The 72,089-nt window shown below is 38.3% G+C and overlaps 3 long non-coding RNA genes across 3 annotated transcripts; 2 read left to right on the top strand and 1 right to left on the bottom strand.

Annotated features, from left to right (window-relative positions):
* The first annotated feature begins 32,874 nt into the window (after positions 1-32,874).
* LOC147839773 (uncharacterized) lies at positions 32,875-35,651 on the top strand. Its single transcript, XR_015515062.2, has 2 exons — positions 32,875-34,035; positions 34,916-35,651. It is a non-coding gene; the product is annotated as an uncharacterized LOC147839773 (long non-coding RNA).
* An 11,098-nt stretch (positions 35,652-46,749) lies between these two features.
* On the top strand, positions 46,750-52,345 carry LOC147832863 (uncharacterized). The gene is made up of 4 exons (XR_015515474.1): positions 46,750-48,561; positions 48,777-48,901; positions 49,092-49,220; positions 49,314-52,345. It is a non-coding gene; the product is annotated as an uncharacterized LOC147832863 (long non-coding RNA).
* Positions 52,346-58,054: 5,709 nt separating this feature from the next.
* On the bottom strand, positions 58,055-59,241 carry LOC141378717 (uncharacterized). The gene is made up of 3 exons (XR_015515503.1): positions 59,210-59,241; positions 58,362-58,437; positions 58,055-58,230 (listed from the first exon to the last, which is right to left on the bottom strand). It is a non-coding gene; the product is annotated as an uncharacterized LOC141378717 (long non-coding RNA).
* Positions 59,242-72,089: the final 12,848 nt, after the last annotated feature.

Raw genomic sequence — 72,089 nt, 5'->3', positions numbered from 1 at the left:
ATCTGGTTTTATCACATTCTGAATTGAACTTTGAAAATGAGCTTTTCAGAGCCAGCAGAGGTCAAAATAAGCAGTAATGCAAACTCAGTCATAGACATAGATTTTCACTTGCAACTTTCTTAAACATATTTAACAGTGCATGAAATGTTGTCTAAAACAAAAAGAAAATGCATTTTAGTGGCTGGATCTGGTTTTATCACATTCTGAATTGAACGTTGAAAATGAGCTTTTCAGAGCCAGCAGAGGTCAAAATAAGCAGTAATGCAAACTCAGTCATAGACATAGATTTTCACTTGCAACTTGCTTTAACAAGTTTAACAGTGCATGAAATGTTGTCTAAAACAAAAAGAATGATGCATTTTTGTGGCTGGATCTGGTTTTATCACATTCTGAATTGAACGTTGAAAATGAGCTGTTCTCAGCCAGCAGAGGTCAAAATAAGCAGTAATGCAAACTCAGTCAGAGACATAGATTTTCACTTGCAACTTGCTTTAACATGTTTAACAGTGCATGAAATGTTGTCTAAAACATAAAAAAATGCTTTTTAGTGGCTGGATCTGTTTTTATCACTTTCTGAATTGAACGTTGAAAATGAGCTTGTCTCAGCCAGCAGAGGTCAAAATAAGCAGTAATGCAAACTCAGTCAGAGACATAGATTTTCACTTGCAACTTGCTTTAACATGTTTAACAGTGCATGAAATGTTGTCTAAAACATAAAGAAAATGCTTTTTAGTGGCTGGATCTGTTTTTATCACTTTCTGAATTGAATGTTGAAAATGAGCTTTTCTCAGCCAGCAGAGGTCAAAATAAGCAGTAATGCAAACTCAGTCAGAGACATAGATTTTCACTTGCAACTTGCTTTAACATGTTTAACAGTGCATGAAATGTCTAAAACAAAAAGAAAATGCTTTTATTGGCTGGATCTGTTTTTATCACTTTCTGAATTGAACGTTGAAAATGAGCTTTTCTCAGCCATCAGAGGTCAAAATAAGCAGTAATGCAAACTCAGTCAGAGACATAGATTTTCACTTGCAACTTTCTTAAACATATTTAACAGTGCATGAAATGTTGTCTAAAACAAAAAAAAATGCTTTTTAGTGGCTGGATCTGTTTTTATCACATTCTGTATTGGAAGTTGAAAATGAGCTTTTCTCAGCCAGCAGAGGTCAAAATAAGCAGTAATGCAAACTCAGTCAGAGACATAGATTTTCACTTGCAACTTGCTTAAACATGTTTAACAGTGCATGAAATGTTGTCTAAAACAAAAAGAATGATGCATTTTAATGGCTGGAAATGGTTTTATCACATTCTGTATTGGACGTTGAAAATGAGCTTTTCTCAGCCAGCAGATGTCAAAATAAGCAGTAATGCAAACTCAGTCGCAGACATAGATTTTCACTTGCAACTTGCTTTAACATGTTTAACAGTGCATGAAATGTTGTCTAAAGTTAAAAAGAAAATGATTTTTAGTGGCTGGTTCTGTTTTTATCACTTTCTGTATTGTACGTTGAAAATGAGCTTTTCCCAGCCAGCAGAGAGGTCAAAAAAGGCAGTAATGCAAACTCAGTCAGAGACATAGATTTACACTTGCAACTTGCTTAAACATGTTTAACAGTGCATGAAATGTTGTCTAAAACAAAAAGAATGATGCATTTTAGTGGCTGGATCTGGTTTTATCACATTCTGTATTGGACGTTGAAAATGAGCTTTTCTCAGCCAGCAGAGGTCAAAATAAGCAGTAATGCAAATTCAGTCAGAGACATAGATTTTCACTTGCAACTTGGTTTAACATGTTTAACAGTGCATGAAATGTTGTCTAAAACAAAAAGAATGATGCATTTTTGTGGCTGGATCTGGTTTTATCACATTCTGAATTGAACGTTGAAAATGAGCTGTTCTCAGCCAGCAGAGGTCAAAATAAGCAGTAATGCAAACTCAGTCAGAGACATAGATTTTCACTTGCAACTTGCTTTAACATGTCTATCAGTGCATGAAATGTTGTCTAAAACAAAAAGAATGATGCATTTTAGTAGCTGGATCTGGTTTTATCACATTCTGCATTGGACGTTGAAAATGAGCTTTACTCAGCCAGCAGAGGTCAAAATAAGCAGTAATGCAAACTCAGTCAGAGACATAGATTTTCACTTGCAACTTGCTTTAACATGTTTAACAGTGCATGAAATGTTGTCTAAAGCAAAAAGAAAATGCTTTTTAGTGGCTGGATCTGGTTTTATCACATTCTGAATTGAACGTTGAAAATGAGCTTTTCAGAGCCAGCAGAGGTCAAAATAAGCAGTAATGCAAACTCAGTAATAGACATAGATTTTCACTTGCAACTTTCTTAAACATATTTAACAGTGCATGAAATGTTGTCTAAAACAAAAAGAATGATGCATTTTAGTAGCTGGATCTGGTTTTATCACATTCTGCATTGGACGTTGAAAATGAGCTTTACTCAGCCAGCAGAGGTCAAAACAAGCAGTAATGCAAACTCAGTCAGAGACATAGATTTTCACTTGCAACTTTCTTAAACATATTTAACAGTGCATGAAATGTTGTCTAAAACAAAAAGAATGATGCATTTTTGTGGCTGGATCTGGTTTTATCACATTCTGAATTGAACGTTGAAAATGAGCTGTTCTCAGCCAGCAGAGGTCAAAATAAGCAGTAATGCAAACTCAGTCAGAGACATAGATTTTCAATTGCAACTTGCTTTAACATGTCTAACAGTGCATGAAATGTTGTCTAAAACAAAAAGAATGATGCATTTTAGTGGCTGGATCTGGTTTTATCACATTCTGAATTGAACGTTGAAAATGAGCTGTTCTCAGCCAGCAGAGGTCAAAATAAGCAGTAATGCAAACTCAGTCAGAGACATAGATTTTCACTTGCAACTTGCTTTAACATGTCTAACAGTGCATGAAATGTTGTCTAAAACAAAAAGAATGATGCATTTTAGTAGCTGGATCTGGTTTTATCACATTCTGCATTGGACGTTGAAAATGAGCTTTACTCAGCCAGCAGAGGTCAAAATAAGCAGTAATGCAAACTCGGTAATAGACATAGATTTTCACTTGCAACTTTCTTAAACATATTTAACAGTGCATGAAATGTTGTCTAAAACAAAAAGAAAATGGTTTTTAGTGGCTGGATCTGGTTTTATCACATTCTGAATTGAACGTTGAAAATGAGCTTTTCAGAGCCAGCAGAGGTCAAAATAAGCAGTAATGCAAACTCAGTCAGAGACATAGATTTTCACTTGCAACTTTCTTAAACATATTTAACAGTGCATGAAATGTTGTCTAAAACAAAAAGAATGATGCATTTTTGTGGCTGGATCTGGTTTTATCACATTCTGAATTGAACGTTAAAATGAGCTGTTCTCAGCCAGCAGAGGTCAAAATAAGCAGTAATGCAAACTCAGTCAGAGACATAGATTTTCACTTGCAACTTGCTTTAACATGTTTAACAGTGCATGAAATGTTGTCTAATACAAAAAGAATGATGCATTTTTGTGGCTGGATCTGGTTTTATCACATTCTGAATTGAACGTTGAAAATGAGCTGTTCTCAGCCAGCAGAGGTCAAAATAAGCAGTAATGCAAACTCAGTCAGAGACATAGATTTTCACTTGCAACTTGCTTTAACATGTCTAACAGTGCATGAAATGTTGTCTAAAACAAAAAGAATGATGCATTTTAGTAGCTGGATCTGGTTTTATCACATTCTGCATTGGACGTTGAAAATGAGCTTTACTCAGCCAGCAGAGGTCAAAAGAAGCAGTAATGCAAACTCAGTCAGAGACATAGATTTTCACTTGCAACTTTCTTAAACATATTTAACAGTGCATGAAATGTTGTCTAAAGCAAAAAGAAAATGCTTTTTAGTGGCTGGATCTGGTTTTATCACATTCTGAATTGAACTTTGAAAATGAGCTTTTCAGAGCCAGCAGAGGTCAAAATAAGCAGTAATGCAAACTCAGTCATAGACATAGATTTTCACTTGCAACTTTCTTAAACATATTTAACAGTGCATGAAATGTTGTCTAAAACAAAAAGAAAATGCATTTTAGTGGCTGGATCTGGTTTTATCACATTCTGAATTGAACGTTGAAAATGAGCTTTTCAGAGCCAGCAGAGGTCAAAATAAGCAGTAATGCAAACTCAGTCATAGACATAGATTTTCACTTGCAACTTGCTTTAACAAGTTTAACAGTGCATGAAATGTTGTCTAAAACAAAAAGAATGATGCATTTTTGTGGCTGGATCTGGTTTTATCACATTCTGAATTGAACGTTGAAAATGAGCTGTTCTCAGCCAGCAGAGGTCAAAATAAGCAGTAATGCAAACTCAGTCAGAGACATAGATTTTCACTTGCAACTTGCTTTAACATGTTTAACAGTGCATGAAATGTTGTCTAAAACATAAAAAAATGCTTTTTAGTGGCTGGATCTGTTTTTATCACTTTCTGAATTGAACGTTGAAAATGAGCTTGTCTCAGCCAGCAGAGGTCAAAATAAGCAGTAATGCAAACTCAGTCAGAGACATAGATTTTCACTTGCAACTTGCTTTAACATGTTTAACAGTGCATGAAATGTTGTCTAAAACATAAAGAAAATGCTTTTTAGTGGCTGGATCTGTTTTTATCACTTTCTGAATTGAATGTTGAAAATGAGCTTTTCTCAGCCAGCAGAGGTCAAAATAAGCAGTAATGCAAACTCAGTCAGAGACATAGATTTTCACTTGCAACTTGCTTTAACATGTTTAACAGTGCATGAAATGTCTAAAACAAAAAGAAAATGCTTTTATTGGCTGGATCTGTTTTTATCACTTTCTGAATTGAACGTTGAAAATGAGCTTTTCTCAGCCATCAGAGGTCAAAATAAGCAGTAATGCAAACTCAGTCAGAGACATAGATTTTCACTTGCAACTTTCTTAAACATATTTAACAGTGCATGAAATGTTGTCTAAAACAAAAAAAAATGCTTTTTAGTGGCTGGATCTGTTTTTATCACATTCTGTATTGGAAGTTGAAAATGAGCTTTTCTCAGCCAGCAGAGGTCAAAATAAGCAGTAATGCAAACTCAGTCAGAGACATAGATTTTCACTTGCAACTTGCTTAAACATGTTTAACAGTGCATGAAATGTTGTCTAAAACAAAAAGAATGATGCATTTTAATGGCTGGAAATGGTTTTATCACATTCTGTATTGGACGTTGAAAATGAGCTTTTCTCAGCCAGCAGATGTCAAAATAAGCAGTAATGCAAACTCAGTCGCAGACATAGATTTTCACTTGCAACTTGCTTTAACATGTTTAACAGTGCATGAAATGTTGTCTAAAGTTAAAAAGAAAATGATTTTTAGTGGCTGGTTCTGTTTTTATCACTTTCTGTATTGTACGTTGAAAATGAGCTTTTCCCAGCCAGCAGAGAGGTCAAAAAAGGCAGTAATGCAAACTCAGTCAGAGACATAGATTTACACTTGCAACTTGCTTAAACATGTTTAACAGTGCATGAAATGTTGTCTAAAACAAAAAGAATGATGCATTTTAGTGGCTGGATCTGGTTTTATCACATTCTGTATTGGACGTTGAAAATGAGCTTTTCTCAGCCAGCAGAGGTCAAAATAAGCAGTAATGCAAATTCAGTCAGAGACATAGATTTTCACTTGCAACTTGCTTTAACATGTTTAACAGTGCATGAAATGTTGTCTAAAAAAATGCTTTTTAGTGGCTGGATCTGTTTTTATCACTTTCTGAATTGAACGTTGAAAATGAGCTTGTCTCAGCCAGCAGAGGTCAAAATAAGCAGTAATGCAAACTCAGTCAGAGACATAGATTTTCACTTGCAACTTGCTTTAACATGTTAAACAGTGCATGAAATGTTGTCTAAAACAAAAAGAATGATGCATTTTAGTAGCTGGATCTGGTTTTATCACATTCTGCATTGGACGTTGAAAATGAGCTTTACTCAGCCAGCAGAGGTCAAAACAAGCAGTAATGCAAACTCAGTCAGAGACATAGATTTTCACTTGCAACTTTCTTAAACATATTTAACAGTGCATGAAATGTTGTCTAAAGCAAAAAGAAAATGCTTTTTAGTGGCTGGATCTGGTTTTATCACATTCTGAATTGAACTTTGAAAATGAGCTTTTCAGAGCCAGCAGAGGTCAAAATAAGCAGTAATGCAAACTCAGTAATAGACATAGATTTTCACTTGCAACTTTCTTAAACATATTTAACAGTGCATGAAATGTTGTCTAAAACAAAAAGAAAATGCTTTTTAGTGGCTGGATCTGGTTTTATCACATTCTGAATTGAACGTTGAAAATGAGCTTTTCAGAGCCAGCAGAGGTCAAAATAAGCAGTAATGCAAACTCAGTCAGATTCATAGATTTTCACTTGCAACTTGCTTTAATATGTTTAACAGTGCATGAAATGTTGTCTAAAACAAAAAGAATGATGCATTTTAGTAGCTGGATCTGGTTTTATCACATTCTGCATTGGACGTTGAAAATGAGCTTTTCTCAGCCAGCAGATGTCAAAATAAGCAGTAATGCAAACTCAGTCGCAGACATAGATTTTCACTTGCAACTTGCTTTAACATGTTTAACAGTGCATGAAATGTTGTCTAAAGTTAAAAAGAAAATGATTTTTAGTGGCTGGTTCTGTTTTTATCACTTTCTGTATTGTACGTTGAAAATGAGCTTTTCCCAGCCAGCAGAGAGGTCAAAAAAGGCAGTAATGCAAACTCAGTCAGAGACATAGATTTACACTTGCAACTTGCTTAAACATGTTTAACAGTGCATGAAATGTTGTCTAAAACAAAAAGAATGATGCATTTTAGTGGCTGGATCTGGTTTTATCACATTCTGTATTGGACGTTGAAAATGAGCTGTTCTCAGCCAGCAGAGGTCAAAATAAGCAGTAATGCAAATTCAGTCAGAGACATAGATTTTCACTTGCAACTTGCTTTAACATGTTTAACAGTGCATGAAATGTTGTCTAAAAAAATGCTTTTTAGTGGCTGGATCTGTTTTTATCACTTTCTGAATTGAACGTTGAAAATGAGCTTGTCTCAGCCAGCAGAGGTCAAAATAAGCAGTAATGCAAACTCAGAGACATAGATTTTCACTTGCAACTTGCTTTAACATGTTTAACAGTGCATGAAATGTTGTCTAAAACATAAAGAAAATGCTTTTTAGTGGCTGGATCTGTTTTTATCACTTTCTGAATTGAACATGAAAATGAGCTTTTCTCAGCCAGCAGAGGTCAAAATAAGCAGTAATGCAAACTCAGTCAGAGACATAGATTTTCACTTGCAACTTTCTTAAACATATTTAACAGTGCATGAAATGTTGTCTAAAACAAAAAAAAATGCTTTTTAGTGGCTGGATCTATTATTATCACTTTCTGAATTGAACGTTGAAAATGAGCTTGTCTCAGCCAGCAGAGGTCAAAATAAGCAGTAATGCAAACTCAGAGACATAGATTTTCACTTGCAACTTTCTTAAACATATTTAACAGTGCATGAAATGTTGTCTAAAACAAAAAAAAAATGCTTTTTAGTGGCTGGATCTATTATTATCACTTTCTGAATTGAACGTTGAAAATGAGCTTGTCTCAGCCAGCAGAGGTCAAAATAAGCAGTAATGCAAACTCAGTCAGAGACATAGATTTTCACTTGCAACTTGCTTTAACATGTTTAACAGTGCATGAAATGTCTAAAACAAAAAGAAAATGCTTTTTATTGGCTGGATCTGTTTTTATCACTTTCTGAATTGAACGTTGAAAATGAGCTTTTCTCAGCCAGCAGAGGTCAAAATAAGCAGTAATGCAAACTCTGTCAGAGACATAGATTTTCACTTGCAACTTGCTTTAACATGTTTAACAGTGCATGAAATGTTGTCTAAAACAAAAAAAATGCTTTTTAGTGGCTGGATCTGTTTTTATCACTTTCTGAATTGAACGTTGAAAATGAGCTTGTCTCAGCCAGCAGAGGTCAAAATAAGCAGTAATGCAAACTCAGTCAGAGACATAGATTTTCACTTGCAACTTGCTTTAACATGTTTAACAGTGCATGAAATGTTGTCTAAAACAAAAAGAATGATGCATTTTAGTGGCTGGATCTGGTTTTATCACATTCTGAATTGAACGTTGAAATTGAGCTTTTCTCAGCCAGCAGAGGTCAAAATAAGCAGAAATGCAAACTCAGTCAGAGAAATAGATTTTTACTTGCAACTTGCTTTAACATGTTTAACAGTGCATGAAATGTTGTCTAAAATAAAAAGAAAATGCTTTTTAGTGGCTGGATCTTTTTTATCACTTTCTGAATTGAACGTTGAAAATGAGCTTGTCTCAGCCAGCAGAGGTCAAAATAAGCAGTAATGCAAACTCAGTCAGAGACATAGATTTTCACTTGCAACTTGCTTTAACATGTTTAACAGTGCATGAAATGTTGTCTAAAACATAAAGAAAATGCTTTTTAGTGGCTGGATCTGTTTTTATCACTTTCTGAATTGAACATGAAAATGAGCTTTTCTCAGCCAGCAGAGGTCAAAATAAGCAGTAATGCAAACTCAGTCAGAGACATAGATTTTCACTTGCAACTTTCTTAAACATATTTAACAGTGCATGAAATGTTGTCTAAAACAAAAAAAAAATGCTTTTTAGTGGCTGGATCTGTTTTTATCACTTTCTGAATTGAACGTTGAAAATGAGCTTGTCTCAGCCAGCAGAGGTCAAAATAAGCAGTAATGCAAACTCAGTCAGAGACATAGATTTGCACTTGCAACTTGCTTTAACATGTTTAACAGTGCATGAAATGTCTAAAACAAAAAGAAAATGCTTTTTATTGGCTGGATCTGTTTTTATCACTTTCTGAATTGAACGTTGAAAATGAGCTTTTCTCAGCCAGCAGAGGTCAAAATAAGCAGTAATGCAAACTCAGTCAGAGACATAGATTTACACTTGCAACTTGCTTAAACATGTTTAACAGTGCATGAAATGTTGTCTAAAACAAAAAGAATGATGCATTTTAGTGGCTGGATCTGGTTTTATCACATTCTGCATTGGACGTTGAAAATGAGCTTTTCACAGCCAGCAGAGGTCAAAATAAGCAGTAATGCAAATTCAGTCAGAGACATAGATTTTCACTTGCAAATTGCTTTAACATGTTTAACAGTGCATGAAATGTTGTCTAAAACAAAAAGAAAATGCTTTTTATTGGCTGGATCTGTTTTTATCACTTTCTGAATTGAACGTTGAAAATGAGCTTTTCTCAGCCAGCAGAGGTCAAAATAAGCAGTAATGCAAATTCAGTCAGAGACATAGATTTTCACTTGCAACTTGCTTTAACATGTTTAACAGTGCATGAAATGTTGTATAAAAAAATGCTTTTTAGTGGCTGGATCTGTTTTTATCACTTTCTGAATTGAACGTTGAAAATGAGCTTTTCTCAGCCAGCAGAGGTCAAAATAATCAGTAATGCAAACTCTGTCAGAGACATAGATTTTCACTTGCAACTTGCTTTAACATGTTTAACAGTGCATGAAATGTTGTCTAAAACAAAAAAAAAATGCTTTTTAGTGGCTGGATCTGTTTTTATCACTTTCTGAATTGAACGTTGAAAATGAGCTTGTCTCAGCCAGCAGAGGTCAAAATAAGCAGTAATGCAAACTCAGTCAGAGACATAGATTTTCACTTGCAACTTGCTTTAACATGTTTAACAGTGCACAAAATGTTGTCTAAAACATAAGGAAAATGCTTTTTAGTGGCTGGATCTGTTTTTATCACTTTCTGAATTGAACATGAAAATGAGCTTTTCTCAGCCAGCAGAGGTCAAAATAAGCAGTAATGCAAACTCAGTCAGAGACATAGATTTTCACTTGCAACTTTCTTAAACATATTTAACAGTGCATGAAATGTTGTCTAAAACAAAAAAAAATGCTTTTTAGTGGCTGGATCTGTTTTTATCACTTTCTGAATTGAACGTTGAAAATGAGCTTGTCTCAGCCAGCAGAGGTCAAAATAAGCAGTAATGCAAACTCAGTCAGAGACATAGATTTTCACTTGCAACTTGCTTTAACATGTTTAACAGTGCATGAAATGTTGTCTAAAACATAAAGAAAATGCTTTTTAGTGGCTGGATCTGTTTTTTTCACTTTCTGAATTGAACGTTGAAAATGAGCTTTTCTCAGCCAGCAGAGGTCAAAATAAGCAGTAATGCAAACTCAGTCAGAGACATAGATTTTCACTTGCAACTTGCTTTAACATGTTTAACAGTGCATGAAATGTCTAAAACAAAAAGAAAATGCTTTTTAGTGGCTGGATCTGTTTTTATCACTTTCTGAATTGAACATTGAAAATGAGCTTTTCTCAGCCAGCAGAGGTCAAAATAAGCAGTAATGCAAACTCAGTCAGAGACATAGATTTTCACTTGCAACTTGCTTTAACATGTTTAACAGTGCATGAAATGTTGTCTAAAACAAAAAGAATGATGCATTTTAGTGGCTGCATCTGGTTTTATCACATTCTGTATTGGACGTTGAAAATGAGCTTTTCTCAGCCAGCAGAGGTCAAAATAAGCAGTAATGCAAACTCAGTCAGAGACATAGATTTTCACTTGCAACTTGCTTAAACATGTTTAATAGTGCATGAAATGTTGTCTAAAACAAAAAGAATGATGCATTTTAGTGGCTGGATCTGGTTTTATCACATTCTGTATTGGACGTTTAAAATGAGCTTTTCTCAGCCAGCAGAGGTCAAAATAAGCACTAATGCAAACTCAGTCAGAGACATAGATTTTCACTTGCAACTTGCTTTAACATGTTTAACAGTGCATGAAATGTTGTCTAAAACAAAAAGAATGATGCATTTTAGTGGCCGGATCTGGTTTTATCACATTCTGTATTGGACGTTAAAAATGAAATTTTCTCAGCCAGCAGAGGTAAAAATAAGCAGTAATGCAAACTCAGTCAGAGACATAGATTTACACTTGCAACTTGCTTAAACATGTTTAACAGTGCATGAAATGTTGTCTAAAACAAAAAGAATGATGCATTTTAGTGGCTGGATCTGGTTTATCACATTCTGCATTGGACGTTGAAAATGAGCTTTTCTCAGCCAGCAGAGGTCAAAATAAGCAGTAATGCAAACTCAGTCAGAGACATAGATTTTCACTTGCAACTTGCTTAAACATGTTTAACAGTGCATGAAATGTTGTCTAAAACAAAAAGAAAATACTTTATAGTGGCTGGATCTGTTTTTATCACTTTCTGAATTGAACGTTGAAAATGAGCTTTTCTCAGCCAGCAGAGGTCAAAATAAGCAGTAATGCAAACTCAGTCAGAGACATAGATTTTCACTTGCAACTTGCTTAAACATGTTTAACAGTGCATGAAATGTTGTCTAAAACAAAAAGAATGATGCATTTTAGTGGCTGGATCTGGTTTTATCACATTCTGTATTGGACATTGAAAATGAGCTTTTCTCAGCCAGCAGAGGTCAAAATAAGCACTAATGCAAACTCAGTCAGAGACATAGATTTTCACTTGCAACTTGCTTAAACGTTGTCACATTCTGCATTGGACGTTGAAAATGAGCTTTTCTCAGCCAGCAGAGGTCAAAATAAGCAGTAATACAAACTCAGTCAGAGACATAGATTTTCACTTGCAACTTGACATCAGACAGTGTAGAATATTGTGTAGAGATGAATACAATTGATTCATTTTGTTTTAAGTGTTTGTAACTGTTGCCAATTACGGTGTATTGCACCTGAGATTCCACTTTTGAAATGATGCTAGAAAATTTTAAAGGCAGAAAGTGTGTATAATATTGAGTGAATTTTTTTTGTGTTTTTCAGGTCACTGTGAAAGTCAAAGTGTTACGAATGCTGCAGGACAAAGAAAGTGTGGTGCGGGGACAGAAACTGCGCAGGAAGAGTGTTGTTGTGGCTGACAGCAGTGACCTTATTTTGCTGAGTCTTTGGGGTGATCATGTAATGACAATAGGTGAATGGTATATTTTGACGAATGTGTCTGTAAGAGTGTTTAAGGGGATGACATCATTAAGTACAACGATGCAAACTAGCTTAAGTGTGGTTGAAAATTCTGGGCCCGCAAAAGAATTTGTTGAGGAAGATGTAACTTCAGTCGTCGGAGAGATAGTTAAGGCAGAAGTCAAAGTAGACCATTTTTGTCCAAAACACCACCTGTTGGAAAACATTAATGTTGCCACACACATGACCCGCTGCACAAAATGTGATTCTTTTTGTAAGACTTCGAAATCTAGAGTTGAGATGCGTGGTCACATAGGAATCACTGTGGATTTTGTGCAGCGCAGAATTCCTTTGGATGATGCAGAAATTCGGGAACTTTTAAATTTGAATGGATGGGAAAATCTGGATTCACATGCATTAGCTGCAAAGCTGCTTGTGCATGATGATCTAAAGGTGGAAATGTGGAGGGAGTTTATCACCAGGGTTTTGTTTGTGAAGAAAGATGATGCTGTAGATGCTCCTAAAGATGGGAGTGATGAAGCAGCAGCAGTCTCTAATGGGGAAATGGATAAGTTTGACAATTTGGATTCATTGTTTGACTGACTTGAGTTGCGTTGAACGTTAAGTGGGACTATTTAACAATGTGCAATATTTGAAAAAGACTGTGAAAAAATGCATCGTAAGTTTTAAGAAGTTTTTCCAAGAAATACAGATGATGACAGTCTGTTCTTAGTAAAAAAAAATTTTTTTAGCGTGTATTTATTTATTTTTATTGTAAAACATTGCATGTACAGGACGTGTTATGTAAATTATTACATTGGATTCATTGTTTGACTGGAGTTGCGTTGAACGTTAAGTGGGACTTTTTAACAATGTGCAATATTTGAAAAAGACTGAGGAAAAAATGTAGCTTAAGTTTTAAGAAGTTTTTCCAAGAAATACAGATGATGACCGTCTGTTCTTGGTAAAAAAAAAAAAAATGTTTGCGTGTATTTTATTTATTTTATTTTTATTGTAAAACATTATGTACAAGACGTGTTATTTAAATTATTAGATGTGTGCCATAAATGTGTGCCAGTGTGTGAACAGTTGTGGTTTGATTCATATTGTAATTTTTATTTTTTTGTGACATTGACATTTGAGAAATATGAAGTGTAAAATTAAAAAAATACAAAATGTGAATGTGAAAGCAGTTAGTCAAGGAAGAATAGTGTAAATGTGTTTTTCAATATGCAGTAAGAAAAAAAATATTGAAGCTGTTTGAAAGTAATATAATCTCATAGAAGTGCGATAATAGAAATCTAAAACCTTTTGTGACTAAAAAGTGGATATTTCTTCACAAAATACTTTTTAATGATTAAGTCATACGTCCTCAAAAAAAAGTTTTTCTGTTGTGTTTTTTTTTTTTTTTTTTTGAAATGTGCGCAAACATCAAAGTTGTTGCATATTTAAAAAAAAAAAAAAGCCATGGGTAAAAGACAGTAGTATTTTTAATGTAAGAAGAGTTGTTGTATTAAACTAGAATTCATGTGAAAGCGTTATCAACAAAATAGGTACTTTTGTAACCTTGAAGATTGTATTATGCCTGCTGTTCATAAAAAAAATCAGTTCTAGACAATGGGAGACCGTTTGCTGATGTAATGGATTTCAATTAAAAATGTGTAACATACAAATGAAGTGGTATAATATTTAATTTATAAAGCACATTTTTAATCAACCTTACTTGCCAAAATGTTGTACAAACTTTTGAAAAAAAAGGAAAAAGTATATTAAAACAAAATACATAAGGTTACACACAATCAAAAGCACAAAGAAATGCGTTTCACCAAAGATTTAAATTTCGGTAGTGAAGAAGCCGTTTTAATAGGTAATGGCAGATTGTTCCATAATGTAATATTAATTTGTACCTAATAATTTTACATTTCTGTTTTCCCGTAAAATCACGTGTTAAAGGATGAATGAGTGAAAAAATCAGAGGATTCGGTACACAAACAAATCTTTTGTAGCTTAATGTTTATAGGCTACTGCGCATGCGGGAAAGAATCACTACCTGGCAGGAGAATCAAATTAAAGATTTGTTCTAAATAAACGAATCCTTCAGGAACGAGTCTTCAGCCATTTTGTGTTGTGAAGCGGTAAGGCAAATTTCTTGCTTTCTTATTAATCATTGTTGTATATCTTCGTATCACTTATATTTTCTGGTATTTAAACTGTTTGTCTTTTGACTGATACGTTTGTAGAGTTAACTGGGGTGTTATTTCTTCAATATGACGCCTATGTTAAGCGTCTTTGTAAAGACGGTAACGAGGAGATCATTTACATTATTTGAGAGTTTTTAATGATAAAAAAAAGTATTGCATAAGCGTCAAGTCTCTGTCGGTTGTATTTATGGGCTTCAAAAAATGTTTTGCGAACGTAAATTGGCCTTCATGAACATTGACATGAAAATACGTGTCCAAAGTAAGCGTAACCGCGCCATTCTGTGCACCGTTAAAATGATCACTAAGCATTTAAGTGTTCGGTGGGCCTTGTTGAACTTGCACAAATGAATGGTGATGATTGTTTGTGGAACAGTTTTTTACGTTTAGTGATTTATGCCTTATGCAAACGAATATAGGTAATTTGTATGTTTATATTTTCACTATAGCATCGCGTGATGATTAATTATGGGATTAGTGTTTGATTATATGCGTGTTATCGTGTTAATCGCGTTAGGATATTGTTTAACTGTTACTGTGTAATTGAAATAAAGTACGTAAGCCTATTTAACAGTTACTAAGTTACATAGTTGCATTGCATTGTTATTTTAGACTGAGGAAGTATGTGATGACAAAATAATTTGTAATGATATTTTTTATTGATTGTGCCCATAATATTTACTATACACATATCGTATTACGTAAGCATTGATTTAACAAGATGATGACTTGTAGTGAAAGATGACAATTTATTTGATTGTTAGAATAGCTGCTTTACATGTTTGAAGTTAACTAACATTGTGTAAGATTTTATCAATTCAACAAATGTTGAAATGTCTCTTTTAATTAGTAGTATGCATTATAGTTGACTAATTTATGTTTCTTTTGCTTTTTTGGAAATATGGAATGACTGCAGCAGAGATCAGGTAAGTAAAGTTTCATGTGATATGTTTTAGTAAATACTGCATCAAAGAAATTCTGTGGCTGACCATGGCAAGGCTTGTTCTGAGAACAACCTGTCATCTTAAAGCGCTGGATGTTGTTGATCACTGTGCTATAGCACGGTTTCAGAGTGTTGGCTATCTTTTTATAGTTTAGGCCATTTTTATGTAAAGCAACAATTTGTTTGTTTTTTTTCCAGGTGTTGTGAGAATGGTTTGCCATGATGTGCCATGTAGAACTTTCAGTTATTGTCAAACTCATTTCTGCAGTGATGTCCTATTAAAAGATATACATAAATGTTTGCTGAAATGTGAGGGTGTACTCACTTTTGTGACATACTGTATATAAAAGGAATTCCATGCAAATGTCAACCTTATCCTGAAAATGTTTTTACCAAAATAGTGAAAAAATATTTATGTTGTTTCCTTAGGTTTGTTTAGTACAGTACTGTAAAAATCTTTAAACATGTTTTTGTCAATGTTTTTAAACAATTATATGTAATTTATCAAAGTTTCATAGGTGCTAGTTTCACGTCACATCCATAACCAAGCGTTTTCTTCATAAATCCAAAAATGTTAAATAAAATAAAAATCATTCATTTTGTTCTATAGTAAGCCAACTGTTATCCATTTGATTAGCATAATTTCTTTTGGATTGTGCAGTTAAATTTGCAGAATTTTTACAAACTATGTTGTATACTGTAAACTTTCATACTTTTTTGGTGACATTCATAATGCATGTTTGTTTTTTTCTATAAATTATGAAAAATGTTTATAGATTGATATTTTTGTAATTCCATTAACTTTGTGGTTAGTTGCTTTGGAAAATATAAACAGATGTTTTAATATTTTAAAAAAACATACTTAACATATACTTAACATATACTTTTAGATTGTAAATGTATGAGCAATTCCAACTTTATGGATGACATTTGTAGTAAAATTTTAAAGCATGCTTTTACAAAGAAAGTTAACATTATATTGAAACATCTGTTATCAAAAGTATAAGAGTAGCATGGTGATATTTTAGCAGATTTACTATGCTGCTGTCAAAAACAGAACAAAAAAATTATACAATCTTAATGTAAAATTAACATAAAAATTAAGTAAAAACATGACAAATAATGTACATTTTATTACGATTTTAAAAACTGTAGCGTACAGTCCACGGATTAAACTTCTTATTGATTTTATCACGGTCTGGCTTTGGTCAGAAGGTTTTACGACTCCTGGCTCCAAGAAGTCTGGATTTTCGTGACAGCTTAAGTTGTTCAGGGGAACTGGAGAGATAAGCAGGAGAGCTTCAAAGACATTCCTGCCCAAATACGCTCACACACACACACACACACACCCACGAGGCTGTTCCGACAGAAAGAAAATGAACTCATCAAATCCAGAACCAGCACAAAACCAATGTGTTATGTTTTGTAAACTTTGTATCTAATTTCTGACTTTTCTTACCTGTGTAACCTCTCTTATAACCTGTATGCATGTTCCATTTAGGCCTTTGTAAAGCATAAATATTGTAAGGATATGAAAAATTAGGTTAATGTACTTTCAACCCCCCCCCCCATGTTTGGTACCGATGGGTTTCTGCTGACATTTTACAGCACATGATGCATAGAGAAAAATCATAACTAGCATTGCCTTATTCTTTAATCCCCTGTATTAAATGCCTGTCCGCATGCTTTGGGCGGACACTCAAATTTGCATACGAGGGACCTCGAGACAAAGAAAGGGTTCGCGCGCAAACTTTCCCCTGAAATCATTTGTCAGAATGCTGTACGGGTTGTCACGTGATCCGCAGGTATAAGCACACTTCCCCCCAAACATCTGGGCAGAAAGAGAACGTCCCAAAAAGGAACATCATTGACGGTGGCCCTCGGGCCACACACGGCTTTCTAAGCCGCATGGACTTTTTCCCGCCACGCTTTCTTTATTTTCCGGCAAAGTAAATTCAGTTTAAAGTTTGCGATCGTGTTCGTCCGAACTGCATTACAAACTCCACGCATCAAAGGACATCAAGAGTAGTTTTCATCACGACGGAAGAGAGACGCATAAGAGAGACCGCCAGACATGAAAGACCAGGTGATTTTAGTTATGCGATTAAGCTGTGCCCCTTTTATCAAAAAGGTGTTTTTTATAACCTTGGTGGTCCGTAATGGTGCGTGTGGAACTGAAAGTTTTGTCACTCTTTAATCTAAAATCTCTATCTCCTCGCTTTACTATTTCTCTTTGCTGTTACACGTTCTATAGACCCGATATCTCCACGTGGTTTACCTTTGTTTTGTGTTTAATGTATGTTTGTGCGTTTGTTTGTTCGTTACGTCTGACTAGTCAATAAATTCCATTATAATCAAATGAATTGTATTGTTTGCCTCACGAGAAAATGTCACTGAAATACAGATTCCCCTGCCTTGCTATTAAAAGTTGTTTAAAACTTTTGAATGATTAATCTACTTCACAAGAAGTAGCAATTAAATTCCCTTTTTCTAAATGAATAGATTACCGTGTCCGCTCGGAAGAGCGGCGGCTCTGCTTGTGTTTGTTTGGTCAAATTAACAATAAATTGATCTGGAATATTAATGATTAATAATAATTCGTTATTGTTTATAATTAATATTCATAATCTGGGAATCCGCTCGGTCGCGCGAGCATGATCATTTACAATCATATGTTTGTTTGACCAAACTGACTGAAGCTTAAGCCGGAATATTAATAATTAAGAATAAACCGTTATTGTTGATTATTAATATTCATAAAATGAGCTAATTTCATGCTACATATATTGGTGGAGAGAATGCGGGCAGTTTTCCAAACATTTTCTGTGAAACAAACTTTCCAATTCATTGTGATTTATTAAGCGCTATAGAAAAAAAAAGGACCGCGAGAAGCATTTCCTTTTCTTCAAAGCTGGGAGGACGGAAAGCCTGCTCCAGCTATTCTGTTCACTAAACACAGCAGAGAGCTGCCCGTGTAGAGTGTAACAATTTAAACTGCAGTTCATATATATTTTGAATCGATTTTGCTGAGACGCACGTTCTGCAAATCATTTAAATATATTAGTGTGCCTGTCGGAGGAAAAGACACCTCTCTCAGCGCTTGTAAGACAGTTTAGAAACCCCAAACCTGTCCGTTTAAAAGGCCTTTATAGCTAGAAAACCTCTAGACTATTTCTCCCGTGGTTTCAAACTGTTAGATTAGCTGCCTAACGTTTAACCTCTTTGCTTCGCCGCCGTGCGAAATTAATTTCAGAACTGCTGGACGGTTCTAAATTAATGTATTTCGGGAGCTGCAAGCTTGCCTGTTAACCGCTTTCTGACGAAAGGAATTCTCAGAACCATAAGCGTGTTTTTAAATGGTACCAAAATCTGATATGGATGTGAATTCCCATATTTCAGTTATGTTCGTCCGGACCAAATCTGTGTACAAACGTGCACCGCCTCGAGAGACGTCTCGCATTTTATGTTTGTTTGTCTAATTGTAATGGTCGAATATTATTATCAATGTTACGGCAACATGATATATAATGACCGCTTGTGCGAATCTTAGTGGTTCGCGCTTTGCCTTCGTGGAAGTCAGCCGCATACCAAGTTATGAATGAGAACTCCTCCCATTCATAAATCGGCTCTTCGAGCGCTCATTGACTCCTCGTCCACGTAACTCGTGCGCGCGCACGCATGCGTGAATGACGTAGTCACCACCCCAAAGCATAAGATCCGCCTTTCAGGAGGCAGAGTTGGTGACGCGGTTTACTTCACAGGGCAAAACCACTCGCTAGCTTCTAACGACTAGCCTAAGTAAACTAACCCTTCGCGTCTTAATATTACCAAACTGTTAGCACAAGGCTAACCGGATGCGAAGCGTAACTCGTAACAACTTGCTAGCGGCTAACGCCAGCTAACGTTAATGCTTAAGCAAACCAACCCTTCACATTTTGTAACTAACAAACTTTAGCACAAGGCTAACCGAATGTGAAGTGCAACTCGGAAACATCTCCCCCTGTCTCCTTCTGCTCTCCTCACATCAGTTCCGCCCACCATTGTGTCTCAAGTGGTCTGAAATGGTCAAACAGTTTGGAGTTAATTTGTTTTAATTTCGATTAAGCATTTTATTTTCCCTGTTATCATTTTATCCAAACAATAGTTTAGTTATCTGAGTATAGATTATTGGTCTGTTTTTATTTCTTTTGGTATTATGAATTATTTTGTTACTTTCAATTTTTTTATTAATTTTCTGCCTTCTGTCTTTTTCATTTTAATACCGTTGTCCAGTTTATTTTGTTATTACTTGATTTTTAATCAAGTTCCCAATAATCTATTCTAAACTTAGGTCATGTTTAATTTTAATTTTGTTGGTTTGGCTATTTGGGGAATAGCCTTTAATCTCTCTATTATTATCATTAATAGGCATAATTTTTCTTCCCTTTTGATGGTCCCTTTCATGCCAGGCGGTCAGTGACTTTCTTGAGTGCTACGTATTGTGCTAAAAGCCTACGCTGTGTGAGTTCACAACCGAGTTACATTATAGGCAAGTGATCTGATAGCGACTGCAGTAGGAGTTGGGGAAAGTCTAGTCAGATAGCACGCTCTGGCGACCTTCATCTGAATGCCTTTCACTCACCACCAAGTGTAAATAGCATGTAAAACCTAGTCTAAACTTAGCCCACTACAGGACTATAAAACGAACATTTTAGACATGCCCATAGGTTTTGCTATTCTCTCTCTCTCTCTCTCTCCCTCGTTTCTCATCCTTGTCTGTCTTTCAGTTTTATTTTTATTCATATTTACTGATATCCATATTAGTATTTTCTTTCATTTTTCTTTCCCTGTACACTCGTTCATCCGAGCGAGGTGCCTTTTTGTCTAACTTATCGTTAGTATTATTCATTTTTGTTGGTGGGTTACTGTTATTTTTATTTACTTAATTATTTTTAGTTACTTTGACCTGCTCAGAGACCACGCCATTGAGAACCACCAGGGTGATTTAAATAATTGATTGGTAATTTGCACAGCCTGGCGCATGACTAAAAGCCTTGAGGCCAGTACGTAGATATCAACTGTTATCTAGCCACCCAAATTCGACATCCGAATTGTCCGGCCCCCAGAGGATCCTTAGAAGGACCAACGTCTAGCCGGCACATACCCCCTAGCTGACAACCCTGTCAGACTGATAATATAACACAATGCTAACATCCACTCGATCTGGCCTTGTGGGTCTCTCTCTCTCTCTCTCCCTTGTGATCTCTGTCTCACCCAACAGACCAGCATGTCAAGTGCGCCCAGCCCGCTGCTCACTGGGACCAACTGGAGGCCTGGTTAAGTGCTTAACCCACAACCTCCTGCCCAACGACGCCATGGAGCTGCAGCGGCCAAGCAGAGAACAGCTGGACATCTGCATTAATCCGCTGAGGGCGAACGACCTAGCCCGGAGCCATGACAGCCAAGCCCAGACTCAACTCTCCAGGGCCCTGACACACCTCACCCTTGCACCGGCCAGACCCATAGGAAAGGGTCTCAACCAGCTGGAGCATCGAGCCCAGGACGCCTGCAAGACGACGAGGGAAAAGGACGCCGAACTTCTGGAGCAAATGGACGGACTACACGCGCCCCGATGGAGCTACAAGCGGACAACGCACACAAGGAGCGACGAGAGTAGAAAGCCAAAGATGAACTGAGTGTAAAGCTACAAGCTGAAACACTATTGTAAAGAGCAGAACAAAAGACAGTAAAGCTCGGGTCAAAGCCTCTAAAGTCAACGGCTGAGGCCCCGAGCAAAATTCCAACACGGAACCCAATAAAGAGACTTTTAAGCATGAACCTACCAGAGTTCACCCAGAACTGTCACATTTCTACAACCCATGTGACTATCCGAAAGGGGAAGTGCCGCAGTCAGCCCAAAGGCCAAGACTGGATAGACCAGCAGAGGGGGGTGAATCCAACTCATACCGCCCCGCCAGCCAGCATTCCAGCAACGCCCATCAGCAACACAGGGCCAGGACTCCCTCCAATGGGGTCCCCCACGACAGACACCATCTGTCAGCCAAAGACTTTGAACCAGCTGGCCAGGGAAATGCCAACTTTCACCCCAAACCTTGCTGAAGGCGACGACACACACTCCTAATTTTAAGACATTGACTTTTACACTTTTACACAGAGGCCAAGTGCCACTCTCGGTGACAAACTGTATCTGCTAAGAATTACTTCGAGCCGTGAGGCAAGAAGTTTCCTGAATCAACAGCCCCGTGCCATCAAAGCAGATTACGAGCGATGCAAAGCTCTTACAAGAGTGTTTTACCTGACCCTGTGTCAGAGTAAGGACTGATTGTCGCCATGGGTCTCAGAACAGCCACGAGACCTCAGAAGCATACTGCAGTCGACTACACCAACCCTACTTCGAGACAGGAAATGAGCAATGAATGGAGGAGGAGTTCACCTTCCAGATCCTCTCTCTCTCAAAAGCCTGCTTTCTGTGGTGAGTCCGCACACGGGCAATGCCCTGCCCCCACGCCCTGACCACCCAACAGCGGCAGAGTTTAGCTCATAAAATCTGTTCAAAACAAAGACTGCTTTGAAAGACTATCAAACACCTACGAGCTACCCTGTCTCAGAATCTCATCCGGAGCTGACTTTAAAAGGCACGTTACTGTTTCCCAGCCGCAAGACTTCCAAACAGTGAGTTAAAGCCTTTCTTCGCCAGCAGAGGACAGCACCGCCAGGAAGGCGCATGTCCCAACACCAGACAGGATGCTCAGAGACACACTGGGACAAGCCACTCACCACAAGCAGTCCAAAAGGAGCCTAACAGCAACCAAGGAATGAACAACCTGCAGTAGCTAGGAGCTCAAGCAACCAGCATCCAGCTAGTTACACGCCAGAGAAAGCCAAAGGTGAAAACCTGACACCAAACAACGGCACCGTGGCGTCATGAGCAGCAGAACTGTTAAAAAGCATGAAGGGGCCCTACAGGAAGTCAAGCCAGACTCCTTATGACTTGAGGGGGGTCCAAAACCATTTACCCCCCCCTGAACACCTGCTTTCTGCTCCATCCCCGCAGAGTACTGCGAGTCCAACACAAGCTAAAGACTGTGTATCTAACTGCAGCATCACGCTTCCCCCAAGAAGCAGCCAGCGCCACCATGCTTGCAACCTCGGGTACCAGGAAACACTGGTCTGGTTGTCTGTTTACCTCCCGAGCCACAGCCCACCAACCAGCCACACCTGCATACAAACAACTGCTCAGGCCCCTGCACTTCAACTCTTGGGGAACCTGAACAAAATGGCGTGGCAACAACGCGCTACTTGGCTGTAACCGTGGAGATGAAAGAAAGATGAAAAACGCGCGTCAGCACGGGAGCAGACCTCACATTAATGTCATCTTTCCTGTTTGAGTAACTCAAAGCAAGAGCTCAGAGACTAAAACGAACACTTAAATGCCAACCAGGCAGGCTGCTGGTGCAAACCATACAGCCAAACTGAGGTTCAACTAACCTACATCGCTCCCATTCAAGTAACGACTGTCCCCATGACTGCAGTGCACCCCGTGTACCCGTCGCCAATGGGCACATACCTGCTGCTGAATGGTAATTCAAGAGTTCACACTTAGATATTGCTTGACAGCTGTAAGCAGGTTTGGCATGCTGTCCCGGGAGAGAACCCTGAGCTCGGAGATAGTTGAGCCCAGGGCTCCCGCCAGGTCCATAGAGCATGTGAGGGGAGTACGAGATCAGGTGGTTCTCGAGAGCTCCCCTTTTTGTAAAGGAGAAAAGGAGGAGAAAGGGGTGGATGGGGGGTTTCTTCGGAAAACGAAGATAAGGGAGTAATGTCTAGCTAGGCTACTTATAGTGGGTTAGGATAGATCTGATTGGCTAACTAATGAGTGTAGGTAGGTGGCCAGCTGCTGTCAATTATATCACGTGCTCCTCTCGAAATTAGTTTAAAAACTTCACTTCAAGAGTTCACACTTAGATATTGCTTGACAGCTGTAAGCAGGTTTGGCATGCTGTCCCGGGAGAGAACCCTGAGCTCGGAGATAGTTGAGCCCAGGGCTCCCGCCAGGTCCATAGAGCATGTGAGGGGAGTACGAGATCAGGTGGTTCTCGAGAGCTCCCCAAATGCATGAAGCTCGGGACAGCAGCCGTGTATTCGAAGAAACTCCCCAAAAGGCTTGAAATGCTATATCCAGCTGCTGGATATAGTTATTTGAAAAAGAAAAGGTAAAGAGGGCTCCTTTGGAGCAAAGGGTGAAACAGGTTCCTGCGGGAACCCGAGCAGAGTTGGCTTGGGCTGTGAATACTCCTGCTGGAGTAGAGACTCGGGGAGACCCCTGCGGGGGTCAGAGCCATGGGGTGGGCGGGAATCCTGCTGGAGTCATTACAAGGGAAGGGGAGTGAAGGACTCCGGCTGGAGAGGGGGGTGAAGGGGGGCAGGGGGGGCGGGGACTCCGAAGGAGTAATTTGCTCGAGGAACACTTCTTGCGGAGATTGAGCTGGGAGGTGGCAGCACTATATATAATTATATATTTATATGAAACATATAGATATATAAATATATAATGGGGTAATCTAGGGCCTTGGGGGGGCGTTTTTACTGACTCTTGCGAGAGTCGAAGCTCTTGGCTCTCCTGCGGGAGAGAGAGCTGTATGTGCCATCTCCAGCTGGAGTCGGGAAAAGGAATGGTCGGTGAAGCCCCAGCTGAAGGGGGAAATGGCAGTTGGGCGATGACCCCTGCGGGGGTCCGGTGCTCGGGATTAACTCCGCGGGAGTTAGAGCTTGAGGGTGACAGCACTATATATAAATATATATGTATATGCGTGGGTGCATATATATATACATATATATAAATAAATTTAAAAAATAAAAGATAAGTGTGAGAAATAAACAAAAATAAACATAAATAAAAGCTAGGGCCGGGGAGGGTCGGTGACATGACTCGTGTCACAGCTCGGGGTTGGGTGAGCTATTTAGCTGCTCCAGTAGGAGTCGGGAAAGATGAAGGGGAGGTGAAGACTCTTACTGAAGGGTGACGGGCGGTATAGGTGCTCTGGGGGTGTTCCTGCGGGAACAGAGCATGAGGGTGACAGCACTATATATAAATTCATATTTATATGCGTGGGTGCATATAGATATAAATTTATATAAATAAAATCAAACAGAGAGAAAAATAAATAGTGCTATACTATATGTCATTATGGAATGACATAATATAAAAAGCTAAGGCCAGGGCAGTGAGATGATTCCTGCGGGAATCGAAGCTCCGGGTAACGCCCCTGCGGGGGCCAGAGCCATGGGGGGGGGGGGGGGGGGGGCGGGGTCCTACAGAAGTTAGAAAAGTTGGGGGGCAGTGAAAACTTCTGTGGCAGCGGCCGGGGGGGGCGGGGGTGACAAGGGGGCCTGGGCAGGGAGAGAACTCCTACTGGAGTTAGGTGAGTGAAAAAGGGGGAGAAGGCTGAGTGCAAATCAGCTGGAAGGAAGAAAGGAAGCTAGATGGCTGGGTCATGCCCGCGCCCTTGGGAGACTGGGTAGTTCCTCTGCCCTCGGAAAGGTGGTATGGTTGGGTCGTATTCTCTCCCTGGACTAGGCCCATGCCCTTGGCCGCTGGGATTACTGCGTCTGCTGGTGAGGGTCCTCTGAGCTTCCCTGAGATGGCTGTGTCTGAGTCAGATATAAGATTTGAAGGCGTCGGGAGACTACTTTCCTAGTGTTTGTATGTGTTGTTACGATAGCCCTTGTGTGCTGCTGTGGTGTTGGCTCCAATTCTGAATGAGTGACTGGATTATGAATCTGGTGGGAAGCCTGAATGGTCCTATGACTTTAAGGTGTTTTGAAACCAAAAATGTTATTGAACGGAATGTGTGGATGTGTTGAGCATTGAGAAACTGATGAGGTGTTCTGGGGTAACTTAAAATGTATAAATGAATGCTGACGCAAATTGTGTATGCTGTGGATATGGGATTATCGTCTTAAAAGGAGAGATGGAGTCAGCTGCGGCTCTGCTTCTGATACCAGTTTCTGAAAATAAAGCAAAAAGAGAGTCAGCGATTTCCTATGCAACTAGGAACATGTACAACAGTATATATATTTTTATTTTTTATTTATTTATTTATTTATTTTTTTTTTTTCAGAATGTATTAACGATATTGCCCGTTAGAAGCGCATTGGCGGCCCCGATAAAATACCCCTCGAAGGGGGCAGCATCTGTGTAAAAAGGATATACTGAGGATGAAATTGGATAGCTAATAAATGAATGGCTTCTATTCCAGCGCTTAAGGAAGGAAGCATAAGCAGGTCACATACTTTAAGCGCCACCTGATGGTTACGAACCTTTATGAATTTCATTTCTGTTAAACCAGGAGTCACCAAATATGGTAGCGATGGGCACCAGATAGCTCACGAGGCTCTCGTGTGTTGCTCACAGGCCTGTTCTAAAATAGCTCACCATAACGCCACTTACAAGTAAGCTTTCTCTAATATAGAAGTAATCATTTAAAAATGTAAATATTTGCAAAGATAAATAAAATAGTGTTGCACGTTGATATATTAATTACGGGGTATTTCCTACCCTGTTAAATCATTGTTGGTAACTTTGAGAGAATCATAACATGATCAGTGACTACACCTGGATGAATATTATTCATTATTACCAAAAACTTAAATTATAATTATAAGTAAATTGAGCAATTTGTTATTTGAGAAGTGTTTATCAAACTGGTAGCCCTCCACGTTAATCGGTGCCCGAAAGTAGCTCTTAGTTTCAGAGGTTAGTGACTCCCGTGTTAAACGCTAAAGACAACATTTTGAAGAAAGCTGAAAACCTGTAACCATTGACTTTCACAGGAAGGAAATAAATACTAAGGAAGTCAATGCGGCTGTCTGTAGTGCCCAGCCACAATTCATGACACTTCGTATTCTGCCGCGCCGCGGAGCGCTATTTGTATAATTGATTAGTTTATTTGATAAAGTATGAATGCGTGAGTCTGGTGTGCATTAATCTGCTATTCTCTGTCGTAAGCGCGCCGCGTCACCACGCCGTCGGCGCCTCTGTTGCGCGACGCCCTTCAGGCAGAGTTTTTTACGGCCAAGATCGGATTTAGATAATTTCTCTTCTATTCCGGAGATTGCTGCTGCGAGATGAAATAGGTGAGTGACGAAAAGGCATCCCTGCGGGATAATGCGCATGTGTGTTTGATGGTCTAGATGGAGAGCAGTTTATGCTTAGCGTGATATTTCTTCCAGAATATAAAAGGGGACTGATTGTCGATTTATTCAAGTAGCTTATTAATGCTTGAAATTCTATCACTCCAAATTGATGCTTAAGAATTCTATAGAAGTGCTTAAGCCGGAGGTTCTTCCGCAATGAGAATGCAAATATTAGAAAACCGGTCACTAGTTTAGCTGGGGGATATTAGGGAGAGAGAAACGGGAACTTGTAGGTGAATTACGTGCAAACACCGTAGTTATTGGCGAAATCCAGCGGATCGTTTTTAAGCATAAATGTGTGGGCTACTTCTGCATCCGAATGTTAAACGGACTACGAAATATAATTGTGACCTCCGATTGCCAGAAATCGGGTGGCAGGTGTAATGTTGATTGCAACCGAGCGCTGCAGCCGTCTAGATTAGAGAGATTGCTTGGTTTATAACGTGATAATTTAAGCATATTCATCAGGTAGAATCATGCTGTTAAAGCTGGAAAAGGCAGAATTATGAGGAGATGAAAGAGCCGTTATTAGATGTTTTTAGAAACGTTCTAATGTCCATTTCAGTAGGGCTGGTATGGATGTGCTTAACAGGGAATTGCTCTGTGATTTCTGGTGTAGTGTTGGTGGACGGCTAGTGAGGTTGTGGGAAGGGAGCGCCGAGATCGGCTGTGCTTCAGTAGACGAAACCTGGAATGAGAAATTCAGAAAATTAGGTCAGTTACAAACGTAAATCAGTAAAAGCATAAACATATTGACAAAAGTCGACAAGTAATTTCTATTTTATAATAGAAAATAATCAGCAGTAGCTGCGAGCTTGTAAAAATGAGAGGGGGAAAAAGCAATGATACGCAAGGTAGAGGGGCGGGGTGCGTAGGTGGTAAGGATCGCTGAAAGAGGAGGACTGGAGTGTGCACTGGAATCGGGAGCTGCAGGATGGAAGAGGTGAGGTGGGATTCCCAAGAGTTGCTTTATTGTCCGGGAGATAGGTTTTATCCGTGTTTAGAATTATGATTGCTGCAATATGTCCAAATCCAATATTGCTTTTTAATCCTTTCCTTGATTCTCCGGGGAGGCGGAGAGATTGCGGGTTTAATGTCTGTTTAGGATAGGGGGTGTGGCAGGAGCGTGTTATGTCCTGGGAGTGGCGGTGAAGACGTGGATTCGCAAGTGTTTTGGGTTTAATGCAGCGGCTTTGAATTATGGTCCCGGCGTCTAGGAGTTTGGAGGAGTTCAGTGACAGTCGTTGTTGGATATGAGTGACACATGATGATGCTGGAGAAGGTACGTAGCGGAGCTGGGGATTGCATTGTGATCTGGCTGGAGTGGATAGGCCTACGGCCTCTCGTTAGAGCCTCGGTCTCGAGCTGACTTTCATGCTGGGCTGGTTGTTGTTAAGACGGGGCTGGTGTTTCAGGGAGCTCGGAGCTTTCTTTCTTGTATGTAGCTGCGCTGATGCTGTTGTGATCTCAGCCGCCGTCGCTGTTGTTGTTGTTTTTGTCATTTTTTGTAGTTGCTGACGATGGTATTAAAGGTGGTGTGGTATTGTAGTTGAAGAATAGTAGGAGATGTGGAGGATCCGTTTTGTCCGTGAGTAACTTTTGGAGGAGCTAGAGCGGACCTGTCGTTTGTTTCTTCGGAAAACGAAGATAAGGGAGTAATGTCTAGCTAGGCTACTTATAGTGGGTTAGGATAGATCTGATTGGCTAACTAATGAGTGTAGGTAGGTGGCCAGCTGCTGTCAATTATATCACGTGCTCCTCTCGAAATTAGTTTAACAACTTCACAAATCCGCTGCGTACGTGTGAACCTCTTTCGAACTTTGAACCCCTTTAAAATCTGGGCCCAAGTGCGAGAACTCGCTCACAGCCGTCAGGTCAACCCCAACAGACAGTCAGGTCACCGAGGTCGCGGGAAACTGCTGGAACCCGCGAGAACCCAAACTCAACAACATAGACGGGGTCAAGGTCGCTACTCTGCAGCCTTCAAACCAGCTAGCAACCCCAACGCTTGCTGCCCCAGGCCTCAAAGGGCTTAATGTTGAATAACCGGACTGTGAATGACACTGTACTTGCACTGTGAGTAGACAACCCAGCAGCCATCAGCCTCGCACTGTGCGACACTCCGCTGAACACACCCCCAGACCTGTGTTCAACTAACAAGCATACACACTACTGTCCAAATGCTGAACACTCACACATGACAACTGCCAACAGCATTTGCACATTGAACTTGAATCGGAACGGCGGATGGTTGACCCATCCCGTCCTAACTCTCATGGCCCCGCCGCACGATGTTTACATCAGAGCTAATAGCCTGATACATCTTCAGGCATATATATAGACACCTTTAACGACTGGTGATAGGCACCCACACTTCTCACAGCCAACAACAATGGCTGTCACCCTCAAAAGCCCCACTCAGGCCAGACCATGCCAGAGGTCTGCTCCGTCATCAGCAAACAAGACACTGTGGTGCCAGCCTATACAAACAGGTGCTCTATATGGCTCTCCATACGAAAGGCCGAACTCTAAACCATACATTGGGTTTTCTTCCAACCAACAACAGAAGGGGCATAAAACTGGGCCTCAACCTGGAAGCCATACCCTAAATTGAACTGTCCTCATGAACAGTATATGTCTTGTGTAATAGCTGCATGGCAACTGACATAAAAATCCCCAAAGACTACCTACTGGGACGATTGGTCAGCTACGAGTTCCATGACTTGGAACTCTTGGGCCAATTAGTGGCCTCACCCTACATGCAACGACACCAGAGGGGAGCTTAGAAAACACAGACTATACTATTCCATTCCAGCTCGCCACACTCACGTCTGTCTTACCAGTAAACAAAGAACCGGTAGGCAGAAGTGAGCTCACAGAGGACTAACTCCTTGCCGTGTGCCCAGCCACTTGTCACCCCATCACTAACATGGATGAAGACAGGGCATTTTCCTCAACAGGACGGATATGCTGAGGCCACGCAGGATGATGTCAACCGACAAACGTCAGCACATCCTGTATGACTACAACGGTGTCCTCGCTAAAGACTCTCTAGACTGCAAGTCCCACTGACCTTCAGATGGAAATAACCAACTCCATGCTGGGAAAAGGACATCGGGCTATGCAACAAAACCTGCTCGGCACCGATCTGGCCCGTCCTCAAACCCAGGGTCAAAGGGTGCCCGACCATAGAAAGCTAAATCAGCAAATGCGTTGTCACGAGGGCCAATGACACCACTGGAACAGGAAGTGCCCAGAACTCAAGGACCAACCATCTACTCAACGCTTGATGTAGTCCCCGCCTTCGGGACAATACCTGTGCATCCAAATGACCAGCATAAGCTAGCTTTCACCTTGAACAACAGACACTAAACGATCATGAGGTGCCCCGTCGGCTAGGCCAACTCACCAGCCGAAAGCAACACCCTCCTGAACAAAGCATATCCAGATGCTTATGTTAGAGGCAACCTCATCTACGTTGAAGACATCCTTAATGAAAGTACCACCGTGTCTGGCCACTCAAAGGAGATAGACCATGGCCTACAACAGTTGACTGTGGCTAGCGCAAAGACTACCGCCTAGCAAGGTCTCTGAACTGAGCGGCTCCCTAAGGGGGTGCAACTACTCCAGACACGTCATTAAGAACTGTTCAAAGACTTCTCGACCCGTGACCACCCTGTCAAAAAGGGCTGTCCTTCTGTTTGACGGAAGGTCAACAGCTGGCCACGATTGAAGTGAGATAACGTCTGGGCATATGCAAGTAAGACACTCCTTGCGCCAGAAGGCAAATACTAAGACTGTGTAACAACATCGCTCTGCACGGTGGGTGCCATTTCAACAGCTATTCTCCAACTTCTTTGGAGCACAGAAGCCATCATAGACACCTGCCACCAACCTGTCATGTTACTGAACAGTCAGCACATCCGGGATGGCATAAAGACTAACGCCAGTACAGCCATGCGGCCGATGGCCCCCTAGGGCCACTGTATTGACACTTGTTACACCTTAAGCCACAAATCCACGCTGGGTAACAGCATAGCTGTTTACCAAGACTGTACAACTGACAGACAATTGGCAACGCTGTAAAGGAGGAACCCCAGCTACCTCTGCCAACCTGTCATTCAAGTACTCCCAAGTACTGGGATGAGAATGCGTGCCAAGGTATGCCCACAACCTGTGTCGATGGATGCTCCCACAACCACCGCAGTATGCAGAAATGGCAGCCACCATTGTAACCCTTCAAAGCACAGCAGCCCATGACATCAGAGTGCACTTAGCTGCAGACTCCAACTTGCTAGACTCTGTTTCACGTTCCACCTCCCAGGGGGGAAGCAAAAGGCTTCAGAACTGCCCACCACAAGCCCGTGAAACGTCAACACTTTTTCTTCTTCCCAACTAGGCAACCACAACACTGACAACCACATCATGGTCGTCTACAGAAGAAGATGAGAACAGTTCAAACTTTCAGGCACTGACAAGGACCTGAATGACTGGACCGGTGCCCTTACCAAGAAGGTGCATCACACGGTGGACCATGGTCACCACCCAACCAAAACCCCGAGATCTGGCAGCTGTAACCGGCAGCCAACAACCCTGCCTAGCCTAGCTGCCACATCCAATCTCACCAGCCCGACAAATGTCGCAAACGACATTGCGACCACGTAGGCATCTGACTCCTCTCGTCAGACCAGTTTTCTTTTTTTTTCTTTTACTTTGTCTCTTGTTTTGTTAGTTTTCCACCACTCACCCCACCTACCACCCGATCCTGCTGTCTGACCTCAGCTTCAACACAGATGTCACTCAACACCTCCTACATCTTAAAAAAAAACAGGTGCGTGTGAATCCTTTTTGGGTTGTCCCTGAAGACCCCACGACACAACAGTTCGTGCTGCCTCAGAGCCAGAGGGGGGTAATGCTAATGTACTGACCCTGCACACAGCAAAACATGCCCAGGGCGCTGATTCACTGAGCACCACAGCAACAGAGAAACCATACTCTCATGATCAGACGCCCAGATGGATCGGGCGGGACACTTCCATGGGCTCACAAGGAGCAACAATTTTTTTTTTGTGTTTTTCTCTCCTTCGCTTTCTCTTCCCTTTGAACTCATATGCCAGTACACCAAATGGGTAGAGTGTCTCTCAGCACCGACGACACAGCCCAGACCATGGCATATCTTCTGATGATGTAAACAACTTGGACAGAGGCACCCACCCTGCACTACCAACATCACACAGGAAGGGCAAAGACTCCTGGTTGTATACGCTTAGCTGCATAGCAGCCAACCCTCAAACCTACGTATCACAACCAGAGTAACAAAGACTGGGCCACAAGCCAGGAAAGGGGGTAGAGACCCTGCAACCTGTGTCACCGTGGAATGCCCAGCCAAGCACAGTCATCACAGACACCACCTACTCTCTCCCCTGTTCCCTCTCTCTCTCTCTTCCTTTTCTACACAGGATACAGCCACGATCCTGTACCTGAGTCTCACCAGAAGACCACTGCAACCTCACAACTATACTCCTCTATCACTCATCTCTGGAAAACTGCGGAACAACTACCACTCCGTGCCTCCCGACAACAGGGAAGCACACATTAACAAGGGCCTCGCCATTCAATAAGATGCAAGCACCAGTGGACAAGTGCACCCCTGACCTCCCCCTCAAAGCTTTCCTGCGTGAAACCAGGAAAGGGGGGGAAAGAGCATGAAGAAACTAAGTCAAAACTGCTTGAGTCTAAGCCACGACTCGTCGACCCAGCAACGGAGGTCGAAGGAAACTCACCTCCAACCCATCCTGTACGTCAAGTTAGATTTCAACCAACAAGGTTTTCTCCGAACCTTCTTCGTTGCAAAGGGGGGATATATGTAGCGTACAGTCCACAGATTAAACTTCTTATTGATTTCATCACGGTCTGGCTTTGGTCAGAAGGTTTTACGACTCCTGGCTCCAAGAAGTCTGGATTTTCGTGACAGCTTAAGTTGTTCAGGGGAACTGGAGAGATAAGCAGGAGAGCTTCAAAGACATTCCTGCCCAAATACGCTCACACACACACACACACACACCCACGAGGCTGTTCCGACAGAAAGAAAATGAACTCATCAAATCCAGAACCAGCACAAAACCAATGTGTTATGTTTTGTAAACTTTGTATCTAATTTCTGACTTTTCTTACCTGTGTAACCTCTCTTATAACCTGTATGCATGTTCCATTTAGGCCTTTGTAAAGCATAAATATTGTAAGGATATGAAAAATTAGGTTAATGTACTTTCAACCCCCCCCCCATGTTTGGTACCGATGGGTTTCTGCTGACATTTTACAGCACATGATGCATAGAGAAAAATCATAACTAGCATTGCCTTATTCTTTAATCCCCTGTATTAAATGCCTGTCCGCATGCTTTGGGCGGACACTCAAATTTGCATACGAGGGACCTCGAGACAAAGAAAGGGTTCGCACGCAAACTTTCCCCTGAAATCATTGGTCAGAATGCTGTACGGGTTGTCACGTGATCCGCAGGTATAAGCACACTTCCCCCCAAACATCTGGGCAGAAAGAGAACGTCCCAAAAAGGAACATCATTGACGGTGGCCCTCGGGCCACACACGGCTTTCTAAGCCGCATGGACTTTTTTCCCGCCACGCTTTCTTTATTTTCCGGCAAAGTAAATTCAGTTTAAAGTTTGCGATCGTGTTCGTCCGAACTGCATTACAAACTCCACGCATCAAAGGACATCAAGAGTAGTTTTCATCACGACGGAAGAGAGACGCATAAGAGAGACCGCCAGACATGAAAGACCAGGTGATTTTAGTTATGCGATTAAGCTGTGCCCCTTTTATCAAAAAGGTGTTTTTTATAACCTTGGTGGTCCGTTATGGTGCGTGTGGAACTGAAAGTTTTGTCACTCTTTAATCTAAAATCTCTATCTCCTCGCTTTACTATTTCTCTTTGCTGTTACACGTTCTATAGACCCGATATCTCCACGTGGTTTACCTTTGTTTTGTGTTTAATGTATGTTTGTGCGTTTGTTTGTTCGTTACGTCTGACTAGTCAATAAATTCCATTATAATCAAATGAATTGAATTGTTTGCCTCACGAGAAAATGTCACTAAAATACAGATTCCCCTGCCTTGCTATTAAAAGTTGTTTAAAACTTTTGAATGATTAATCTACTTCACAAGAAGTAGCAATTAAATTCCCTTTTTCTAAATGAATAGATTACCGTGTCCGCTCGGAAGAGCGGCAGCTCTGCTTGTGTTTGTTTGGTCAAATTAACAATAAATTGATCTGGAATATTAATGATTAATAATAATTCGTTATTGTTTATAATTAATATTCATAATCTGGGAATCCGCTCGGTCGCGCGAGCATGATCATTTACAATCATATGTTTGTTTGACCAAACTGACTGAAGCTTAAGCCGGAATATTAATAATTAAGAATAAACCGTTATTGTTGATTATTAATATTCATAAAATGAGCTAATTTCATGCTACAAAACACATTTGAATATTACTAGTTTTGACATACATTTGTATTTATTTAGGCTAGTGAAATAAAATTTTCTTGCACTGAAGTTACTTGATATATTATTATTAGCAGTTCACTGCCATTGTATATAATGTATTGAATAGGATCTTTTTGTTCTTTTCAGAAGACTTTCTAAACTTTCAAAAGAAAGACTTTTAGAAGACTTTCTTAAGGTAAGCATGCAAAACTTAATTGTTCTTGTTAAAAATGTAGGCCTTGTACATTTTAGAGGACGCAGTGATAATTGTAGAAGCTTTGATTTGACATAGAATTATGTGAATGTCAATTCAATACTAAGTTCACTGTTTGTGTTCAGGTGTGTGCAATTTTGACTTTTAATGTTCTGAATTATTCAGCAGTGTAACTAATGTTTTTAAATTGTAATTAATGTTGTTTTTTCCTGAATAGTCAAGATGTATAGTAAATTGTGTTCTTTTTAGGGGGACAAATATCATGTGATTATAAATGTGATTAAAATGTACATCAATACGATGAGATTTGTAAATTTATAGTTTTATATGAGTAATTTAGGAGTCTGTTTAATGGCTGCTTAGTTTTTTGACTGCTTTTAAAAACATTTTTGTAAATGTACAAATGTATATGCATGCTTAAAATAGATTAAACTGATTATAATATATAACATTATAATAGAATAAACTATTATATTAATTCTAATCAATTCATTTTTATTATGAAAAAACTGTCAAAGTATTTAGATAAAATATATATTTTTTCATATTCCACATCCCTAATGTACATGCAATTTTTTTATTTTTTTTATTCAGGTATTAAAATGGTTTTCATATCAGGTGTTCCAAAATGTACATCAATACAATAAGATTTGTGAATTTATAGTTTTAGATTAGTAATTTAGGAGTTTGTTTAATGGCTGCTTATTGTTTGAGTGCTTTAAAACATTTTTCTAATGCAAATTTTTGAATGAATTACACAGAATGTGTTTTATGACATTTTTGGCTGCTGTGAATTTTTGCTGCATTATATATTAAATGTATTTGACAAGATTATGTCTCTGTGTGTTTTCATGTAATATAGATGCCACGTGGAAAAGGATACCGCCGTTCCCAGGCAGCAAAGAGGAGGAATGCTGAGCGGATTACACTCACTTCCCCCTTGGACCTGGCAGAGGTTAAGCCTCCTCTCAAAAAAAAGGCTGAGTTCATCGAGAGCTCATCAAACAATCCAGAGATCTACCAGACTGCAGATACTTCTTTAAACTGCTGCATGGATCCAAATACTTCTCCAAACTGCCGCAAGGCTCCAAATACTTCTCCAAACTGCCGCAAGGCTCTAAATACTTCTCCAAACTGCCGCAAGGCTCCAAATACTTCTCCAAACTGCCGCAAGGCTCCAAATACTTCTCCAATCTGCCGCAAGGCTCCAAATACTTCTCCAATCTGCCGCAAGGCTCCAAATGTTTCCAATGATGTTAATCAATGTTTCAATGTTAATAACTCTGATTATTTTCCACAGAAATTTATACAGGGTTCTTTCCATCAATGTGATGAGCGATTTGGTTTCAACAGAAACAGACAATGTGCGGTGAACAGCATTACAGCAGTTATGATGAGTGTGTTGAAGCATGTGCAGACATGGACAACAGATGACTTAAATGCTGTTTTGTTGCATGGTGATAAGTTATACACATCTATGTGCCAGCAGGGGAAGATTAATGACCATTTACAGCGAGGATATGTTTCTGTTGCAGAACTACCAACAGTGCACACACTATATGATACAAATTTGTCAATTAAGTATTCTGAATCTCTGAGTGGTGTTGTTGGTGTTGATGTGTATGATGACTCATTGCGTGATGTTTGCATGTCAATTGAAGAAGCACTACAAAGAGCTTTGGTTCAGTCTGATGCCTGTTTGTTAAACATTCGAGACAACATTTGTGCTGTCATAAAAGTGGAGTCAGAATTTGCTGTTGTTGATTCACATTCTCGTAATGGTAAAGGTATGGCAGAATATGATAATGGAAGAAGCATAGTAGTTTATTGTTCTGACATACACATGTTGTTTGCTCATGTTGTTAACCTTGCCATGTCACTGAATGCTCAGGGAACACCTTTTGAAGTGACCGGTCTGAAAGCCACTATAATCAGTAAGTCTACATGTGCTGCAAGAGGTTATAATCCTGGTCAACAGTGTATCATCACACATGTTTCGCCTGCAGAGTCCGATGTACAATGTTGTATTGTGGATAGCGTAAAACAAAGAGATTTAAACAAACCAGCATTTCTTGAAAAAGTGATTCAAATGCAGTCAGATTCTACTAAGAAATTACAGCAGATTGAGTCAAAACTTACACATGTGAGCAAGTTTCCTGGTAATATTTTGATGGGTGATGTGATCATTGGCAATACAGAAAATACTCCATTCAATTTCAAACCATTAACATGGGAAGAGCAAAATGCTTTGTGTCAACGTTTACACCTTATTAATGAAAGAGTTCATGTTCAAGTTGCAAACATGTGCTCTTTAGGTGTTCCATGCAAAACAAAATCTATTAAAGGAGATGGCAATTGCTTGTTCAGGTCAATTGCGGATGCATTGTGCGGTAATCAGGAGAAGCACCTTATAATTAGGCGTGCTGTTGTGAAACACCTTGAAGCTAATAGTTCAAAATTTTTGAGATACATAGGAGAAGAGTACAGATCAGTGAAAGATTATTTGACACTGTCAAAGATGTATTATTCTGGATCGTGGGGTAGTCATGTGGAATTGTTTTGTGCAGCCAATCTTTTAAAAATAAATTTAATGACCTTTAATGTTGACAGGTGGAATGCATATGTCCCCAATAATGAGTTGTTTACAGAGAATTCCATCTATTTAAAGCACTGCAATGGTAATCACTATGAAGTTGTTACATGTGTTAAAAATGGAAGTCAAGAAAATGTTTGTGCAGAAGCATGCAACATTGGTGTTTATCATCAGAGCATAACCTGCTCTTTGCGGAAAAGGAAATTAAATTACACTCCAGCTCAATGTAAATGACAAAAAGAACACAACCGGTACCACAGCGACAGCTGCTTCAGACAAAAAAAAAATAGAGAACTTAAAATTTAAATATTGTGAAGACAGTAATTACAAACAGAGAAAGATTCAAAACACCAAAACAAAATATTGTGAAGACAGTGATTACAGGCAGAGACGGATTGACAATTCTAAAACAAAATATTGTGAAGACAGTGATTACAGGCAGAAAAAGATTGACAAGTCTAAAATAAAATATTGTGAAGACAGTGATTACAGGCAGAGAAAGATTGACAAGTCTAAAATTAAATACAATGAAGATGGTGATTATAAGGAGAAAAAACTACACAATCTACAATGTAAATATAGGAATGATACTAAATTACAACAGGTAAAATGTGAAAATTCAAAGAGAAAGTATTGCAGAAATGTTAGTTTTCAAACGTTTGTTCGGCAGTATTCCCAGACCAAGTATAAAAGCAATAAAGTCTTTAGAGAAAGTGTATGTGAATATTCAAAGAATAAATATCACAGGAATCCCACTTTTAAAGCCAGTGTATGTGAGTATTCAAAGAATAAATATCACAAAAATCCTTCATTTAAAGCCAAAGTATGTGACTATTCGAAGAACAAATATCACAAAAATCCTTCATTTAAAGCCAGAGTATGTGACTATTCGAAGAATAAATATCACAAAAATCCTTCATTTAAAGCCAGAGTATGTGACTATTCGAAGAATAAATATCACAAAAATCCTTCATTTAAAGCCAGAGTATGTGACTATTCGAAGAATAAATATCACAAAAATCCTTTATTTAAAGCCAGTGTATGTGACTATTCGAAGAATAAATATAAAAAAAAAATCCTTCATTTAAAGCCAGAGTATGTGACTATTCGAAGAATAAATATCACAAAAATCCTTCATTTAAAGCCAGTGTATGCGAGTATTCGAAGAATAAATATCATCTAAATTCTTCATTTAAAGCCAGAGTATGCAGGTATTCGAAGAATAAATATCACCTAAATCCTTCATTTAAAGCCAGAGTATGTGAGTACTCAAAGAATAAGTATCGCAGAAACATGAATTTCAAAGCAAAGGTTTGTGCATACTCTAAAAAGAAATATCATGAGGATGAAATGTTTCGTATGAGAAAAATAAAGAAAAGATCTGAAGATTATGTAAAACAAAGGGAAAGGCAAAAAGACATTGATTTTGCCATTAATAACTTTTGCCATGAAGTTAGTTCAGGTCCAGAATTGGTTTGCTGTGTTTGTCATCGTTTGTTGTTCAGAAAACAAGTTCTTGAATGCAGAAAAGACTGCTATGATATAAGAGGTCAACAGATAAGTGATTTGGCTGAAACATGCATTACCACAAAGTATTTACATATATGCAGCAGTGAATGTGAAAATCTATGCCATTTATCAGGTTATGCAGCTTCTAAATTGTGGATTTGCTATACATGTCATCGTAAAATACTTGGCGGAAAATTGCCTGAAGAGAGTATTGCCAATAACATGCATTTGGTAGATATTCCAAAAGAACTAAAAGGTCTGAACTCATTGGAAGGACATCTTATTGCACTCAACATTCCATTTATGAAACTGCTTTGTCTTCCCCGTGGAAAACAAAAAGGATGTCATGGTCCTGTTGTTTGTGTTCCGGTTAACACCACAGATGTGTCAAATATACTTCCACGTAATGAATGTGATGACCACATGATAAGAATTAAACTGAAAAGAAAATTAACATATAAAGGCCATTATGAATATAAATATGTCAACACTGATCATGTTAGGCATGCACTATCTTATTTGGTGAGACACAATAAGTGGTATAAGGATGTGGAGTTTAATGAGCAGTGGGTAAACTCTATGAATGAAACTGATGATTTAGACAAGGATGCTAATGACTTTGTAGTTGATGAACACCATGAAACAGACAAAAATGAAGATGACAAAGAGGAGGATATAACATATATTAAAGAACAAAGTGGTCTTTTGTCAGACACATGCCTGCAACCTGTAGATCTGGGTTCAGAAATAATTGATCAACACTTTCATGATGTACTCAACATAGCACCAAGTGAAGGTAACAGTCCAGTTAGATTGCTGTCTGATAAAGCTAATGAGGCAAAGTGCTTCCCTATTCTCTATCCTACTGGTGGTCCTACATTTCATGATGAAAGACAAGAAAAAATCACACTGTCACGATACCTGAATGCACAAATACTAAATGCAGATGGACGTTTTGCACAAAGCACAGATTTTATATTTTATGCACAATATTTATCAGAAGTTGATCAAATTGTTTCTAATGTCTCAATTGCAATGAGGAAAGGTTCTGAGCAAGATTGCTTAAATGTAACATCAAACATGCTTACAAATTGTGATTCCTTACAAAAAATATTACATTATGATGAAGGATATAAGTTCTTAAGACCAGTCAGAGGAACCCCTCCATATTGGATGTCTACGCAAAAAGATCTGTTTGCCCTTATTCGACAGCTTGGAATAACCTCTTTGCATCTTTTAGTTCTGCTGATCTAAGATGGCCTGAAATGATTAACACTATTCTTAAAAAAGAAGGGAAACAAATAAATGCTGATGACCTTGATTGGTCTGAGAAATGTGGACTCATAAGACGAAATCCTGTCACTGCAGCAAGGATGTTTGATCACAGATGGCATTGCTTTCTTAAAAATGTTATTATGTCACCGGCAAACCCTATTGGCAAGATAAAAGACTACTTTTATCGGGTTGAATTTCAACAGCGTGGTTCTCCTCATGTTCACTGTCTGTTTTGGGTGGAAAATGCACCAAAGCTCAATGATCATGATTCAAATAATGACCATGTGGTTGCTGACTTTATTGATACTTACATCACTTGTGAGACACCTACAGAAAGTGACAATGTACTATATGAAACAGTGAACAGTGTTCAGAAACACAGTACAAGACATTCAAAAACATGTCGGAAGAAAAATACAATTTGCAGATTCAATTTTCCAAGACCACCATCTAGTCGTACTTTTATTACAAGAACCTATAATGCAGATAATCTAAAAGGGAAGGAAGGAGAATCATTGGCAAATAAAATAATAAAGAAAGTCAAAGGTGGTATGAATTCTGGTGTAAATTTTAATTCAGTTGATGCATTTTTTTCATCTATTGGAATTAATCAAACAATGTTTGAACAAGCATACAACAAATGTTCCAAAAAGAAAACTATCGTTTTGAAAAGAAATCCATTTTGAAAAGATGTTTGGGTAAACCAGTACAACAGAGATTTACTGCAAGCTTGGCAAGGGAATATGGATATTCAGTATATCACAGATGCTTATTCTGTAGTGGTATATATACTTACTTACATCACAAAAGCTGAACAGGAAATGGGACTGCTCCTTCAGCGTGCACAAAATGAAGCACTAAATGGAAATCTCGAAGCTAAAACGTCATTAAAACGGTTGGGAACTATCTATCTACACAATAGAGAAATTTCAGCTCAAGAGTCAGTGTACAGACTAACAGGAATGCATTTAAAGGAATGTTCCCGTAAAGTACAATTTATTCCAATTGGGCAAAATCCTGTAAAGATGAGTTTGCCTTTGCATCTTCTTCGAAATCAAGCAGAAAATGACCAGTCTGGTGATAAAAGCAGTTTCAGGATGAGCAATGTCATTGATAGATATAAGAATAGACCACAGAAAGAGCCACTGAAAGATCTATGTCTTGCTAGTTTTTGTTCAGAGTACAGAATTCTGACTAAATCAGAGGTTATGTCACAAAACAAAAAAGCTGAAAATAAAATAATTAAACTTAATAACCAAAATGGTTATGTAAAACGAAGGACACGTACTGAACCTGCAGTAGTAAGGTATCCAAGATTTTCACCAACAAAAGATGCAGAAAAATATTATCATTCATTATTACAGCTTTTCTTACCTCATTATGATGACTCTGATTTAAAGCCGATTAAGTATGACACATATGAGGAGTTCTATAATACTGGTATCATACAATATAGTTCTGAAATGAAAGAAGTCAAGTACATTGTGGATGAAAACAGAGAATTATTTGAAAAGGAAAGTGATCAAATTGACAAAGCTAAACAGCTTTTAGACCAAGGTGTTGATTTAGAAGATGCCTGGGCTGAGATATGTCCTGAAACTGAAAGACAGCGTCATGAATGCAATGAACTGATGAAGAATAAAATATTACCTGATGAAGATGATCATCAAGAACTTTTTCCAGATCTCATAGGAAACCCTCAAACAGGGTGTACCATTGAATCAAACCACACTACAATGCCTAGAAATGATGCATTACTTTTACTAAGGTCCTTAAATGAGCAACAGTCTGCTGTGTTCTATAAAGTCAGAAACTGGTGTCTACAGAAAATACTTGGAAAAAACCCAGATCCATTTAGAATATTTCTTACTGGTGGTGCTGGCACAGGAAAAAGTCACTTAATTAAGGTCATTCACTATGAAACTACCAGACTGTTATCTCAGCTGTGTGAAAATCCTGATGACATTGTTGTACTTTTGACAGCATCAACAGGGGTGGCTGCCTATAACATTGGTGCTGCAACTATTCATAATACATTTTCAATTGGTTCAAATGTCAGACTACCATATCAGCCTTTAAGTGATGACAAAATAAATTCATTACGCACAAAACTGGGTAGTTTGCAAATTTTGATTATTGATGAAGTGTCTATGGTTGACCATCGTCTCTTATCATTGTCACGTTCAACAAATAAGGGTCAAAATTAGGATCCAATTGCAAGTGATATAAGGTTTATTTGACCAAGTCAAAATAAACAAACAAGGAAGTGACAGGCTAGGAGGATGACAAACACAGGGCAGGAACAGACAGGAAAACAGGGTCCAGAAATATCTCCTCAGGGGCCTGAGCACAGATAACACACATGAGAACAGATGTAACGAACTGACAAAGAGACATAGAAACGTCGCCCTGATATAGGGCTAATAATGCGCCTCAGCTGGTGAGTAATCAGCCCCGCTGAGTGTCGTCATGTCACGTGAGCATAACAAATACACATGGACAACCAAAACACAACAACGGGGGGGGTGGGGAACCGGTGTGGGCGGGTTAATTGCCGTATGAAAAACGGGCTTTAATTTGGAAACATGAAACACGGGATGTATTCTCCTGTACGCTGGAGGAAGTTTAAGGCGGACTGCCACCGGACTAATGATCTTGATGACAGTGAGTGGGCCAATGAATTTAGGTGCAAGTTTATTACATACGGAACGCAAAGGAATATTCTTAGTTGAAAGCCACACTTTTTGACCGACGACGTAAACGGGAGGCTTCAACCGGTGGCGATCGGCTTTAGCCTTGGTGCGCACACCCACTTGGAGGAGGGTCTGTCTGGCCCTGCTCCAAGTGCGTCGACACCTCTGGACAAAGGCGTGGGCGGAGGGGACCGCGATTTCGGATTCCAGACTGGGAAAAGCTGGTGGCTGGTAACCACTGAAACGGAGAGAGGCCCTTAGCCGACACTGGTAATGAATTGTGTGCGTACTCCACCCATGGGAGCTGCTGACTCCAAGAGGAGGGATTTTGGGAAACCAAACAACGTAACATGCGCTCGAGATCTTGATTGGCCCTTTCTGTTTGTCCGTTACTCTGAGGATGAAAACCAGAAGAAAGACTTACAGTCGCTCCCAATAAATGACAAAATTCTCTCCAAAATTTAGAGACAAACTGGGGCCCCCTGTCAGAAACCACGTCCGTCGGGAGGCCATGAATGCGAAAGACGTGATTAATGACAGCATCCGCTGTCTCTCTGGCTGAGGGTAATTTGGGCAGAGGAATGAAATGAGTAGCCTTCGAGAACTGGTCCACTACGGTCAAAACAGCCGTATTGCCACTGGATGGCGGGAGACCAGTGACAAAATTTAGCGAAATGTGCGACCAGGGTCTCGAAGGCACTGACAGCGGCTGAAGGAGTCCAGCGGGAGGGCGATTAGAAGTCTTAGAAACAGCACAAACAGAACAGGCCAAAACAAACTCGCGTATGTCCCGTGCCATAGCTGGCCACCAAAACCGCTGTTTAACCAAAAATAAGGTACGACTCACCCCCGGATGACAAGCCACTTTGGAGGAATGTCCCCACCGAATGACGTCAGACCGAATCTCCTCCGGCACAAACAAACGACTGGGTGGGCATCCGGCCGGGGGCGTTACCCCATCCAGGGCTGTGCGGACCCTGCTCTCGATCTCCCATGTCACCGCAGAAATACAAATGCTCTGGGGAACGATGGGCTCAGGAGACGGATTGCGCTCGGAAGAATCAAAAAGATGGGATAACGCGTCGGGTTTGGTGTTTTTGGAACCCGGCCGATAAGAAATGGTAAAGTCAAAACGTCCGAAGAATAATGCCCACCGAGCCTGCCTGGAGTTAAGTCGTTTGGCAGACCTGATGTATTCGAGGTTCTTATGATCGGTCCAAACGATAAAGGGAACCCCTGAACCCTCCAACCAGTGACGCCATTCCTCTTATGCGAGTTTGACAGCCAACAACTCCCGATTACCAATGTCGTAATTACGTTCTGAGGGAGATAATCGATGTGAGAAAAATGCACACGGATGAATTCTGTCATCCGAGGCGGCGCGCTGGGACAGGATAGCGCCCACCCCCACCTCTGACGCGTCAACCTCCACCACGAACTGCTGGGCTGGATCAGGTGTCACCAGAATGGGGGCTGAAACAAAACAGCCTTTCAGTTTAGTGAATGCAGCCTGTGCTACACTCGACCACCTGAAGGGAGTCTTGGCGGAGGTCAAGGACGTCAGAGGGGCGGCGAGCTGGCTGAAATTGCGAATAAAACGCCGGTAAAAATTAGCGAAGCCCAGAAATCTCTGCAGGGCCTTACGAGACTCCGGAATTGGCCAATTTACCACAGCCTGTACCTTCTCTGGATCCATGCGCACCCCCTTGACTGACACAATGTGTCCTAAAAAGGGAACAGACTGCGCATGGAACACGCATTTCTCCGCCTTGACAAGCCCATTCTCTAGCGGCCGCTGAAGCACTCGCCTGACGTGCTGTACATGTTCCTGGAGAGAACGAGAATAATCAGAATGTTATCCAGGTTACATAAATAAACTAATCTATCATGTCTCGAAACACGTCATTTACGAGTGCTTGGAAGACCGCAGGAGCATTAGAAAGCCCGAACGGAAGAACACAATATTCAAAATGCCCCCTGGGGGTCAAAAACGCAGTCTTCCACTCATGACCCTGCTTCATGCGAACCAAATGATATGCGTTGCGGAGATCTAATTTCGTGAAAAACGAAGCCCCCTGCAGACGCTCGAACGCTAAAGACATCAACGGCAAAGGATACGTATTCTTCACCGTGATGCTTTTCAGCCCTCGATAGTCTATGCAGGGTCTAAGAGACCCATCCTTCTTTTTCACAAAAAAGAACCCCGCCCCCGCCGGTGAAGAAGAGGGCCGTATGATCTTGGCCGCTAGAGAATCAGAAATATATTTCTCCATGGCCTCCCTCTCAGGAATAGAAAGAGTATAACTTGCCTTTAGGCGGAGACGTACCTGGCAATAAGTCTATTGCACAGTCATAGGGACGGTGAGGAGGCAGAGAAGCAGCTCGAGACTAACTGAACACTCTCTTCAGGTCGAGGTACTCACTGGGCACGTTTGACAGGTCCATGCGCTCCTCCTGAAACACAGAACAAGAAACAGCAGAACAAGCAGACGAAAGACAAGACTCATGACATTTCTCACTCCACGAGAATATAGAATTAAGGCCCCAATTAATGTGGGGTTTATGCAGAATCAACCAAGGATGACCTAAAACCACCGGTGAGTTGGAACAGTCTGTTAAAAAAAATGAAATGTGTTCAACATGATTTCCAGACGTAATGAGTTTTATGGGTTTAGTGGAGTGGGTGATAGTGGGAAGGGAAAGTCCACTGAGTGCGCGTACTGCAATGGGTTGTGATAGTGCTATAACCGGAAGTTTGAAACTGAAAGCGAAACTAGAGTCAATGAAGTTTCCTTCCGCCCCGGAATCGACGAGCGCCTGTGTGTTATGGGTTCCGGAACCCCATGATAAAGAGACGGGCAGTAAAGTAGCAGACGTAGAGGATTTGTCCATATTAATTTCACCCATCAGTAACCTCTTACCTACTGATGGGTGTTGTCTTTTATGGGACAGGAAGCCACCCGATGCCCCGCCCCACCACAGTAGAGGCAGAGTCCCTCCGATCTCCGTCGGCGCTTCTCCTGCACGGACAAGCGGGATCTACCCACCTGCATGGGTTCCGGGTCCACGCTTACCACTTCCGGTGTCGCAGCCACGGCCGGAAAGTCAGGGACGAGCTCCGAAAACCCGCCTTGCTGCAGGCGACTCTCTCGACGGTGCAGTTTAGTGTCAACCCGGATGGCTAAGTCAACTAGCCCGTCAAGAGTTTTGGGAAGATCTAGCAAATATATCTCGTCCTGAAGCCGGTCAGATAATCCGTGCAAAAACATGTCCCATTGCGCCTCCGCGTTCCAGCCGCATTCAGTGGCTAAGGTCCGGAACTCTATTGAGTACTCCGCCACGCTGCGATTCCCCTGGCGGAGTTCAGCGAGAACTCGGGCAGCCTCTCTCCCGGAAGCGGCTCGATCAAAGACCTTCTTTAACTCTTTGGAGAACAGGTCGAAGGTAGCACAGCATGATAGCTTTTGTTCCCATGCTGTAGTTCCCCATTGGGCCGCCTTGCCTGAAAGAAGCGTGATGACAAACACTACCTTGGATTTTTCGGTGGCAAACAATGATGGCTGCAGCGTAATATAAAGGGAACACTTGGACAAAAAGGATCGACACAAGAGGGGCTCCCCAGAGTAGCAGGTCGGGGGTGGAAGGCGCGGTTTAACAGAGCGACCAACAACCGCAGGCGCTGGTGGTGTCACCTCCGGAGTCGATGCAGAGTCAGCCTGTGCAGCTCCAGTGATCAACTGTTGGACTTGGGAGGTAAGCAGCGACACTTGGCCGACCAGAGCCTGGATTGCCTGTGACGTGGTGGCCAAAGCCTCATCCTGACGGTCTATCCTGGCGTTGCTGTGCGAGACGAACTCGGATTTCTGGGATGCAATCGCTGGATCCATAATAAGGTCAGTTCGTTCTGTCACGCTCAACAAATAAGAGTCAAAATTAGGATCCAATTGCAAGTGATATAAGGTTTATTTGACCAAGTCAAAATAAACAAACAAGGAAGTGACAGGCTAGGAGGACGACGAACACAGGGCAGGAACAGACAGGAAAACAGGGTCCAGAAATATCTCCTCAGGGGCATGAGCACAGATAACACACATGAGAACAGATGTAACGAACTGACAAAGAGACATAGAAACGTCGCCCTGATATAGGGCTAATAATGCGCCTCAGCTGGTGAGTAATCAGCCCCGCTGTGTGTCGTCATGTCACGTGAGCATAACAAATACACATGGACAACCAAAACAAAACAAACCCACGTGATCAAACATACACTCCGGAAAAGCGCACAAACCTGCAACCGTGACAATCATATATTCATGGAAGGCTGCGACAAATAAAACAAACTGGTGAATATCTTTTTGGCAAAGTAAGCCTGTTCACTGTGGGTGATATCAGCTTCCAGCAGTTAAAGGAACATCTCTCTATGCAGATACAAAAGGAGTCAACCTATGGGAAAGTAACTTTGAAGTTGCTGAGTTAAGCAAAGTTGTTCGACAACAAGATCCAATGAAATGTTGAATCGCCTGAGAGTACGTAAAAAAAATGAAAGTATTAGTGCCACTGATATTGCTACATTGAGAAATTGTGAAACAGGAGACACATGTAATAATCTTCACATTTATGCCACAAATGCTGAAGTTGATAAATACAACATTAAAAAACTACATGAATGTTGCCAACAGATAATTAGTATAAATGCTCAAGATTATATAAAAAATACAAAAACTGGTCGAATGGAATGAAAAGTTGGATTTCATACAAAGGTGTTTAACTCATGTTTGTTTACATGTGTTTCTCTTGGTATTGGAGCAAGGGTGATGTTAAAGAAAAATATTGATGTTGCTGATGGTCTTGTCAATGGAGCTTTTGGTACTGTTGTTCACATAACACAAAGTCAAAAAAATGATGATGATTTCCCGACAGCTATTCATGTCGAATTTGATAATCCAAATGTCGGAAAAATTCAAAGATCCAAAACACGTCAGAGATTTTTTGCAAATTCAACATTAATTAAAGTAGAGGAAGACCAAGTCACAAATGATGGTGGTATCAGGTGTCAATTTCCTCTTAGACTGGCTTATGCATGTACTGTTCATAAAGTTCAAGGTCTGACAGTGGATAAAGCGGTTGTTTCACTTTTCACAGAAAATCTTTACAGCAGGACAAGCATATGTTGCTTTGAGTCGTGTGAGATCTCTCAGTGGGTTAATAATTGAGGACTTTCAAGAATCTGTCATATTTTGCAATGAAAAAATTGAGTTGACCATGAAATCAATGCAGAAATTAGTTTTGGATAAATATAATTCAACTAAATCAGTTAGTACATTCAGAATAGCACTGCTTAATATACAAAGTCTGAGAGCTCACTTTCAGGATCTTCTTGCACATACAGTTCTAATGAATGCTGATTGTATTTGTTTGACAGAAACATGGCTATATGAAAATGATGAACTGTAACTGCAAATACCAGAATTTGTGTTCAATCCAACCCACGATCTAAGTGTTATGACATCAAATGTGTTGTTTCTGCTCAATTAAAACACCAGAGAGGAGGTGGAGTTGGAATGTATTGTTCTGAGAAAATTGAGTGCCATATCTTTACTCCTGAGCTCTGGAATTTGGAATGTTTATACTTTACAGTTCCACATGTTAATTTAAAAGCTGCAGTTGTTTATAGGCCCAGTTCATATAAAATTGATGTGTTTCGACAGCATATATTACATATTATTGAAGAACTAGAAATGCATTCTGGACCGAAAATAATAATGGGTGACTTTAATGATGATATCTTTACTTCATCTATGACTATGAAATTAATGGAACAACATGGATATACTCAACATGTACAAAGACCAACCACAGAAAAATGTACATTGATAGATCATGTGTATACAAAACAAATGGAACATATAATTGTTGATGTTGTGCAAACATACTATAGTTTTCATCAGGCAATACTTATTTCATTTTGTGATAAAAATGTTATTTATGACATCAGATGAGACGGCTCCCTGGGGATGGGAAGGGAAGGGAAGGGAAAGAAAGGAATTGGAGACAAGGAAGCCTGTTTGTTTGTTTTTTTAATGTTTTTTTGTTCTCCAAATTTTGGTATGTTTTGGTACGTATGTGTCACCCAATTCACAAACACTTCACTGTGGCCTGGTATCCCTTTGTATGTGGTGCCTCGTTCTTTTGCCTCTGCCATGGACTATTATCACCCATACTCTACAATGGACTTATGGGTTAATGACTGGAGTGTCTCATCTTTTTGAACTTTTCAATTAATTATCTACATGTACATAAGATACACCTCTTTCACACCCTTTGGATCTACCTTGGCTTTCAAGTCCTTTGCAATCAAACAGGTTCAGCAGTCATCAGCATGTCCACCTGTTCTGCACCACAAAGGTCTCCACTTAGTCTCCTCTTCAGACAATCAATGTGCGTATTTTAATCATTTATAATTTATTTATAAATGTTATTTTGGTTATGTTTTCATATGCATATCATGTGTAGTTGTCTTTTAAATTATATAACAATATAAATATTTTTGTTATTTATTTTGTTTAGATTATATAACAATTAACAATATAAATATTCTTGTCTACAATAGAAATACCTGTTGATTGTTTTTATAAAATTTTATTGTGTTTTAGGAAGATGGGAACTTCATTTGTCATGCAGTTAAATGCAAGCAATCATGCCTGAACTCTCCAATCATTCTGTTGTGCTGGAATCGACATTTCTACCTCTACAAGAACACATATAATATATAGTTCTTGTGAGTATATTTTACTTTACTGATTTTCTAAATTTTTCTTATGGATATAATTGTATATGTTTTCTAAATTGCAGAACCATACAATAAACAGTACTATATATTTTATATTCTTTTAGGAATAAAATGCACTACATACAATCTGTAATATTCATGTTTGAAATAACTCTGCCCTCCTTGTCAAATCTTTTAGCTTTACTGGAGACTTGCATCCTTGCACTGGCTAGCTTCATCTTGGTCTACCCCGCTGTACATATGCGTCTCTATTTGTTCCTGTTTATCAAGACTGTTTGCTGAACACATATTATAACAGAAACTTGTTGTGAGTATATTTATCTCTCGTATACACTGTTTTATATATTTCTATAAATACACTATATATAATATATAATATATAATAATTGTTTTTTTTTAGGACACAAGGAAACTCTCAGCAACATTCAGCTGTACAAGAAATCTTCAGTCCTTTACCTCTGATACCTTTATTAGTTTCACCAGCTTCAACTTGATCCATACAACTTCTTTCACTAGAATCCCATTGCAAATTTATCACACTTTGCAACATTTACCATAAGCACCCTCCACAATTTCTGCAACGTCTTTTTTTTTGTTGTTGTTGATCAGTTTGATTATGTTTCTTTCAGTAAATGACTTTTATGTTCATTTGTGGTTGGTTTGAATCTTTGTTAGTTCTATATATTTCACACTTTCTTTATTCACTATACATGTTTTCTGTTTGTACCCCATTTTGTTGTTGTTAATACTGTTACTTCTAAAATTGTTCTTTGTATTATCTTGTTAGTTCTGAAATTGTTCTTTGTTTATCAAGAGTACAATGTCCTTTTCACCAGGATCTTGCAATATTTGAAAAAAAATAAAATACATACTTATTTTGAATACATATACATATTCTAAAAAATGTCTGTATGTAATTGTTGAATGAAATAACTTTAATGTATAGTGATATTTATGTCTTTGGACTTTCAGCCATATAGTGTTCTTGCTGAAATGCATAACAAATGCATAACAATGTCTGTATTGTCTTCTCATGTAAGTTTCAAATAACATATTACAAATGCTATGTACATGTTTGATATTATTTATATAAAAATTGATTTGCTGCCAATAACAGAAATGTAGTATTTTAGTAGTAATTAGTATTAATTGGGTTTCAATTACAAAAGGTAAGTTAAGGTTTTTATTTAAACTTCTAATGAAAAATCCTAAATTATCAGCCTGACTATAATCCGAGTGAAATATAGTAATATTTCAGCAAACAGTCTATGAGAAGTTTGCATAAGAATCTTTTGAACAAAATCAATATGATGTACAGGAAGTTTTGCCAAATATGGCATATTAAATATCAATGTTGATTCAAGGAATAAGTTGATATACATTTTACCACAATAAACATGCAGTCAAAACTTACTAGCAATTCTAACTTTCCTACTACCTTTCTGATTCATTATTGATAGTTAGTGATTGGTTTATAACTCGTGACCACTAAGTTGCGCTGTAACCAAGTTTATGTGTTTGCGTCATAGTGAGTTACCAATGACACACATAAAGTTCAGTGTCAATATCTTTAAGCATTGCAGATACAGCCTTAAATGAACTTTGACATTGTGCTAGCATATTTTTGGATGCCATAAATGACAACCATTTAGTTTATCGATATGATTTAGATAAGTGTCTAGGAGGAGTTTGCAAAATAAGGTTTTTGAACAAAATCAATATGATTGAAACGAATTTCACAAAAATTGGCTTGTAATTTTCTGTTTATTATCCGAATCAAATTTGCTGACATTTCAGCAACCAGTCTAAGAGAAGTTTACATAAGAATTATTTTTTACAAAATCAATATGGCATACAGGAATTTTATTATTATTTTATTAAGCCCAAAATGGCTGACCTGTGAAAATCAGACATCATTCGACTCAACATGCTCTGCCGAATGTAATGAGACCAGTTTTATGAGTTTCGGACGAAAGGTTGAGACGTTATAAGCTACAAAAGCAAGTTTTGTGTATCTCCAGACCACTAGGGGGCAGTGCGCCGAAACTCAGTATATAACCTCAGACCCTAGTTGTCATAACACACACCAAGTTTGGTGTGAATCGGTGAATGGGTTACGGAGATATCGCCTCAAGTCCATTTTTGCAAGTTCTACATTAAATTTGATCGCAAGTTAAACAAAAACGGTTGGTCTAATCAACTTGAATTCCATAATTTATGGTTGGCATGGTCTGTAGATCATGTGATTTAATTTTGGTGAAAATCGGGAAACTGCCTAGGACAAGTTTGATCAAATATATTTTTTGAAAAATGTAAAATAGCGCGAAAAAATTCATGAAGGAAAATTACGTCATAGGGTGCGTTTGGATCAGACTAAGCCAAGGAATCAGAGGAAAAAAGAATTTTGATTGTAGCCCATTTGGTTCAAAAGTTATCATGATAAACATACATGAACGTTTGGACAAGTGGTGGCGCTAGAGAGTTTGATTTTGAGACTTCATATTTGGTCTGATTAATGTTAATACTGTCCTCTATCATTGTGCCAGATGCATACCATTTTTTGTAATGATATGTCAATATGTTGGTAAAATATAGCATTTTTGGCCAAAAATCGAAATGGGTGACGCCCAAAATGGCTGACCTGTGAAAATCAGACATCATTCGACTCGACATGCTCTGCCGAATGTAATGAGACCAGTTTTATGAGTTTTGGACAAAAGGTTGCGACGTTATAAGCCAAAAAGCAAGTTTTTTGTATCTCCGGACCACTAGGGGGCAGTGCGCCGAAACGCCGCATGTAACCTCAGACCCTAGTTGTCATAACACATACCAAGTTTGGTGTGAATCGGTGAATGCGTTACGAAGATATTGTCTCAAGTCCATTTTCGCAAGTCCTTCGTTAAATTTGATCGCAAGTTAAACAAAAACGTTTGGTCAAATCAACTTGAATTCCATAACTTTTGGTTGGCATGGTCTGTAGATCATGTGATTAAATTTTGGTGAAAATCGGAGAAACGGCCTAGGACGAGTTCGATCAAATAGGTCTTTTGAAAAAATTTAAATAGCGCGAAAAAATTCATGACGGAATGACGGCATGACATCATAGGTAGCGTTTGAATCGGACTGAGCTAAGGAATCAAAGGAAAAAAGAATTTTGATTGTAGCCCATTCGGTTCAAAAGTTTTCATGATAAACATACATGAAAGTTTGGACAAGTGGTGGCGCTAGAGAGTCTGATTTTGAGACTTTATATTTGGTCTGATTAATGTTAAGACTGGCCTGTATCATTGTGCCGAATTATACAACTTACCCGCATACGCCTATATGGGCTGCCATTCAAATCTGGCGGAAGAAATGGAAGAATAATAATAATAATAATAGGAACACTAACGGATCCAATAGGTGCCTACGCACCTACGGTGCTTGGCCCCTAATAATAATAATAATAAGAAGAAGAAGAACACTAACGAAAGCAATAGGTGCCTACGCACCTACGGTGCTTGGCCCCTAATAATAAGAAGAACACTAACGAAAGCAATAGGTGCCTACGCACCTACGGTGCTTGGCCCCTAATTACAATATTCTGTTACTTTGCTAGAACATTGAAACTGCAATGCAACAAAGTTACAGTACATACTAAATATACCTTTGGATTCACCATGCATTTTCCCTTGCTACAGTTATATGAGGACATGAAGGGACAGTTCATGAGAAGTTACCATGTCAGTACACTGTTAATGTGTTCGATTTGGATTTATATTACACAGTAGTTTGTGACCATTTTGCTAGTACACTTAAAAATAAAAAAATGTTACACTTTATTTACATACAGTATGTACACATTGGGTGGACGGTTTCTGAGTAGTTTCCATGTAGGTACACTGTTGTTAAGCAGTTGCACGGAGGATTATGTTTTATATATTACATAGTAATTTGTGACAAATTTACACTTTATATCGAGTGGACAGTTCCTGTGGAATTTCCATGTAAGTACACTGTTAATAAAGTGTTACACCAAGGATTTTTTACAAGTTACAGAGTAATTTGTGACTATTTTACACTTTATATTGAGTGGACAGTTCCTGTGGGGTTACCATGTAAGTACACTGTTATTAAAGTGTTGCACAGAGGATTTTTTTTACAAGTTACAGAGTAATTTGTGACTATTTTACACTTTATATTGAGTGGACAGTTCCTGTGGGGTTAGCATGTAAGTACACTGTTAATAAAGTGTTGCACAGAGGATATTTTACAAGTTAAAGAGTCATTTGTGAATATTTTACACTTTATATTGAGTGGACAGTTCCTGTGGAGTTAGCATGTAAGTAAACTGTTAATAAAGTGTTGCACAGAGGATATTTTACAAGTTAAAGAGTAATTTGTGACTATTTTACACTTTATATTGAGTGGACAGTTCCTGTGGAGTTAGCATGTAAGTAAACTGTTAATAAAGTGTTGCACAGAGGATTTTTTACAAGTTACAGAGTCATTTGTGACTATTTTACACTTTATATTGAGTGGACAGTTCCTGTGGGGTTACCATGTAAGTACACTGTTACTAAACTGTTACACAGAGGATATTTTACAAGTTAAAGAGTAATTTGTGACTATTTTACACTTTATATTGAGTGGACAGTTCCTGTGGAGATACCATGTAAGTACACTGTTAATAAAGTGTTGCACAGAGGATATTTTACAAGTTAAAGAGTAATTTGTGACTATTTTACACTTTATATTGAGTGGACAGCTTATGTGGATTTACCCTGTAAATACACTGGTATTACAAGGTGAGACCTTCTAATGAAGCTTTATTTCTGTCATACGATGTTCACAAGTACATGGTATGCAAACAGATGTGGAAGTAAGAAAACACCTGCAAGTACATACTGTTGTTACACAATGCACTTACATAATTCTTGTTACAGATGTGTACTTTCTTAGTGTTGTTACCAATGTCCTGTTACACATTTGTACTTACACATACTATTCAGTGGGCTGTTACATGTGTGTAGTTACACCAGTACTACACAAGTAGTTACTATGTACCAGTGTGTACATACAATATAAAGTGGGACCATTTTTGTGTTTTCAGTGTAAGTACACGGTAGTTCCTGTGTATCAACAGTGGTTCTTCACTGTATTTTAAGAGGGCAGATTTAGTGTATTTTCAGTGTAAGTACACAGTAGTTCCTGTGTATCAACAACGGTTCCTCACTGTATTTTAAGAGGGCAGATTTAGTGTATTTTCATTGCAAGTACACGATAGTTCCTGTGTATCAACAGCGGTTTTTCACTGTATTTTAAGTGGGCAGATTTTGTGTATTTTTAGTGTAAGTACATGGTAGTTCCTGTGTATCAACAACGGTTCCTCACTGTATTTTAAGAGGGCAGATTTAGTGTATTTTCAGTGTAAGTACACAGTAGTTTCACAGTAGTTAAAACATTCATGAGTGTCTAAATGGTACCACCCTTCACAACAAAATTTACTTAGTTAACATGAGTTAACAACTAATACATGTACGTAATTTATTAAGCATAGTTACTGTTGATCATTGAATTTACCAGAATTGTAAGATCAAGTTATGTGTTGTTGTTGTTTTACATTAATGCAGTCTGACATAAGTGAGAACATTTGCACTAACATAAACAAAGATTATATATGCTATAAAATACATTGTTCTTTGCTATTTACTCCAACCATTTGTATATTAACTACTGTTTACAAATAAATTCTTATTGCCATTTTACTGAATAGATGGTGCAGTTTTTTACATTATTTACAACAGGTGAGGTGCACACCACAAATAATAATAAATAAAAAATTACTCACTTTCCTAACACAAAATGTTGAATGAATGAACTGAATTAACATTTATGTATTCTGCCAACATTGGTTGCATCTTTGAATAACATATTGTATATATATATATATATATATATATATATATATATATATATATATATATATATATATATATATATATATATATATATATATATATATTATATTTAATATATAGTATATTGTGCACATTGTGGTAACCATGAACAGTATCATTCATTCATTTTCTTGTTGGCTTAGTCCCTTTATTAATCCGGGGTCGCCACAGCAGAACGAACCGCCAACTTATCCAGCAAGTTTTTACGCAGCGGGTGCCCTTCCAGCCGCAACCCATCTCTGGGAAACATCCACACACACACTTATACACTACGGACAATTTAGCCTATCCAATTCACCTGTACCGCATGTCTTTGGACTGTGAGGGAAACCGGAGCACCCGAAGGAAACCCATGCAAACGCAGGGAGAACATGCAAACTCCACACAGAAACGCCAACTGAGCTGAGGTTCTATGAAAGTAAATCAGTAGCAATACTCGAGAGCTTGCAAATGTAAATGTGAGCACTTGTGATAAGAATATTTGTATGTGTAGGTTGAAATGTACACTTACAGCTCTGATGTGAACAGCTGAAATCCTCGATTTGCACACACACACAACAATCCACACACTTGTGTTTTGAATTGGAAGTTGCAGATTAATAGTTGTGTATTTGTAAAATGTCATTCACAAATACAAAGTGACAGACACACGTGTGCAAAGCAAATTTGACTGCATCTTTGCTCTACAACCACAGGTCGGCACTCACAACCTCTCAGATTCGTCAGTACAACTACAAATCTCCCGCGCTCTGACTTTTGCTACACATCTCCCGCGATCTCTGTAGCAGAACCAAGCGGCAACCTCCCGCTCTCCCCCGTGAAGCCAATACGGAAGTAACTAAAACTGCAATTCATCGACTCGCCTTGGGGGGCTGGCTCCAGGAAGTGCAGGTCATTTCTGACTGCAATGGGAAATTGGCCATTTTTACCGCTGATAAAAACATGTTTAAAGCCTGGTACATTTGATGGTTTTAGTGCATATAGCTAGCGTTACCCTTCATGACAACTCTGAGGGGGGTGAATTTTTTTATAACTTATTCGTTTGGTTTATATTAATGATTTTTTCTTTTGCATAATTAAGGGAGTGGTCACTTGAGTGACAGCCGTGATTGACAGTTTGTCAGCTGCAGCTAGCCCGCGTGGTCGCGTCACGTCTGCTAATTCCGTCTAATGAATATGGCTTCTGCAGTGTTTGTGCTTTAGTTGTACATGGTTTTATGCAGTCTGTTCAATTTGTTGGTTTTATTTCTTACATTTATTAAATAATATGGCTTGTTGTGCAGTTAATTGTACATATATATACATATATATATATATATATATATATATATATATATATATATATATATATATATATATATATATATATAAATATATATATTTACAAATTCACAAATACCATTCAAGCCATTTTACAGTGACATTTACATTCTACCTCACTGTTGTCAGTTTATAATTGTTATTTATTTACTTAATATGATTTTATTTGTATGTATACATGGACATTTACACGTTTTAACATAAATTATAGAATTCAAGCAAAGTATTGTAAAGTGTTTATCTCTTTGCATTATTTTGCAGTTATATAATCATTATATAATCCGTAGCATAAACTGATCATAATAATAATAATAATAATAATATCACAATAATATCACTTATTGCAACAATTTCTGACAATATACCGCACAACAAAAATTCCTTATTGTGACAGTTGAATTAACACAATGGTGTTTTTAAAGAGTAACATAAGAATTTGTGGCTTTTCCTTCATCAATATTTATACAGACAAATTTAATTCATCTAATGATATATAAAAAACAGACTTTGTAGAATGTTTTTAGAATTTGCAATTGTAAATTAATTTGACAGTTTAAAAAGCTATTTGTTACACTTTGTAAGTAAAATAAAATATGTATATCCAAAATATTTTAAATGGGACCAACTACATGAAAAACAGAAGCAAAACACATTTATTATGTCCTTTAAGTTGTATTATTTGCATGTAAAGTAGTCTGTGAAAGAAGTAACTATTTGTCTGTGTAAAGTTTTCCTCTAGGTGATTATGCCAGACTGGACCAGTGGTCCTTTTCTTACATGTCCTGTCCTGTGGTTTGTAGCGTCTTATATGTTTGTCCCATGTTATATGTTCCCACTCCTGGCCTGCACCTTGTCGTGGTGAGTGGGCTTTTAACCAAGACAGGCCATAGTGAATAAATTATACCAGTCTTTTAACCTTGTCATCTTTCTCTCGGGTATTTCATGTGACATCTCGTGCTTGTGTGTTGATATTCCATAGCTGATCATAGTATCCATCCCCCAGATGTGGAGCGCTCCGGTAACAGGTTCCATAGTGAGTCTTTAACTTCTGTACCTAGGTGAATATTGTGCTGCTTAGTCTTTTGTTAAACTTGTAATCTACTTAATGCTAGATTATAGATATAATTATCTATAAACCTCTATATGAAAACTATTCTTAGATTAAATGGGCCAAATGTAAAGTTAAATTTAATTTATTTTCTGAAAGCAGTGTTCCCAGATACTGAATTGAAGAACTCGTTGTCATTCAAGAATGAAATGAATTTATTTATAAAACTGTAACAATATTTCAAAAATTTGTGAATGATTAAAAGTAATAATAATAATAATAAAATAAAAAAATAAACTATATGAAAAGCAGAGGTTAACAGTGTTATGCCTACAAATGGCACTTAAGAATAAACATAAAAAAAACTCTACATTAGCCATAATGGTCAAGGCTATTTAAATCAAATGGGCCCTAAAGCCCAAATTCAAAAGCAGTGACACTATTGGCTGTTCACTGCATTTGAATGTGGTCTTTAAGGCAGTTGGCAATACTGCTTAAAAAAATATAATTTCCCATAGGTGTGAAATGAACTCCATCTTTTAGGAATAGCCCAAGACTGTCATGTCTAATGTGAGAGTGCATAATCATGGCACCATTTAGGCTATCAACAAATGTAGCCATAACACTGTTAACAAATTTCCGGGCCTTGTCAAGTTTAGCTGGCTTAGCACCAGCCTTCCACCAGCACCTCTGTGTTAAAGATGAAAACAAAATTTTCATATCAGGGTGCTGGAGCTTCATCTGGAGCAAGTCCTCTTTCATTGAGTTCACCAGCAGGACGCTGGTGACCTCCCCAATATCATTTCCTCCACAATGAAGGACAAGGACATCTGGTACGACTCTTCCTTTAATCAAGTCCTGGAAGTATTTTGGAAGTCGTTTCCACCTTAAACCGCCCCAGCCAAACCAAGAGATATGGGCCCCAGGCAGCCCAAGGTTGTTGCCCACAGTCTCCTGCGCTCTCTGGGCACCTCGTCGGACATAACTGTCACCAATGATCCACACTGTGTCTATGGAAACAAAATCAGTGATTTTAATAAATGCTGTCAGTTTTTTTGTTGACAATGTAACAAGGGAGAAAAACTAGAATAATGGAGCAACAACTTAAAACATATCTTTTTAAACTAAGACTACAACTTACAGTTTAATTTTTGTGACCTAACAGACGTGGATGAGGATGTTTCAGAGGAGGCCATGATGTAAGCAGCAATCAATAACTGAAAGATATAAACATTGGTAACACTTTAAAATAATGTTCCATTATTAAATATTAGTAGATGTAATTAATAAAATGTGATCCTGGTCCACAAACAGGAGTAGTCAAAATGCATTGTGTGAGTCAAAATTAGTGATATTTAGTGACAAGTTTTGAATATTTTCTACTGTAAATATATTATTGCAAAGAACTTTGGACAACTTTTAAGGGGATTTTCTTATGGAAATATTTGACTCCTTAAAATTCTAGATTTTCAAATTGTTGATTTTTAACCAAATATCATTCTATCCCAACAAACAACACATCAATATTAACTAATACTTTTGTTCCAATATAAATGTTATACTCACAATACTTTAGATAATGTTAACAAGCTCAAATTAAATGCATTACTAAATGTTGAACTATTATTAATAAATACATTATTGTGTTAGTAAATAAACCCAAGTCACATTTTACTAGCATTACTTATCACATTTCAACCAGTAAACAATATCAACTGCCAACATTGAACATACAACTGTTAATTGTTGATATAAAAAAATATTTAATTTAAGAATTTTATATAAAGAATACTTTTTGATGTTAACAATTAAATAGTTGATATCAACAATTCAGTTATTTCAAACAAAAGAAATATAATGAATGCTGAATGTTGAAATCAATAAAGCATATCCTAAGAATAAGTCAAAACGGCTTGCCACAGAGAGCCATAATAATATCAACAACATTTATTATTTTAAGTTTTGTTGTGTAGTTTCAGGTTAATTTACCTCGATAGTACGCTGAGATGTTCAAATGATTCAAATGTCGCGGGTGGTGGGATGGTCTCTATGGTTTCAGCAAACTGTAATCTTAACTCCCCCTAAGATCCGCCTCTGCCCATTTTCGAGTATCCGAGAATGACGCATTTCCAAGATGGCGACGGCTGACCACGCCTACAGTAAGCTTCATTTTTTTTTATTTTTTTTTTTATTTATTTTATCTTTTTTTTTTTTTTTATTGAATACAAGAATAATAACATCACTGCATTGAAGAAAAAATACAATAACAAAAAATAAGAAAGACAGAGAGAGAGAAAAAAAAATACACAGCCTCAAACATTAATAAAAAAGATTGTCATAAGCTTTAAGAAACTTATTATTCTTCTTATTATTAATAAGCTTAAGAGATTCAATATTATACGAAATTTCAACAAGGAAAGTATTAAAAACGGGAATTGTTTTTAGAAACTTATTTTTGTGTATAAAAAATTTACAGTGTAACACAAAAAAATTTACAATAAGATCAAGAGCATGATCATTATCCGAGAAATACAGAAATATATCTTTTATAGACAAATTTAAATCATGTTTAAAAATGGATGATAAATAAAAAGTAATGTCATTCCAAAGATGTTTAATGTGAGTGCAACTATAGAATAAGTGAAATAAAGTCTCTTCATGTGTATTGCAGAAAGTACACAAATTAGACATATCAAAATAATTAGCAATTTGGGAATTTGTAGGATAAACATTATGCAAGATCTTAAAATGTATCTCTCTTATTTTGTTGGATATGCTGAACTTTTCAGGTAATAACCATGCTCTCTTCCATTGAATGCAGTCAGAGAAGTTGGTCCAAAAAAATTTACATCTTGGGGTGGTATATACAGAGTTACAGTAAGCTTCATTTGCGCCCTTCAAAAACCTATGGGTGACGTCACGGACACTACGTCCATATTTTTTACAGTTTATATGAGCAGAACTCTATGGAACGCCGTTGGGGCCAAAACGTCTGCAACAAACGTGTTAACGCGTAATTGCGTGTTAACACGTAATTTACGCGTTAACACGTAATTTACGCGTTAACACGTTTTTTTTTTAACTAGTCTCATTTTTTAAAGTGCTATCATTTATTCATTCTTGAAACTGCTTATTTTAAAATGTATAATGTAATTTCACTAAAATCACAATAAATGTTTTACAGTCAATGATCTGTAGCAGATATTTAGTATTATGAAAGGCCAGACATCTTCTGTAATGTTATGTTTGATGGCATAATAATGTATAATAATAATGTTTGTTATTCAGCTGCTGAGATTTCTTTGAAATATGTGTCCAGAGATATCAGAATGAGATTTATTTGACAAGTGTGTGCAAACACACAAGGTGTTTTTTTTTCCAGAAGCACATATAGAAGCACATATACATACAGTATATACATACAAATCAACACAAGAACACAGAATGACATAAGTGGATAAAGTAAATAATAAAACATTTTGGATACAAAATCAAATACAGTAAGGGTTGTGTATATGTATGACTAAAACAGGTAGCAACTAATCTAATAATAAAGATGTATAGAGAAAGATATGTAGAGATCTGGAGGTTGGGCAGGTGCACTAATCCTCTCCGCTGTCCTGATAGTCCACTGCAGTCTTCTTATGTCTGATTTGGTTATTTCTAGATGGCACTTAGAGTTTTTTTTATTTGATCTTTTTATACATTTATTGTTTGCAAAACTTTACACTATATACTTTCGGTCTTAGTACTGGAAACTCCAAATCACCAAGACAAAACATTCTTGTGTGCAAACAATTGACAATAAATAATTGACAAGTTTTGATTAAACTGTAATTAAGCTCCTTTCTGCCTGTTGAGAAAAGCCCAAGTTAGTTAAGATATACTAAATTAAAATTACAAGACAAAAAGTCGAAATAATGATTTATTAATTCAAAATATGACTAAAATCTGTAGCAATGACATAACGACAATAGATGGCGACAACTCACCATTTAAATGTGTAACTCAATTCTCTAAAGATGATTAATCTAATAAAACTTGTTTTTTTAAATAAATTTTTCATATTTCAGTTATTGAATCTTTAACTGAATGTCATTTTTTCATGCATAAAGTTTTCATAAACAAGCTAATGAAAGAATTTAAACTCAAATTAATGGTCCATGGTAATTTGACAAGTAACTTTGCAATGTAGTGGGTAACACATGCAGTTTAAGTCAATTCAAAATGAAGTGAATTTAAAGTAATATTTAACACATTATCTTTAACTAACCAAGGACAATATCACAGTATTATTATGCCACAGTATCCATAAAACAAATTCTTCTAGAGTCATAAGTCTTATTTCTTATAGTTATATTATAAATATTAAGGCGCTGCAAGCAATTTTTCATCTTGACAGGCTGGCAAAATTCGGCATGTACACTCTCTCTCAAAAACAAAAAAAAAAATTGTGGTCAGGCATGCACAGAGCATCTTCTTTCTCACAATGAGTTTCTTACTTCTATCATTCATCCAACCAAGTTCATTCTTCCGAAGTGATCTGGGAACAAGGTCAGCGCTGCAAATAGCCTGTAAAGCCTGCCCTGGCTCATTTAAAGTGATCAGCGCAATGAATGATAATGTCATTAAAAATTAAAACAGTTTAAAACGGGCTTCTCTAGAACTGTAAATATTGCACATTATATAACAAATTGTGTTAAAGCATACCAAGCATATAGCTGACTTGTGCACTTCATGCTATTCTTTCTTCTTGCTTATTTTGCAGATAACAGACCAATAAAAAATACATTAAAATAAAGATACAAATTATATCAAATAAGTTTCAAAAAGATATATTTTCCAAGAAAGATATAAAAGTGTATATCCTTTTATAAAAGTGTATATTTATGGGCAGGAACAAAGTTTTTGTTCCTGCCCATAAATAGATTTTTGTTCTGGGAAATAGGGGTTTATTTAATGTTACACTGTAATTGGGTCACAAGCCCGTCATTTGTTTGCTACATTTTTAATTTGTCTTTATGTTAAAGATTTTCATAAGTATCTGATTTTTCCTTGTTCTAATGTGCTTTCATTTTCTCCTCACCTGCTGCAGGAGTTTTAAAATCGTAACTAATAATGAAATCTGGTTACAGCACACACAAACCTTAAACGTGCGCACACTACAAGACCAGAAAACTGTGGCACAGCAAACTACAAGATATTATTAAGATTATGATAAGCCTGATGGAGCACATAACCTGATTGCAGAATAACTCTGCTTTATGATAGGCTAACTAACAAATATTTGACCAACTGCCAGAGCGAACAGCCTGCAGAATGAAAAAAATGCTGCTTGAAAAGAGCACAGTCCAAACAAATGTCTAATATTATGAATAACAAAAATAAAACAAACTACTACTATTATTATTATTATTATTATTATTATTAATAATAATAATAATAATAATAATATTACGGATCAGAGAGAAGACAAAGGCAGATTAACAGAGAATGGATATTTAATGATATTTTAAACAATGTTGAGGTTGTTCAGAAAAGAAATAACCAATACCAACAAAAAGAAGACAAACAAACAGAACTTAACTTCGGGTTGTAACAAAAACAAGATGATGCCAGTCGAGGTAAACAGTACAGGATTCACAGGACAAGATAACAGACAGGATGACACTGGTGAGCAGGCAGGTAGGTAGGCATGCAGGCAGGCTACATCGTCAGGTAAATGCTGTCACACTGAAGAGAAAGTCTGGCTAATAACAAATAAATCAAACCATAAATGAGTGAGTGTTCCAGGCTTATCTAGTGTGAGCAGTGATGAGCAACAGGTCAAGGTGATTAGTGATTAGTCTGATGATTGGGGCTGTTCAGGTGCAGTGAATGAATCTGTCAGTCCAGAAGGATTCCTGACAATTATTATTATAAGCTAATATCATAATAATGGGATGTGCCGTGCTTTGACTGGCTATTTATTTCAAAAGAAAAATTGTTAGTTGTTGCACTTCATAGCTTATGGTGTGGAAAAAGGTAATTCACAATGCAACAAAACCCTGGTCTGCAGTTACAGTACTGTCTCTCCCTCTGAATTTTATTTTCTATACTTTAATTTTCTAAACCTTACATTTTAATGTTTAAGCATTTTATTTCATTGGCTACACATCTGGGTCATAGTAACCACACACACAGAATAAAGTGTGGCTAATGAAAAAAAAACGATAGTCTAAGCATATTATAAATTAGCTTGTTAATTTATTCATTTGTTTGAAACCAACACAATTCCCACCAGCTTTTCTTTTTAGGCTTTCAGGATGTTGTCACAGCCATGAACGGAATAACTGGCTTTATTAATAGCCTAATTGTTATAATTTGACCAACTGCCTATAGGCACAACCTCAAAATGGTTTCTGGCAGTTATAAAAAAATAAACGCATGCACTCAAGGTGTGCTGCAATTCTCTTTCATATATGAAATAAAAGTTTGTATGTTAGAGAGAAACAGAATTGCGGCTCATCGCGTGCTTTTACTTAATTTTATAAAAGCCAGTAAGAGATATGCAAACTGGGACATAATGACACCTATTTTAAGGTTTTGCTTCTAGTGGCTGGTAATAAAATATTACCATAATTATTATTATTATTATTATTATTATTATTATTATTATGAGCAGGTTGTTGTTATTCTGTTCATTGTTGTGACAAGGTCCTGTAAGCCTAAAAAGAACAGCTGGGGAGAATCATGTCACTTTTACCAAATAAATAAATATATATAAGCTAATTTATAATAAGCTTAAATTATAGTTTTTTACCCAAAGTGAATATATATATATATATATATATATATATATATATATATATATATATATATATATATATATATATATATATATATATAGTATTATATTTATGTTTAGTATAGGGGATAAAATAGTGTAAGTATAAAAAAAATATTTAGTCCCATAGCCTAAACTGAAACGAGTAGGCTATAGGCTATAAGATTTTTATTTTCAGAGAGATAACTGCAGGGCCGGGTTTTTGCATTATGAATTATATTTTTCAATACTATAGCTAACAATTTTGCTTTTAAACTACATAGCCAGTCAAAGCACAGTATAATAAGTAAAACTGGCCACAATTTAGTTTGGATGCGATACATTGAAAGGAAAATATACATTAAATACAAAGGCTGGTTATTTTACTTGTGATGAGGCACACTACAGTGTAACCTTACATTTTACTCATTATATTAATTTATATTTTGTTAATTAATACTTAAATGTAAAAATGTTATTGAATCTACTTATAAAGATTTTTTATTAACTTTAAAAAATGTTTGGTGCAAAGCTTAATAACTGTTAGTTCTGAAAGTTATTGATGTGCTCTGCCTCCTTTAAGGGGGCGCACCGGAAAGTAGGAGAGAGAAAAAAAGGAAGTGGAGAAAAGTTTGACAGATGCAATGCTGTTGTAATGCTGATTGTGAATGTCATGTTGATGCTCCACATTAAAGAAAAAGAAATGAATTTTCACCCTGGTAACCCTCGTTTATTTATGATACCCACGTTGGAGAGACTGGTGTGTAAACAGCCAGAAATAAGGGTTACAACAGATTTTCAGCAAAAATATTATTAGAAAACTTATTTGACAACCACAGATCCTATCGATCTCATAACAAATGCCCTAAATTACCTAGCCTAGTTGACAGCAAGCATCAAGTGTTTATTGAGACTGTGTCTGTCATCTGTCTTTATGAAGCATTAAACAGAAGCGCATACGGTGACCGCAGTGATGTTCAGCTGACGAGGCGCATTTATTTAGCCTGTAACCTACCCTATAGATTTTTTTTTTACATGTAATGTTCTTAAACTTTTGTTAAAATGTATATTTATAGTTTATATATAAAATATAAATATATAAAGGCCTGGATAAATTATGTATTTCATAAAATGATTGTTTATGGACTAAGCAAACTGTAATTCTCCAAATAGAAAATGACTAAAGTTGAATTTTTCATTACCTGTGTTAGTCATGGGTTTAATTTCTCACGAAGGTGAAAAACTCTGATGCATGCAATATCAGCATTGTCAAAATGAAAATCAAGCAAAAAGAGAGAGAGACAGAGTGCATGCGCGAGAGGACTCATATCTCCTTGGTGACGAATCTTCATTGACTGCAGATTCCAGCAGTAAGAGCAGACTGTGAAGGTTTAGTAGCACATTTTTATCCTAAAGTATTGCTGTGCACACAACATAATGAGTGACACATAGTTAAAAAAGAGGATAAACTGTTGGTGCGCGTCTCGCTGGCGCATCTGTGACCAAGACAGTGTGATGTTTATGTATTTCTGTGATGATGACAATAGACTCGCATGCTGGAGGAAACATAGCTCTTTATTATTCACTTGCACACTAACTTCCTTACATGCGCCACCTGCATGTGACGTCAACTCACGTGACTTCACAGGTCACATCCAAATGCATATGTTACATCACTCCTTTTTTTTTTTTTTTACAAACTTTTTAATATGCAATAATAACTATGCAACAAACTATTTTAAGTATTAACTGTTGCCAATCATAGAAAACTCTGCAACAATTAAAATTCCTATGCGACATGAATACTTGAAAAATCTGAACAGTCTGTTTCATGTGCATTGTAGAACTTTAATGCAATTTTTTTTTTTTTTTACCTAAACATAATCAGAAAGGTAGGCAGGAGGCCTACGGTTGTGCCTGAAAGGATATTTTGGAGGGACTGTATGTGTGACATTTTCTTCTGTTTCATCTCCATGTCCTGGCTCAAACAAAAGCTCAGGCATCTCCTGGTTGAGTCTTTTAAAGAAAGAGCAGTTCCTTGTGATAGAGTGTCCTTGGCGTTCTGCAGTTACCATAGTGCCTTTGACTCTGGTGACTGTGAGTGGCTTAGTACTGTATGGTGTCGTTAGTTTGTTCTGTTTCTGTTGCCGGCACAATACAGTGTCCCCAGGTTTGATGTTAATGTGTGTGGCATGTTTTCGAGTGTCTGCAAGAGCTTTCATCTTATCCTTTGCGCTTTTGTCTCTTTTGCGGACAACATCATCCACACTGATGATACTTGAAGTAGCTATGGGAATTTTTGTGCGCATCTTCCTTTGAAAGAGCAGTTCAGCCGGAGAAGTCCCTGTTGTGCAATGAGGTGTGGATCTGTACTCACGAAGGAAAACATTTAACTGTTGTTTCCAAGGGAGACCTCGAGTGTGAGCAATTCGAATGGCTTTCCCTAAAGTACGCATAAATCTCTCTGCTGTAGCATTAGCTTGTGGCCAGAAAGGTGTTATTTTCCTATGGTGAAACCCACTGTAGACAGCAAATTGTGCGAACATGTTGCTGTTGAAGGGAGGGCCATTGTCAGTTTTAAGCACTTTGGGAATTCCAAACATAGAAAAAACATCATCAATAGCTGGTATCACAGTAGTTGCTGATGTAGAATGGAGAATTTTGACTACAGGATAGTGAGTGTAGTCATCTATAACGACTAGCAGATATTCGCCAGATGGTAATGGCCCATAGAAATCCGCACTCAGATTATGCCATGGTGCTTCTGGCATTTCTGACATTTGAAGCGGCTCGACATGCGTGATGGGGTATTTGCTTGGCAAGCAATGCAATTTGTAGTTATGACTTCAACTTTCCGATCAATGTTGGGAAACCATATCTTTTCTCTCAGAAGACTTTTGGTTTTAGCAACCCCTTGATGGCTCTCATGAGCAAGATCTAAGACTCTTTGCTCTAGAGTAGATGGTATGACTATTCTAGAGCCCCTGAGAATGAGATCATCGTTCGGAGACACAGTGAGTTCAGAACTGACATTTCTGTACTGTTTTAGTGTGTCAGCAAAGAGTGGGTCTCGTGTATTTATGTGCCATGAGTTGTTTCTTATGCAGGAGCAAACCTGCTGGAGCACGGCATCCTTCTTTGTCTCAGTTTTTATCTCATCTATCATCATGGCTTTCGGTGTTGACTGCAGAGCCATGAAATTGACATACTCCTCTGCCACTTTGGATGCCCTCGTGTTACATTCTACATCAAGTGGCACAGGGTGTCTGGACATGAAATCAGCAGGATTGTCAATTCCTTTTCTGTATTCTATTCTGAATTGGTATGGCTGGAGTCTGAGGCCCCATCGTTCAATTCTGGCTGGTGGCTTTGATCTTGGGTTGTTCCATATCAGTTCTAAAGGCTTGTGGTCAGTCACTAAAGTAAAAGGATGACCGTAAATGTACAAATGAAAATGCTCGCAGCTCCATACAATGGCTAGAGCCTCGCGTTCAGTTTGCGAGTATCGTTTTTCAGTGTCGCTGAGTGCGCGACTGGCATATGCAATGACATTTTTTTGACCATTTTGTGTTTGTGATAAAATGGCACCAAGCCCAACTGGACTGGCATCTACAACAAGTTCAGTGTCTTTTGAGGGGTCAAAGTATGATACAGTGGTGGCACGGGCTAAAGCATCTTTGAGCTGTTGTAGAGCTTGCTTATGCATTTCACCCCACTGCCAAGGTGTGTCTTTTTTAGTTAGATCACGAAGAGGTGCACAGATTGTCGAAAAGTCCTGTATAAATCGTGAACAGTAGTTTGCCATCCCTAGTAGGCTCCGAATTTCACCTTGATCCTTGGGTTCACTGGCTTGTAGAATGGCTGCAACTTTTTTGGGGTCTGCTGAGATGCCACTGTCAGAGAAAATGAATCCATAAAATTCAAGTCTGTTTTTGTTAAACTCACATTTCTCACGATTTAGTGTAAGACCACTGTCTTGTAGTCTCTGAAAAACAGCTTGGAGCGCTTCATCATGTGCTCTCTGTGAGGCACCATAAACAATGATATCATCGCTGAGGTTTTTTACACCTTTTATGCCTTGTAGCATTTGTGCTATGGCATTTTGGAACACTTCTGCAGCAGATGATATGCCAAAATTAAGCCTTTTGTATCTCCTTAGTCCTAGATGAGTGGTGAATGTAGTGATGTATCGGCTGTCTGGATGAAGTTCTAGCTGATGGTAACCAGCTCTAAGATCAAGTTTTGAGAACAATTTTGCACCGTTTAGCTCTTGTATGACATCATCAATGGTGGGCGTTATGTGACGCTCACGTTGTATGGCTATATTAGCTTGGCGCATGTCAACACAAATTCTGACTTTATCAGGATCTTTTGGTTTGGGTGGAGTCACAATAGGGGAAACCCATGGCGTTGGACCTGTAACTATTTCTATGATGTCATTGTTTGTCAGTTGTTGTAGTTCAGCTTCCACTTTCTGTCGAATGTGGAATGGCACACGTCTGTGTGGCTGACATGTAGGTTGAACATCTGGATTAATGTGCAACTTCACTTGAAAGTTTTTCAGTTTCCCTATTCCTTTGAACAGATCTGGATGATTTTCAATTAGTTCATCAGCTACTGTACGAATGGTGCTTGTATGGTTAACGGAGCTGCTGATGTTTATTAATCCAAGCTCTTGTGCTGTTCCATAGCTTAGAAGAGTGTGTCCATCATTCTGAAGTACATAAAACTTAGCTTCTGTAGCACTATGTGATGCTTTGACGTCGCACTGGAACACTCCAATGATGGGTAGAGCAGTATCAGAACCATATGCGAAAATCTTGATTGTTGCTGGTCTGATTTGTGGTTTTGGTGCAAGCGTGTCAAATTCTGCTTTGCTAATAATATTTACAGCAGCTCCAGAATCGATCAAAGCTCTAACCCTGGTGCCGTTTATTTTTATTTCAGTCTGTGGCTGTTGTTGGCATGTGTTGCTGTTTAAAACAAACACATATGCATCTTCACTACTTGATGAGTCATCTTGTGTATTCCTGACACATGTTGCAGCAACTTGTTTGCTTGTTTGTGGATTGCTGTTACGTTTGTACTGTAGACGATCATTATATTTCCGTTGTTGAGGGTGTTTCGTAGTGTTAGATCGACACACTTTTGCATAGTGATTTAATTTTCCACATGCTCTGCATTCTTTTCCTCTAGCAGGACAAACACCTTGATGTGGATACTGTCCTCCGCAGTTTCTGCATTGTATGTTAGAAATCTGTTTGTTGGTTGCTTTGAATTTACTTTGTTGCTTATAATTGTGATATACAGCACTGACAGCGGCCACTGGGTTTTGTTCAATTCCAGCTGCTTGTTGCTCAGATATTTCCAGCGTTCTCCCATGGTCTAATAAAGCCTCCAAAGTCAAATCTGGTTCTCTGAGTGCTTTTCTACGCAGCCTAGACGACGTGCAGCTTTGTATCAACTGTGCTTTTATTTCACAGTCAACATCGGCAAACTCACAGTCTTTTGCAAGCATCCTCAGTCTGGTTTGATAAGTGTCAAGTTTTTCTCCATGTTGCTGAACAGCTTTTCTGAACTGATAAACAAGAAATTGTGTATTCTTTTTAGGGGAGAAGTAGTTATTTAGTTTCGTTTTTGTTTCTGTGTATTCATCTTCATCTGCGGCAAACGTATCATATATGTCATGCACGCGTTCTCCAGCAAGGTGCAGCAGTAGCGCTTTCTTCCGAGCGTCGCCGGTAATATTCATTGCAATAATGAAGTTTTCGAAACGCTGTATCCACTTATTCCACCGAGTTCCTAACGAACTGGGGTCTGTTTCTGTGTCAAATGGCTGGATGGATGTTTGATTCATCATCGACTGCATGGCTACAGCTTCTGTGTGATAGTGTTTACTCACTCACGTACGGGAAGCATTTCTTCAAAACTTCAAATCATGGGTTGAGATCGCGTTAGTATCCTCGTCGCCATTGTGATGTTTATGTATTTCTGTGATGATGACAATAGACTCGCATGCTGGAGGAAACATAGCTCTTTATTATTCACTTGCACACTAACTTCCTTACATGCGCCACCTGCATGTGACGTCAACTCACGTGACTTCACAGGTCACATCCAAATGCATATGTTACAGACAGAACGTGTTTGTTTGAGATGATCAAGAGCCACGGTATCCAGAAACTACCAAATGAAAAAGATGAACCACATCCAACAGGAGGAACTGTGGATGCCAGAGGAATCTGTCTGAAATGGATGTCTTTGTGTAGTGAACAAGCATGAATAACATGCAGGTTTTGGAGTATTCATGTGAAATTCCTAGCTTCAGCTTACATGTTTTTCATGTTTGTTAACCATTTATTAATATGATTTACCATTAACAAAGCATTTGTTAGTGTAATTAATAACCTTATTGTAGTGTACACTCAGCATTATGTAGTTACATTTGTTCATTAATGGTTCTTGTAAGCACTAAGGTGTTAACTAATGTATTAATTAACACTGTAACAGACGTTAATAAGAGTTATATTACATTTCTTCATGTTTAAGGATCACTTTCTATTCTTTATGGGGGACTTTTATTTTGACAAGAAATCGTATTTTCAGAGCTAAAAAGTTATGATGAGAGAACAGTATGGATAGCGGACATTTCATGACGGTTTAACAGAGCTCAGAGCTCGTGTTAAAAAGGACTGTTTATAAGTTTATTCCTCGCTGCCAAATATGTTGAGCTTCTTTAAAGGAAGTGGAGCAGATGACGTAGGCTCAACGTAGCCACTGTGTAATGAAACGATAGCGCGCATCACCACATTAATATTCACGAGAAGTATTACGAGCTGCTACGACAGACACAATCATCGTGACAACACAGCTACGTTTTACTTGAATTATTCATGATTCAGTGACCGAAGCACTACGCTGAGCTTACGGCGACCTTACCTCATCATCCAAGATCATGACGGGAGAGTAACGCACGCGGAAGTGCGTTAAGAAATACAAACCGAAAGCAGCAAAATACAAAGTAACAGAGTTTTGCTGCTGTTTAATGTCGTTCATCATGGGTAACACTTTACAATAACAGTACATGAGTAATGATGTATTAATATGTAAACTAAACAGTACTTTATTATTAACTAATGATGAGTTAATGCATGCCAATCATGAATTAACTTTAAGCATGCACTGTTAGACCTTACCGGGGTTTTTTACAGTAGAACACTGGCAACACTGTTGCCAGCCACTCACTGTAAAAGTTTGGTTACAGTAAGTAACTGGCAACAGTGTTGCCAGTTATTTACTGTAACTGAACCATTACAGTGAGTGGCTGGCAACAGTGTTGCTAGTTATTTACTGTAACTGAACCGATACAGGGAGTAGCTGGCAACAGTGTTGCCAGTTAATTACTGTAATAGAGCAGCAGTGGTAACTAACTGGAAACTATGTACAGTTAATTACTGTATTGTAGTGTTACAAATCACAGCATTATACTGCATACACATTAATAGTATGTCATATATAGTTATTGTAGTGTTACTAAAATTAATCAGTATTCTTAGCTGTTATTTAAAAATAGAAGGCATACAATTTTTCAGACAAATTTATTTTATTGTTTTGGCACGAAACAAATAAATAACAGAAAAAGTATAACAAAATTAAGAAATCAGCAGATATAAATATTGTCTTGCATATTACAGGTCTGCACAGTAAGGCTGCGGTCACACTAACATTTGAGCAAGCAAAATTCTGTCATACTGCACTGCGAAGTGGAATTAAACAAAGCGAGTAGTGGAATTAAACAAAATAATTAGAGATTGAAAAAGCAAGCCAGAGAGGTCATGTTCTGATCTTTGATTGGTATCAAGCAATCACATGATGTGATTTCGCACGTCAGCGTTCTCCAAGCTTGAACTTTCCAATGCTGCAAATTATGAAATTTGTCGCATGAGCTATCATTCCAGGTCTGCAGTACTCACATGTGTATGAATGGAAGTCTATAGGGAGAAAAGTGCAGTGTGACCGGGACTTTAAGCTGTAACTCTAATTAAACACACCTGATCAAACTAA

The sequence above is a fragment of the Danio rerio genome, chromosome 18 (assembly GCF_052040795.2).
Source record: "Danio rerio strain M-AB ecotype USA chromosome 18, GRCz13ab, whole genome shotgun sequence".
NCBI classification, from domain to species: Eukaryota; Metazoa; Chordata; class Actinopteri; order Cypriniformes; family Danionidae; genus Danio; species Danio rerio.
The sequence above is the reverse complement of the archived record's forward strand: the minus strand, read 5'-3'. Positions and strand labels throughout refer to the sequence as shown.